The sequence below is a fragment of the Thamnophis elegans genome, chromosome 13 (genome assembly GCF_009769535.1).
Source record: "Thamnophis elegans isolate rThaEle1 chromosome 13, rThaEle1.pri, whole genome shotgun sequence".
Classification (NCBI taxonomy): domain Eukaryota; kingdom Metazoa; phylum Chordata; class Lepidosauria; order Squamata; family Colubridae; genus Thamnophis; species Thamnophis elegans.
Window position 1 is genome coordinate 231,035 of NC_045553.1, and position 64,618 is coordinate 295,652.

The 64,618-nt window shown below is 60.0% G+C and overlaps 6 protein-coding genes across 11 annotated transcripts; 3 read left to right on the forward strand and 3 right to left on the reverse strand.

Moving 5' to 3' along the window:
• Positions 1-8,885: 8,885 nt before the first annotated feature.
• On the forward strand, positions 8,886-17,596 carry TPST2 (tyrosylprotein sulfotransferase 2). 2 transcript variants are annotated; one of them, XM_032229767.1, is made up of 7 exons: positions 8,886-10,192; positions 14,071-14,154; positions 14,826-15,717; positions 15,965-16,163; positions 16,368-16,418; positions 16,909-16,957; positions 17,156-17,596. In XM_032229767.1, the coding sequence occupies exons 3-6, from the start codon at positions 14,879-14,881 to the stop codon at positions 16,936-16,938; spliced, it is 1,119 nt and encodes a 372-aa protein (XP_032085658.1). In that variant the 5' UTR covers positions 8,886-10,192; positions 14,071-14,154; positions 14,826-14,878; the 3' UTR covers positions 16,939-16,957; positions 17,156-17,596. The 2 variants fall into 2 exon arrangements, with proteins under 2 accessions (XP_032085658.1, XP_032085657.1); XM_032229766.1 differs by lacking the exon at positions 8,886-10,192 and adding an exon at positions 11,091-11,193.
• Positions 17,597-19,191: 1,595 nt separating this feature from the next.
• On the forward strand, positions 19,192-24,126 carry TFIP11 (tuftelin interacting protein 11). Its single transcript, XM_032229759.1, has 12 exons — positions 19,192-19,502; positions 19,602-19,773; positions 19,867-20,023; positions 20,306-20,433; positions 20,812-20,964; positions 21,192-21,710; positions 21,800-21,906; positions 22,001-22,169; positions 22,252-22,495; positions 22,978-23,120; positions 23,350-23,515; positions 23,642-24,126. The coding sequence occupies exons 1-12, from the start codon at positions 19,285-19,287 to the stop codon at positions 23,995-23,997; spliced, it is 2,532 nt and encodes an 843-aa protein (XP_032085650.1). The 5' UTR covers positions 19,192-19,284; the 3' UTR covers positions 23,998-24,126.
• Positions 24,107-26,475, reverse strand: SRRD (SRR1 domain containing). Of its 2 annotated transcripts, XM_032229771.1 has the most exons (7): positions 26,265-26,475; positions 26,069-26,109; positions 25,718-25,914; positions 25,523-25,621; positions 25,261-25,412; positions 24,948-24,993; positions 24,107-24,666 (listed from the first exon to the last, which is right to left on the reverse strand). In XM_032229771.1, the coding sequence occupies exons 1-7, from the start codon at positions 26,387-26,389 to the stop codon at positions 24,475-24,477; spliced, it is 852 nt and encodes a 283-aa protein (XP_032085662.1). In that variant the 5' UTR covers positions 26,390-26,475; the 3' UTR covers positions 24,107-24,474. The 2 variants fall into 2 exon arrangements, with proteins under 2 accessions (XP_032085662.1, XP_032085663.1); XM_032229772.1 differs by having other exon boundaries at positions 25,523-25,914.
• A 39-nt stretch (positions 26,476-26,514) lies between these two features.
• Positions 26,515-30,589, forward strand: HPS4 (HPS4 biogenesis of lysosomal organelles complex 3 subunit 2). Of its 2 annotated transcripts, none has more exons than XM_032229764.1 (13): positions 26,515-26,661; positions 26,747-26,837; positions 26,945-27,088; positions 27,183-27,290; positions 27,463-27,579; positions 27,705-27,799; positions 28,026-28,098; positions 28,283-28,319; positions 28,427-28,547; positions 28,828-28,999; positions 29,207-29,339; positions 29,443-29,551; positions 29,815-30,589. In XM_032229764.1, the coding sequence occupies exons 1-13, from the start codon at positions 26,648-26,650 to the stop codon at positions 29,984-29,986; spliced, it is 1,386 nt and encodes a 461-aa protein (XP_032085655.1). In that variant the 5' UTR covers positions 26,515-26,647; the 3' UTR covers positions 29,987-30,589. The 2 variants fall into 2 exon arrangements, with proteins under 2 accessions (XP_032085655.1, XP_032085656.1); XM_032229765.1 differs by having other exon boundaries at positions 28,457-28,547.
• A 1,381-nt stretch (positions 30,590-31,970) lies between these two features.
• Positions 31,971-35,959, reverse strand: ASPHD2 (aspartate beta-hydroxylase domain containing 2). 3 transcript variants are annotated; one of them, XM_032229768.1, is made up of 4 exons: positions 35,619-35,959; positions 33,158-34,300; positions 32,268-32,381; positions 31,971-32,174 (listed from the first exon to the last, which is right to left on the reverse strand). In XM_032229768.1, the coding sequence occupies exons 2-4, from the start codon at positions 33,960-33,962 to the stop codon at positions 32,065-32,067; spliced, it is 1,029 nt and encodes a 342-aa protein (XP_032085659.1). In that variant the 5' UTR covers positions 33,963-34,300; positions 35,619-35,959; the 3' UTR covers positions 31,971-32,064. The 3 variants fall into 3 exon arrangements, with proteins under 3 accessions (XP_032085659.1, XP_032085661.1, XP_032085660.1); XM_032229770.1 differs by lacking the exon at positions 35,619-35,959 and adding an exon at positions 34,866-35,549; XM_032229769.1 differs by lacking the exon at positions 35,619-35,959 and having other exon boundaries at positions 33,158-34,859.
• Positions 35,960-40,241: 4,282 nt separating this feature from the next.
• On the reverse strand, positions 40,242-49,704 carry SEZ6L (seizure related 6 homolog like). Its single transcript, XM_032229328.1, has 16 exons — positions 49,167-49,704; positions 48,747-48,880; positions 47,765-47,954; positions 46,778-46,963; positions 46,526-46,691; positions 45,766-45,932; positions 44,413-44,607; positions 44,199-44,337; positions 42,685-42,881; positions 42,392-42,586; positions 41,792-41,983; positions 41,475-41,669; positions 41,318-41,350; positions 41,105-41,219; positions 40,895-40,997; positions 40,242-40,271 (listed from the first exon to the last, which is right to left on the reverse strand). The coding sequence occupies exons 1-16, from the start codon at positions 49,702-49,704 to the stop codon at positions 40,242-40,244; spliced, it is 2,775 nt and encodes a 924-aa protein (XP_032085219.1).
• Positions 49,705-64,618: the final 14,914 nt, after the last annotated feature.

Here is a 64,618-nt window from a genome sequence, read left to right on the forward strand (position 1 = left end):
TGACTCTGTTTCTTTCTTTAATGTACCTGTTGTTAACCATAACCAAGTTTGTTCACTGTCCACTTTATCTTTTATTTTTTCCAGAAATTGGCCATGCAGTGCTTTGTTCTGCCAACTCTCCATTCTTGATTTTATCACATGTTTTCCGTATTCTTGTTTTGTCTGTTGGGTCTTCAGTAGTTTTTTGTTCTTTACTTCAATTAATAGATGTTCTTGACTGTCTTTTAAATAATCAGCCAGTGCATGTTTTTCTTCTTCAACTGTTTCCTTCACTTGTAATAATCCTCTGCCACCTGATTTTCGGGGCAGGTACAGTCTATCAGTATCACCACGTGGATGTAAACTGTAGTGCATTGTCATTAGTTTCCTGGTTTTTCGGTCCAAAAGGTCCAAATCAGCTTGTGTCCAGTTAACTATACCAGCTGTGTATCTTATAATTGGTATTGCCCAGGTATTTATGGCCTTGATTGTATTTCCACCATTCAATTTAGATTTCAAAATTTTCCTAACTCTGTTGGTGTACTCTCGCCTGACAATAGTTTTTACTTCTCCATGCTTGATATTATCCAACTGCAGAATGCCTAAGTATTTGTAGGCTTCATTTTCATTGCATTTAATTAGTTGGCCATTGGGCATTTCAATTCCCTCACAAGCAGTGATTTTGCCCCTTTTTATGGATACAGTGGCACATTTTTCCATGCCAAACTGCATTGAAATATCAGTGCTGAATGCTCGGACTGTTTGTCAATGATTGGATTTCTATTTCTGACTTTCCGTAGAGTTTCAAATCATCCATATATAGTAAATGCGAAATTTTTTCAGCTTCTTTGGCTGTTTGGTAGCCTAATTTCATTTTTTTTAAGATTACTGATAGTGGGATCATTGCGATGATGAAGAGAAGAGGTGAAAGTGAATCACCCTGGAAAATTCCTCGCTTGATATTAACCATTCCGTAGATCTCATTCCCTACTGCCAACTCAGTTCTCCATTGTTTCATCGCCTTTTCAGTAAAGGATGTAATATTTTTGCTAATGCCAGTTGTTTCTAAGCATTTATGATCCAACTATGTGGCAGTGAGTCAAATGCCTTTTTGTAATCAATCCAGACCATATTCAAGTTCGTTTTTCTGTTCTTACAATTTTCTAATATCATTTTATCAATTAGGAGCTGATCTTTTGTGCCCCTGCTCCTTCTTTTGTTGCCTTTTTGCTCTACTGGCAAGATGTTGTTAATAATCCATCATGTTATCTGCAATAATGCCTGTGAGTAATTTGAAGGTTGTTGGCAAGCATGTTATTGGTCTGTAGTTTTCAGGTGTTGTTCCTTTAGTTGCATCTTTCTGAATCAAGTATGTTTTTCCAATTGTCAACCATTCATCAATTTGGCCCTTTTGTAAAATTTCATTCAGTTGCCTGGCCAATATTGCATGTAAACTGGTCAGATATTTGAGCCAGAAACCATGTAATTGGTCCTTTCCAGGTGATGTCCAATTCTTTACCTTTTTTACTCGATTTTTGACCATCTCAGTTGTTATTTCTAATACTTGCATTTGTTTGTTGCCAATGCTTTTCTCAAAGTCATGTATCCACAGAGCACTCATAGCAGGGGGAGCTGAACATGGGCAGAGGCCTCTGCTGATCGCTTGTGACCTAGCTCAGAGAAAGAAGACTGGGGGCTATCTCCTCTGAGGCCCCCCCTCCTCTCCAGAAGGGAAGGCACGTGGGGCAGGGAGAGGAACACGATATCCAAGAAATTGATGAGAAACTGGAAAAAGCAGGAGAAGGGAAGAATGAAAATGAGAAGCAAGAAGTTAGGAACAAAGAGGAGAAGAGACTAATAAGTAGAAGACAAATATATAACACCACAGTTTATAATGGTACAGAGAGAAGAGAGAAAACCCACTTTAAAAAGAAAACCAAAAGGAAGCTTTGGGGGGGGGGGTTCAAAAAAAAAACCCCTCAGAAGGGGGTATGCAACGTTCTCCCTGTGCCTGAATGGATGTGTGTGTGAGAGAGAGAGCCTGATTTGATTTGATTTTTGATTTTATTGACATTTGTAGGCCGCCCTTTTCCCTGAGGGGACTCAGGGCGGCTCACATAAAATCAGGGAAGGGGAAATGCAGACAATAACAAAGACACATATAATAAAAACAGTAAACAACATGCATTCATCATTCGGGAGGGGCAACTATCTTCATCCCCAGGCCTGACGGGCTAGCCAGTTCTTCAAGGCTGTGCGGAAGGCCTGGACGGTGGTGAGGGTACGAATCTCCACGGGGAGTTCGTTCCAAAGGGTCGGGGCGGCTACTGAGAAGGCCCTCCTCCTTGTAGTTGCCAGCCGACACTGGCTGGCCGATGGAATACGGAGGAGGCCCAATCTGTGTGATCTTATTGGTCGCAGGGAGGTGATTGGCAGAAGGCGGTCTCTCAAGTATCCAGATCCACTGCCATGTAGGGCTTTATGGGTGATTAACAGCACCTTGAAGCGCATCCGGAGATCGACAGGTAGCCAGCGCAGCTCGCGGAGGATAGGTGTAATGTGGGTGAACCGCGGTGCACCCACAATCGCTCGCGCGGCTGCGTTCTGTACCAGCTGAAGACGCCGGATGCTCTTCAAGGGCAGCCCCATGTAGAGCACGTTGCAGTATTCCAGCCTAGAGGTCACGAGGGCCCGAGTGACTGTTGTGAGTGCCTCCCGATTCAGGTAGGGTCGCAACTGGCGCACCAGGCGAACCTGGGCGAATGCCCCCCTAGCCACAGCCGTCAAATGGTGGTCGAACGATAGCTGTGGATCTAGGAGGACTCCCAAGTTGCGGACCCTCTCTGAGGGGTATAGAATTTGACCCCCCAGCCTGAGAGATGGAATATTGGTGGAATCCTTGGGAGGGAAACACAACAGCCACTCGGTCTTTTCTGGGTTGAGCACAAGCTTGTTAGCCCTCATCCAGTCCATAACCGCCTCCAGACCCCGGTTCATCACGTCTGCCGCTTCATTGAGTTGGCACGGGGCGGACAGATACAGTTGAGTATCGTCCGCATATTGATGGTATCTGATCCCGTGCCTGCGGATGATCTCTCCCAGCGGTTTCATGTAGATGTTGAATAGTAGGGGGGATAAGACCGAACCCTGAGGCACCCCATATGTTAGGGGCCTAGGGGACGATCTCTGCCCCCCCACTAACACCGACTGCGACCTGTCTGAGAGGTAGGAAGAGAACCACCGCAGCACGGTGCCTCCCACTCCCACCTCTCGCAGTCGTCGCAGAAGGATACCATGGTCGATGGTATCGAAAGCCGCTGAGAGGTCAAGGAGAACCAGGATGGAGGGAAATCCTCCATCTCTGGCTCTCCAGAGATCATCAGTCAATGCGACCAAAGCGGTTTCTGTGCTGTAACCGGGTCTGAAGCCTGACTGGAAGGGGTCGAGATAGTTTGCTTCCTCCAAGGACCGCTGGAGCTGAAAGGCCACCACCTTTTCAACAACCTTCCCAAGGAAGGGAAGGTTGGAGACTGGACGATAGTTATTAAGGACAGCTGGATCCAAAGATGGCTTCTTTAGGAGGGGTCTCACCACCGCCGCTTTCAGTGCGGCGGGGAAGTTCCCCTCCCGAAGAGAGGCGGTCACGACCGCCTGGATCCAGCCTCGTGTCACCTCACTGCTGCTGGTAACCAGCCATGAGGGACACGGGTCCAGTACGCAGGTGGAGGCACTCACAGCCCTCATGGCCTTGTCCACATCCCCGGGGGTAACATCCTGAAACTCAACCCAGAGATGTTCCATCTGATCCTCTTGTGCCTCGGCTGGAACTGCAGGGGTGGAGTCCAAGTCCGACCGAAACCGAGCAATTTTGTCCGCTAAGAATTGGGCATAATCCTCAGCTCTGCCCTGCAAGGGTTCCCCCGCCTCCCTTTTATTTAATAGGGAGCGGGTTATCTTAAACAGGGCGGCTGGGCGGGACTCAGCGGACGCAACCAAGGTGGCTATATGGGATCTTTTCGCTGCCCTAAGTGCTCTGGTGTATTCCTTGGTGCAGGTGGTTACCATTGCTCGGTTCGATTCGGACTTATTGGACCTCCATCGGTGCTCTAGGCATCTCCTCCGGCGCTTCATCTCCCGGAGTTCCTCGGTGAACCAAGGGGGTCTCCGGGATCCGCCGCCTCGGAGGGGCCGTAGTGGCGCAATCCGGTCGAGGGCCTCTGATGCTGCCGAATGCCAGGCAGCAACCAAAGTCTCTACCGGATTGTGGGCGAAAGAATCAGGAATGACCCCAAGCTCCGTCTGGAACCTTAATGGTTCCATGAGTCGCCTGGGGCGGAACCACCTGGTCGGTTCCTCCTCCCTACAGTGGGGGTTTGGTCTCTGGAAGTCGAGCCTCAGTAGGCAATGGTCTGACCACGACAGGGGTATGATGTCGTTACCCCTCAGACCAAGATCACAAATCCACTGCTCCGAGAGGAATACGAGGTCGAGCATGTGACCCGCCGAATGGGTTGGGCCCCGAATTACTTGGGTCAAGCCCATGGCTGTCATGGAAGCCATGAACTCCTGCGCCCCATCAGAGTTTTCACCGAGCGACGGCAAATTGAAGTCCCCCAGGACCATCAACCTAGGGAACTCAATTGCCAGCTCGGCTACCGACTCAAGGAGCGAGGAGAGGGCTGCTGCAACGCTGTTGGGAGGCAGGTACGTTAACAGCAAACCCACTTGACCCTTGAGGTCCAACTTTATCAGCAGAGACTCACACCCGACAAGCTCCGGAGCAGGGACCCTACGAGGAACTAACGACTCCCGGATGACAGCGGCCACACCCCCACCCCTTCCCTGGGCTCTCGGCTGGTGCAGCACCTGAAATCCTTCTGGGCACAGTTCTACAAGGGGGACTCCTCCCTCTGGGCCCAGCCAGGTTTCAGTAATACATGCCAGGTCTGCCCTCTCGTCTAAAATTAGACGGAACAACACCCCCACCCCCCAACAGGCCTTCTGCCCGAGGCCCCTGAGGCACAAGCTTTGGGATGCCCCCTCCTTTCAGGGCATGGAGGGTGCCCACCTGTGCTCCCAACCCAGACCTGGGGCTCCTCTGGCCCATTTCTTTTCCAGCAGCCACTCTGCCATTTGGAGCCTTCTCAGAGGCTCGGAGTCGCCGGCAGCAGCAAGCAAAGCTTCCACGGAGGAATCCGCCACCTGCCCTCCTTGGCAGGGAAACCCCATTGTTCTGGTCAAGCAGGCTGGTGAAGTCAAACCTGCAGGGGCCGTTTAAGCAGCGGAGGGAAAGACAGAGAGACAGAAAAAGGTGGGATAATGAATGGCGTTGCCTCCTTCAGCTTCAACGTTGCAGGAAGAGGGGAAAGGCCTTCCCTCTCCAATCCTGCAGCAGCTTCTTCCAAACACTCCCCCACATCCCAGCCTCCCTCCCTCCCTCCCTCCCTCCCTCCCGGCAGGTGGGGAGGCTTTGCTGTCACCCAAAAGAAGTGCCTGTCTTCTTCTTCTTCCGAGCTGCATGGAGGCATTCAATTTGGAGTCAATTTAAATTTCAATTGTCTGTGAAATCTAAATCAATAGGCTATAGTTCAATGGTGCTTTAATAAAACGGGACATAACCGAGGACTCGCTGGGGGATTTGGTATGATAAGAGATTGCAAAAACCCTCCCTGGCATCATAGTGGCCAGGGACCCTTAGAGAATCCGGAGGCGCTTTGACAAAGGGGAGATTCTGCTCCTCAGGAGCCCCAAAGGAGGCAAGAGAGGCTGCCCCACATGTGTCTCCCCCCCCCCCCCGGAAAGCAGGGAGGACCTTCTGCCGCTCAGCTGCTCTTTGTGGGCTGAGCAGAGCCAGGATCCTGGGACCAGGAGGCACCCCGTTAAGCCCTTTTAGGAAAGGCAAGGAAGGGAGCGGGTTAGATGGCTGAAATTAAAATGTCACCCAGATTCCAAGACTGGTAATTGAAAAAAGATGCCGGCATTTAGAATGCATGAAATGTAATATTTTCCATGCTTTATTTACTTACCTTCTGTTATTGAGCCCCCTTGAAAGAATCCTGAATAGTTTTGCTGATAAGAATTGTGTTTGCAGAAATTAAATGCTCACAGAAGTCAGAAAAACATTGTGGAGAAATCCTTCACAAGCCCTTCACATTTTGCATCCACACTCATTGTTGTGGGTCTTTCTGGAGCCCATTGCTGGATTTCCTTTGTGCTGGGGAAACTGGAGGCACATGGGTGCTTTGCCATGCTCCACAACAGCTGCGCAGTCCAGCAGATTCCACCTCTGCCCATTGCGGCCAGGGGCTTCCTCCTTTCCTAGCTGGGCAAATTCACTGCCCAGGCAGAGCAAGTCCAGCTGTGGTTCCATTTGAAACGCCTAGAAAAGGGGTTCAGGAGGGCAGCCAGATGGCACTCACTTGGGAATGAGTTGGCCAAGGGAGGTGGGAAAGTGCCCTCCCCCTCCCCCCCCCAGAGGATGCCAGGAGCAAACATCTCCTCCTATCCTTTCAAGACTGGTGTGTGTGTTGTGTCCTGTCCCCCCCATGATCCTCTTGTTCTTAGGGATGAAGGGAGGCACTTGCCCAGTCTCTGTGCTCACCCAAAGAATGCCTTCACCCGCTGGGCAACCCTCGTGAGCTCTGCCCAGCAACTGTGAATTCTGCAGAGGGGCCCACCCCCAGCGTGTCTCCCATCCGGCCCCAGGCAGAGTGCAGCACCTCTTCCTTTCTTGAGCAGCAGCAAGAGAGCTCATCCTCATCGTCCTCCCAATGCGAGAGGGCGGGCAGGTGGGCAAGCCGCAGCCCAGGGTGCTTGGCCCAGCCGGGCCCTTCCAGGGCGGAGGCCCAGAGCCACTCTGGCCAGAGGCAGGAGCCATGCAGCCCTGATCAGTCTGGGCCTTCAGTGAGGCTCAACTGCTCCTCCTGCCATGCCTCATGCGCCGCTCGCATCTCCCCTCCTAATTTATGGCTTTTCTGTCACTCTGAGCGGCTCCCAAACAACATTATTTAACTTTATTTGCATTTAATAATAATTCACTTTTTCTCGGGCGCATTGCAAATTATCATAATCAGGCTGGAGGTGAGATTGGATTTCATCAACAGCTGAGGGGCTTCTCCCTCTCTCCCTCCCCCCTCCCGAAGCACAGAAGAGGGGCTTGTCCACATCTGGAGGCCTCTGCAGCCGGGCCAGAACTGGAGGCGGCTGCTTTCTGCCAGAAGGGCCCAGGCGGTGGAGCGGGAAGGGTCCGGGCCCACGGAAGGACTTGCCAGTGGCTTCAGCCCAGCACCAGACCGGATCCTCATCCCCAAATCTGCTGCATGAACGAACACGCGTGAAGCAGAGGAAGAGGATTTCCTGCACCTGAAGGCTTAAACAACCCGGAATGCCTCTCTTGTTTGTAGGGGGGGGGGACCTAACCTTGTTCAACAAAGCTCTAAGCTGTTTGTCTCTCTAAATTTATTATTTGGGGAGAAAAAGCAAACAAACCGAAAGGAATAAAAAAATAATTTTCTGCATGGCCTATTTTTGCCTGAGGAAAAAAAAGTGGCTGGGAAGGATGCCAGGGTCTCCCCTTTCCCCCCCCCCCCTGGAAAATCAGAATGTCAGGCTCTTTACTCCTCCCCATCTCCACCGAAGAGGCTCCAGAGTCCTCTTGAGCTAACTGGAACTTTTAAAAGTCTTGTTCTTGAGAATGGCCAGAGACCCGGAGAGCAGCTGGAAAACAGCCCTGGAAGAAATACTGCAAAGCCCTAATGAGAAAAAGAACAAGTGGAGATGGAAGCTTAAGGAGAAAAACGTTTCCGCACAAGAAAAACTACAGCCGCCTGGGGGGAGGGGGGGTAGGGGGGGGGGGCTGCAACCTCCACGCGGCCGGCCGGCCAACCAGCATATTGATCAGGGCCAAAGAAATGAGAGGAGAGACTGGAGGGGAGATAAATGGCGGGAGATAGGGAGCGTCAGGCCTGATGGAAACAAGAGGGAGGGGAGGGATGCAGCTTAAATCAAAGAGCAAACCGGCCAGAGAGATACCGAGATAAAAGGAATTGTGTTTATGGGGCAAAGGGAGGACTGGGGGGGGGGGTGGTGGTTGGGGCTAGGGCTCACCTACTTCCCTGGGGTCCAGGGGAAGGGGCACATGCCAGAGGAGCCCACTCCCCAGGCCTTGGGATGAACATCATCTCACCATCCAGAACGTGAAATCAGAAACGCCGCTAGCTAATACGTTTAAAAACGTTCCCTTATGTACAGAATCAGTAATAATTGTAAAAATGGGCATTGATGGGGCTGGGCCAAGGTTTAATCCAGAGATTCAATTTGAAGCCAATTCGATCAAATCTCTGAATTGAGTCAAATTGTTAAATCAAATCAAATCACATGCACAAAAAGCCTCTTTTTTCCCCCTGCATTGAGTTGGAAAATCAAATCAAAACAATTTTCTGGATCAATTTGAAGTGTCAAAATAGATCAAATCAGTGACTTGATTTGAAGCAGGTCACAGCCAATCTGCCTCCCCCTTGGAAAGGACAGCCCAGCCAGAGGATTCCAAGGAGGTCGGAGACCCTGACCCCTCACCCGGCTAGCCCACCCCCCAGGGCTCTTAGGAGGACGGAGCCCACCTGCTTCCGTCCTCCTGGGATTCCGGAGGCTGAGGACAGAGGGGGGGGGCTGGTCAGTTTTGTGGAGGGACAGAGGGCCGGACTGACCCAAGGGGAGACGCGCACACACACACACACACACACACACACACCCTGGACCACACAAGTTGCAAAGAGGATTTTCTGCTTCCTCCCAGCAAAGTCAGGAGACTTAAGGGATATGAATTGCCCCTCCCCACGCAGAGGGCTCCGGGCACACATGCCACCCTCAGGATCAGGCCCGCTGCTTCCACAGACTGACTTTGCAGAGTGTCCTGCAAAGCCTTTTCAAATTGAAATGGTGATTGGCTGGCCAAGGTTAATAGGAGTGTTGGAAAATAAATAGGTTATTGATTGATAATAACAATACGCTGACTGCAGCCTTACTTCCTGGCCTTCCCTGACCCAATATTACAGAAAATCCAGTTAGCATCTCATTATGACCAGCTGGCTGGCGGAGGGGGCATTCATGAGCCGATGACGAGGGCCGAGGAAGAGGATGGGCATAGGCTGGGGGTTGAGAGCCAGGCTGGCCCCTAGTTATTGTGGGTGAACTGCAGCTCAGGCAACCCCCCCCCCTCCATGGGCCTTGGGAGAGTGGCCCCTTGGGCACTGGTGGATCATTGATGTGGTTTCTCAGGCTGCCTCAGTTGGTCTTCAGACAGGGCAGCCCCTCCGTCTCTCCTGGCTCTGGAGAGGCTGCCCGGAGCCGTCAGAGGAGGACCAGTTGAGACAGTCTTCCCTCTTCTTTCCTGGGGTTGCAAGCCAGTTTTCATTTGCCAAGCTTTGCTTTAAGAGCTTCCACAGAACCAGATTGTAGCCACAACCTGCCAGGAGGCCAGAATCCTCCCAAAAGAACATTCCAAGGGACAGAGAGGGAAGGTGGCCTCAGTGGGAGGAGATGCCCAGGAAACCAGGTCTTTTGCCCAGCACCTGCAGGGGAAGCCAGGCTGGGCCCAGAAAAGGTTGCCAGGTGCCTGGGGCAGCGCAGCCTCCGAGCCCACCTTACCTCCCAAACCTTCTTCCTGCATTAGGTGATGCCTGGGAGGGGCGTTGCATGTGGGGGCAACTGGCGGGAAGCAGCAGCAGCAGCAGCAACACGGGGGGGGCGCGGGAGGGGGGTCCGGGTCTTGGGGAACAAACGGAGGCCAATAAACGGTTTGTTGGGCGACAGCGCCCCCTCGCCAAGCCCGGGACCATCCTGCCCGCGCCCCAACCGGGCAACGCGGGGGCCGCAGCAGAGGAGGTCGGCTGCTCAGCTGAGCCAGGCGAGGCGTTTCCTTGCTGAAGTCGCCACCTGGTGCCCGAAGTGCCTGCTCGGCGGCCTTTCCTTCCAGGGCCGCAGTGAGAAGGGAGCCTCCCCGGGAAGAGCCAGGCAGCCTCCGAAGGAAACTCGCTACGGCCCCGAGACCGCCAGCGCCCGCCGGAGGGCATTGACCACCGGGGGCTCCAAGTCCGGCTCTGAACAGCCGGGGCGCTTCGGCTTCCCGGGGTCCAGGAGGGGCGACAGCGTCCCGGGCGGTGCGTGGAGGGTCCCGGCTGCGATGCCACCCGCGAAGGGGCTCTTTCCGGAGCGGGTGAGAAGAGGAAGGCGGAGAGCCGAGGAAAGGCGGGAGGGATGGGGCGCAGCACGGGCTGCAGCTTCTCGCGTGGGCAGGGCAGGGCGGGGGTCACCCCGAGAGCACCTTGCGCATCGCGGCGGGGGTCGCAGTCCAGACACGCTTGTGACCTTCAGCCGGGAGGCACGGAGCTCGGACTTCAACTCCCATGATGCTTCGGCGGCAGCGCGGAGGGGAGGAGGGCGTCCTCCGGCCCTCGCCCACCCGATTGGCGCCCCAACCACATTCGGGGCTGCATGCGGGGCATTGTGGGAACTGTAGTTCGTCCCTTCCCTCTGAAGCCCACCTTGCCCAGAGTCCAGGTGTCGCGTTCTGCGGAGGGCGGGCGGAGCGGCGGGCGGCTCTCCGGGGGGCTTCAGCCAGGGAGTTCGGGGCCCCGATCGTGGGAGGCGCCTCCTCGCCGCCTTCCTGGGGCTTCGGCGCTGGAAGGGAGCGCGGCGTGGAGGATCTGCGCACGGGGGGGGGGGGGGGGGCTCTTTAGCCCGCTGCCTTCTCCGCCCGAGAATAAACGGCCCCCGTGGAAGCTGCGCGCTTCTTCCGCGTTCCCGGTGGCCTCGTTCCCCGGGACGGGCGCTCGGAGCCGCCCCTTCCCCGCCCTGAGCAGAAGAGCCGGAGGCGCCCGAGCCGCTGGACGGCCCAGCCCAGCGACGTCTCCCGCCGCGCCGCGCCCCCCCCTCCTTTCCTAGCCGGCCGCCTTGCTGGGCTTCCCGCGGAAAGGTGAGCCTGGCACGGAGGCCGGCGGGACCCCAAGAGCCTCGCGGCAGCCAGGCGGACTCAGGCAGCCGTTGCAGAGGGCCAGCCCGGTCTCCCGCTGCTCCGAGAGGCCCCGCGGGGCGGCCCGCCTTCCTCCTCCTCCTCCTCCGTGCGCGTGACGTCTCTCGGCGCCGGCCGGACAGCGGGAGGAGCGAAGCCGCCACAGGGCTGCCCGCGCTCTCCCTGGCCGAAGGGGACTCCGAGCGGTGAGTAGCCACGGCGCTCCGCAGCCCACGCGCCCCCTCCTCCGCGGCAGCCGAGGCCGCCCTCGCCCCCTGCCAGCTGGCGCCCTCTGGGAGCCCCGCTTCTCCCCGGACAACGGCCCGGAGGCGCTCGGCTCCGGCAAAGCCTTTGCCCCGACGCCGTCGGTCAGCCGCTGTGCTCGCTTCGAGGCTCTCGGCCGCTTCCCCGCTTCGGCCTCGGATGCCTCCCCGACCCAGCTGACTTACCCCCCCCGCCCCTCGGGAAGGCCGCTCGGGCAGTTGGGCTGTGGCTGGGGGACCCCCGCCCCGCATCCTGAGCTCTCCTTGGGAAAGGAGGCCCTGACCCTCCGACTGGGATTACCCCAAGGCCCAGGGGTAGAGTGCTCCTGACTCTGGAGGCTCCCTCCGGTGGGTCCGCCTTCCACAGGACAAATCTCCCCTCTCCCCCATCAACCGGGACCTGCTTTCCTTCGAAGGAGAGCTCCAGAAACGGCTTTTGGGCATTGGAATGGAGCCGGCCTTCCCCCCCCCCACCCACCCCAGCTGACTTGAGGTCCCTGGGAGATTTGGCCTTGTGGGGCTTGGAGGGTTGGGGGTCAGGGGTCCCTGCTCTTCTCTCCTGCCACCCCTGGTCAGCCCAGCGTGGAAGGAAACAACGTCTATTGGGTGTCCAGAGAGATTTCTGTCCTTCAGAACAGGCCAAAAGCCCTGCAGGTGACCCACCCTAGAGAGGGGTTTCCGGGGGCTTCAGTCCTTCAGGAGTGGATGAGACCCTTCTGCTGCCCCGGCCACAGGTGCCAAGGTGCGGAAGGGGCTGCCCAGGCCCTTCTCCCTCTTCTGCCCCTCTGAAAAGAGCCACAGCCCTGGGGGGCCTTTGCAGGAGGAGCGGCCCGTTTCAGGGAAGGCTGAGTCGAACTGAAAAAACTGCAAAGCCCACACGGCTGCTTTCGGAAGTGGCACAGGAAACTCTCATGCGCTCTTCCTCCGCTGCTCCAGGCCTGTGGCTCTTGATTTCCTGTTGCAGGAGGAGGGAGAGCCCGTCTTCACGACATCCCCCTCCTTGCCTCTACTTCTCTGGGGGCTCGCCAGGGCTGCCCCCCCAGGCCTCCTCCCGAGCCCCTTTCCCCCCTTCCAAAGGGCCAAGAGGGGAGGGCAGGGCTCCCCAGCAGGACAGCATCTCTCCTTCCCTCCCCCTAAAGCTTTTCAACTCAGCCGAGTGGGCACCCCGTCTGTTTAAGGGCTGTGGGAGCTCTTAGCAAATGCTACTGACCCTGGGATCCACTGGGCAGGCAGCTCCCTTGGAACAGAGAGAGCCGAACCCCCAGACTCCCTCCAGTCCTGGATGGGGGGAGGGGTGCCCTAGAGCCCACATTTCAAAATATTTCTCCCCCCCCCCCCCCATCTGCCCCACGCACTGTGCCACGCCCAGGCTCCTTCCAGCACTTAAGGAGCAAACTGGAAATGCCCTCCCTGAGGCTTTGGGGCAGGCCTGGGGGGCTGAGCAACCACCGGCCTGAATCATTGTGGTGCAGCCAGCTGTGTGGCTCACCAGTCCCCTAGCAACCGAATCGATGGTTCTAGAAGCCTCACGACTTTCTGGCCAGTTGGAAATCCAGGAGGGGAGCCTCTCTTTTTGCTGGAACTGGGGAACTGTGGGCTGAGCTGAAGAGATTCCCATTAGGGGAGGGAGGCCAGGAGACACACAAACACCCGGCCCAGGCTGAGCTGCTTTTGCAGTCAGTCGCCCGATGAAGCCTGCCTGCCCACCAAGGGCCAAAGGTGTCCCCTCCCTCTGGGCTTTTCCTGCCAGGAGCGCTGGGCGGTGGGGACGGGGACGGGGGGCTGCATCCTGGTAGGAGGCGGTTCCCAAAGCATCCCAGCTGTTTCATTTTGTGGGCAGACCCCCTCCGGCCACCTCAAGTGGCACTGGCTGTGCAGGACTCTGGGAAACTGGTGCTGCACTTGAGGGGTCCATCAAGGTCCCAGGCTGGCCCCCTCTTTCTCTTCCCCAGGCGGCCTTTTACGGACCGGGTGGGGGAGGGAACTTTCCGCTTGTCCCAGGGGGCCTGGGAGTCCGAACACAAGCCGGACGTTCGGCCAGCTGGTCTGAGAGTCCGAAACGGCAGTCCGAGGAGCCAAAGCAACCTTGGGATGCCAGTTGCTCAGTGTTAGAGTTCTATGTTGCCCATATGCTTCAGACGCTGGATAAACATGATCCGTTACTCCTGGGGAACGCAAACTGTCCATCCATGCTTGGTTCCTTAAATGTTGCAAGGTGAGGTTAACATTTTGAGTGTTACACGTCACCCAGAAGCCTCTGATCTGACTCTGTCCGGCACGTTCCTCCTGACAGACCCTCCCCCCTTCAACGCCCCCCCCCCCGGGGTGCAGTTGGTACCCCCGGGGTCCCCTGAGCGGGCGGCTGAACGGAAGAGTCCCTGGGATGCTGTGGCACAGAGGTTTCCTGTTTACCCAATGCAGCAAAGGAACGAGCAGCCGCCTTCTCTCGGATCTTGATTGTGCAACCTTTTATCTAGGCCACCCGAGGCCTTTGTGCATGCGTGTGAGCATCGAGTGTGTACCTGGCCTTGATCAGGGGGAGGCGTCTCCGAGGGGCTGCCTGGCTTGGTGGAGCATGGCCGCCTGTCTGTTGTCGTGGCAACAGGCTCGGTCTTTGTCCCCGAAAGAGGCTGCTGCATTAAGGCCCCTCCAGCTGGATCTGGAATGCAGCTTTAAGCCCAGCTGATCCCACCGGGCGACCGGCAGCACCAGGGGCGGCTTCTGCCCTTGAGGAAGCTGCCCGGGGACCCGAGCCGGGAAGCTCCGATGCAGGATGCGGCCCCTGCAGAGTATTCGACTGACTGGCCTTTCCTTCCCCAGGCTGGATTCCCCTCCTTTTAACGGTTGGCTGTTGGGCTGAGAGGGAGCAACGAGCAAGCAGGAAAATGACCTCTTCCAGCGAAGGTGAGCCCCTTGTCAGCATAGCAGAGGCCGGACATCTCTCAGCCGGGGGGGGGGGGGGTGAATATCTGATGGCCCTGCCTGCAATTCCCACCCCCCCACCCCACTCTGGCCCCTGCTTTGTGCCATTCCCGTTTTATCGCCTTCAAAAGCTGCCAGAAACAGGTAAAAGGTTAGGTTTATTGGATTTATATGCCGCCCTTCTCCCAAGGACTCAGGGCGGCGTACAACATAAAAGGAAACGCATATTACAAAAATTAAAAGGGACATTAAATGAAGTATCAAAAAAAACCCCAACTGATATTTACAATACAAATTTAAAAATTAAATTAAAATTAACAACCAGAGGCCCATCGTCTCTGGAAGGCCAGCGGGAAGGGAAGGAGAGCAGGTGGAGGCTTGGTGAAATTGGGCAGAGTGCTGGTCTTGGGTGCCCTCCCCAGCAATTGCAGTATGGACTGCTCCCACCCCAGCAATCCTGGCACAAGACCCTTTTCAAGGAAGCCTTGCTGGAGAGCTGTGGGGGACGAGGGGAACAGGGCAAGGCAGTGGGGCTCCCCTATGCCCTCCTTCATGCAAGCAGATGGGGGGCTCCGCCCACAGGGTGGGTTCCGCCCAAGAGGGGGCTCAGACATGGCAAAGGCCTAAGCCACCCTCTGTTGTTGTCCCTGCAGTGTCCAGATGTTGAAGGTGGCGCAACCGCTGGTCCCATGTGGAGGAGGCGAGGATGCGGCTGACCGTGAGACGGGTGCTGATGGGGGTGGGCTTCGCCATTGCCCTGATGGTCTCCGTCCACCTGGGCCAGCAGATGCTGCAGTGCCAGCAGATGCTGGGCCAGGGCCTCAGCCGGGCCCTCATGCGTCCCGAGAGCGAGGAGCTGGTGATGCTGGACTCTAACCGGGTCGAGTATCGCTACAGTAAGGAGATGCCGCTCATCTTCATCGGTGGGGTTCCTCGGAGCGGGACCACCCTCATGCGAGCCATGCTGGACGCGCACCCCGAGGTGCGCTGTGGGGAAGAGACACGCATCATCCCACGGGTGCTGGCCATGCGCCAAGCCTGGTCCCGATCCGGGCGAGAAAAGATGCGCCTGGACGAAGCCGGGGTAACGGACCAGGTGCTGGATGCGGCCATGCAGGCCTTCATCCTGGAGGTGATCGCCAAACACGGGGAGCCGGCCCGCTACCTCTGCAACAAGGACCCCTTCACGCTCAAGTCCTCCATTTACCTCTCCCACCTCTTCCCCAACTCCAAGTTCCTGCTGATGGTGCGCGACGGGCGGGCCTCCGTCCACTCCATGATCACCAGGAAGGTCACCATCGCTGGCTTCGACCTCCGGAGCTACCGGGACTGCCTGGGCAAGTGGAACAAAGCGATCGAGGTGATGTATTCCCAGTGCCTGGCCATCGGGCGGCTGCGCTGCCTCCCCGTCTACTACGAGCAGCTGGTTCTGCACCCCCAGAAATCCATGCGGGCCATCATGGACTTTCTGGGCATCGCCTGGAGCGACGCTGTCCTGCACCACGAGGAGCTGATTGGGAAGCCAGGCGGGGTCTCCCTGTCCAAGTAAGGGGCCAGCCGGGGGTCACCCCGTGGTTGGGCTGGGGCCGGTTCTAATTCAGGGCCTGGGATTCCCGTGAAGGTTGGGGTGCCAACCAGGGCGCTCCCCCAAAGGTTTTCAGGTGGGAGGGGAGACAGTTCTGCCGTTAAACTTCCCAGGTTCTTTCAGATTTAGCTTGCAAGTCCTCCGGCTGGACTTGATCCGAAGGAAGGCCCAGTGCAACACGCACACACGTTTCTGGTCTCTGCACAGGATCGAGCGATCCACGGACCAGGTGATCAAGCCCGTGAACATGGAGGCCTTGACCAAGTGGCTGGGACACATTCCGGAGGACGTGGTGCAGGAGATGGCTCAGATTGCCCCCATGCTGGCCAGGCTGGGCTACGACCCCTATGCAAACCCTCCCAACTACGGCAGCCCGGACCCCATGGTGATCAACAACACCCACCGGGTGAGTGCTGCAGAGTCCCTGGCCTGCTTGGCGCCTTTGGCCGGGTTTTTATCGGCCCCTCCCCGCCTCCCAGGCGTCCTTCTGGCTGAAAGAGGGACGGGGAGGGCCACCTACTCAAGAGCGAGATGCTGATCGCCTGGCTGAGCAAAGGGCCGCAGGGCCCAATTCTGCTGACCCGGCTGACTCTGTGCGCCTCTTTTCCAGGTCCTGAATGGGGACTTCAAAACACCCGCCAATCTGAAGGGGCACCTTCAGGTCAGTTTCTCCGCCTCCGTCCTCCTCTCCTCAGGCTGCAGAAGTGCTCCTAATTCAGCAAGGCATAATTCCCTGGGGCCTACTGGCGTCCCTCCCCCAAATACCTTTCCATTCTGGGGCTGGGTAATTTTCAAGGGAAAGGATAAGGAGGATTCCAAAACAGGCACGTTCCCATCTTTGAAATGCTGCCCCGTTGAGAGGGTCCTGTTAGCCACCTTCTCTTGATGGTGGCTCTGCCCTGTCCTCCTTCTCTGACTGTTGCAAAGGCATCTCCTGACATGCATAATTCCTAGAGTTTAAACTACTTTCAGATTTATGAATTTCCTGCAGCCTGAAATAACTAATTCAATAGTATGCATCCCTTAAAATATTTTGACCAACTTTGTTCCTATCTGGACCTGTTTGGAAAACTAGAAACTCCAACCAGTGCAAAAATGGAATTGCCCAGCTCAGAAGCCGCTGACCCTCCCTTTCTGTTTGATCTTTGCAGGGGACTCTGAATACGACTGCTTTTCACTGACCAACCCAACGATTTCCAGGTACGTCTTGGCGTGTCCCAGCAGGTCTCGTCTCCAACTCAGGTGGGGCTGCAGAGAAGATGCCCCGGTGCTCTCCACGGCATCATCCCCTCAGCCCTGAATTCTCAGCAAAGGAGGAAACCCCGGTTTAGCTTGCTTGAAGACCCCCCTGACGGTCTCCAGGAGTAATTCTGCTTTCTTCCCCTTGCTTCCATTTAGGTGCAAATTGCTCCCCCCTTTTCTGAAGAGAAGAAAATTTGCAAACAGTGGAAGTCTTTTTATCCAAGCATATTGCTTGCTACCGATATTGCCAAATCAATGCTGTCTGTGAAATACGTTTCATTTTGCCATTAATTTGTCAAGTTTGGACTTTCCAGTTCTGGGAAAGAAGTCATGTACCAAGTTTGGACATTGCTCTGCCGTCATAAAAAGGGAACCATAAAGAACATTGGGGGAAATTTGATACTTGTTTGTGGAACACATTTTTCAGGCTCTGTATTAAAACCATCTTGTAATTTTTGTTCTCTAATTTGCAGACCTCAACTAGCTGTTTATATATCCTCTTTAGAGCGCTTTCAGCCTTACTGGCACTTCTTTAATTCTCTCTCCTCAGTAATTTACCAAATTAAAGAGATTTATTTATTAATTCCGAAATATATACATGAGATTCTCTCTTTCAGATTCTGTTCTTGTGAGAGAACAGTTAAACCCTGTTTTCACCGAGTTAATACTTTTAAAATATCAATTGTTAAGTATTTGATAGTCCCTGGAATGGGAATGTTCCCATAGTTTTCTTGGCATTTTCTTACGAAATAGGAAACATGCGACCCCAAGTGAGGTGGGATTGCAGAGCCCCAAACCATGGCCAGCTGCTTTGTTCGAAAGAGGCTCCCTCCGATGATCAAGCCGCCACGTGACTGATGAAGCCAGAGCCAACCACTGTGGCCTCCACATAATCCCAGAGGAGCAGCACAAGGCTGCCCCCTTGGATGACCCCAGAGCCCACGCATGGACCGTGCAAAGCTGCAGCTGGGTTTTGTGGATGCATCCTATCGGTTTGTGGTTGTTTGGGAGGAAGGGAGCTGCCTTTCCTTGAAAGGCAGGCTCAGCTGAGGCACTGCAGGGCCTGTGAAGGTTGCAGCTTTTTTGATAGCTGATTTGTGTAGGGATTGTTTCCCCAAGGGAGGGGGAAAAGGAGAAGTAAGTTAACCTGCACCATTCCAAAGGGGAAACGAGAGAGAGTGCTGGTGGGGGGGGAGGGTGGTGGGGGGGTCTGGTTACCTTCTTGGCAATGGCAAGACTCCGCTTAAGGCTCCTGGATCTTTCACCCCCCACAGCTGCCCTTTCTGCTCGGGTCTTCTGAGCTGCTGGGAGCTCGAGGGGAGCCCCTTGCCACCCTAACAGGCTCTCCTGACATCCCTGGGCAGGAAGCAGGTGAATATTTGATGGCGCTGCCTGCCACTTCCACTCCCCCACCCCCACCCCCGTTTTTGCCATTAATATTTGGCCTGCTTAAAAGCTGGAGGGGGCTTGTAAAGCCCGGGGCAGAAAGAAAGGGGGGGGGGGATGGAGGATTAGGACAAAGTCTGGACGGGGCTTCCTGGGATGGGAGGCGGCCGTTTAGCAAAGCCCCGTTAGTTTCCCCCACCAGAGTCTGCCTGATCCTCCTCCCCGCAGGAGCCGGCGGGTCGCTTCCTTGCAGCCGCCAGCTCTGGCTCGGGCTCCCCCGCCGCCCTTATTTCTCCTTGTCCCGCTCTCTGCCCGAGGTCGGGTTCTCCGTTCCCCCCATCGGGTTTCCCTTCAATCTGCTCTTGCAAGTCGGTCCCCTTCGCCCCGAAGGACGCGCGAACCGAGATTTCCCACTTAAGCGGCTGGTTGATTTCTCAGCCCGCTGTTAGGAGCCCAGCGCTGCCACCTCCACGGCCCCGATTCCTCCCCTGCTCCCGCCCGGTGACTGCTCGGCGTCGGTCCCTCCCAGCCGCAAGGCCGAACCCTCTTCCGTCCCTCCGTCGGGGCAGCGGGAGGCTTCCAGGCGGCGCCAGCGGGGACTCCGCATCGGCTGCCCAAAAGCCTCCCCGGGAAACCGGGGGGGCGGGGCTCCCCGAGGCAAAGCAAGAGCGACGCTCCACGCACGCGCAAGCTTTCGCCCCTCCCGGGCATCCCTCGCCACGCCCCACGGCGCGCCACGCCAGCGAGACGGGGGAAGAGAGCGGCCACCTATCGCGCAGGCGCAGAGGCTTCCCTGAGCACCGGAAGGAAGCCTCCGGAGGGCGAGCGGAAGTGGTGTGCGGCGGCGGCGGCTCCGATCCGCGGTCCCGACGTTACGGTTGGCGGCTCCCGCGGTCGCCATGTCGCTCTCGTACCTCTACGGGCGCGGCGGCGGGGAGGCGGCGGAGGCGGAGGAGGAGGGCGTGGAGATGGAGCGCTTCGAGATCAGCGAGTGGGACCTGCAGAACGAGTTCAACCCCAACCGGCACCGGCACCGGCAGACCAAGGAGGAGGCCATCTACGGCCTCTGGGCCGAGCGCGACTCGGACGAGGAGAGGCCCAGCTTCGGCGGGAAGCGGTGCGCGGGCGCGGAGGGGAGGGCGGGCTCGGAGCCCCCCTCCCTGAACACCCCCGTGACCCCCCCTCCCTCCCCCCTCCCCCTCCTTCTCCCCCGCAGGTCCCGGGACTACTCGGCCCCCGTGAGCTTCATCAGCGCCGGGCTGAGGAAGGGGGCGGCGGCGGCGGCGGCAGCGGAGGAAGGCGCCGAGGAGGACTCGGAGGAGGAGGGGGAGGGCGGGGCGCGGGCGGAGGAGCCCCCCAAGGAGGCGCTGCCCAGGAAGCTCAGGACGGTGAGGAGGGGCGCGGGGGGGGGGAGGAAGGGGCGCCCCCCTCCCTCCCTCCCTCCCTCCCTCCCCGGGGCTCACCCTCCCCCTCCCCTGCAGGGCGGCAACTTCAGGCCCAGCCAGAAGGGCTTCCTGGGCGGCAGCAAGTCCTTCACTGACATCGGCAGCTGGGAGAGGCACACCAAGGGCATCGGGCAGAAGCTCCTGCAGAAGATGGGCTACGTGCCCGGCCGAGGCCTGGGGAAGAACGCCCAAGGTAGGGCCGGCTCCCCCCTCGCCCTCTTTTGCCTCGGCCCAGCGTGGCCTCACTGCCCCTTTTGCATCCCCATTGCTTCCCTGAGCACCGGGCTCTCATCCACGGTCATCCCAAAGTTAGCCATTTATAAAACTCGTAACCCAAAAGACAGGGCTGGAGGGGACCCCGGAGGCCTCCTGGTCAGCTGTCCAATATCTTCTTGACATCCTCCAGTGAGGGTGCCTCCATTGGCCTCTGCAGGAAGATCTCCTCCCTTTCGCTAACCCTGAAGACCTTTCCTAGGTATCATCAACCCCATTGAGGCCAAGCAGAGGAAAGGAAAGGCAGCCATTGGGGCATACGGCTCGGAGCGAACCACACAGTCCTTGCAAGATTTCCCCATTGCCGACTCTGATGAAGAGGAGGAAGAGGTACGGCCCCAGGTTCTCCTTTGCCACGTTGAGGCCGGTGTGGGAGAAAGCTCCCCCCCCCCCCTCCGGACTGTGTAGCAAAACAAGGAGGGCAATGACTTCCTGGGCTTCTGTGTGGCAAACTGTTTTTCCTGAGCCCGAGTGGTTCATGCCAGCCGTTTCAGTCTTGAGGCAGGGTTAGCATGATCCAATCTGCCTCTGTTCTCCAGCAAAGTCTGCAAGAGACCGGCTGCTGGGAAACCACCTATTTGGGGGAACAACAACCACATACACACACACCCATCACATGCAACCTCCTGCTTGGTCAATAAAAAATGGGTGCCTTGTGAATTGCGCCCTGCTTGCCTCTGTTTTTTGACACTCCTCCTCTCCCCTCAGGAATTCCAAAAGGAACTCAGCCAGTGGCGGAAGGACCCCAGCGGGGGCAAGAAAAAGCCCAAGTATACCTACAAGACAGTGGAGGAGCTGAAAGCCAAGGGCAGGGCAGGCAAGCAGCTGTCTGCCCCTCAGAAGGAGCTGGCGCAGGTCAAGGTGAGCTGGGAGGTGGCAGCAAGATGGGAGGAGGAAGCGGGGGGGGGGGGCTAAGCAGTTCTGCTCCATCCAGGAAAAACAGCAGCGGGGTATCTGCCATGGAATGAGCTTGCAGTCCTTAATACATCTCCTGCTGCTTCCCTGGGGCTCCGAGGGTGGAATGGATGTCAGCAACAGCCTAAGTTTGTTTATATGTTGATGCCGCCCCTCTTGCCCTCTTTTGGAAGGTGATTGACATGACGGGCCGGGAGCAGAAGGTTTACTACAGCTACAGTCAGATCAGCCAGAAGCACAACATCCCGGAAGATGGTCCCCAGCAGCAGCTGCCCGCCTTGGGCAAGGACGCCAGGACGCCAACCTTCTCCCTGCCAGAGCTGGAGCACAATCTGCAGCTACTGATCGACCTGACGGAGCAGGAGATCATCCAGAACGACCGGCAGCTGCAATACGAGCGGGACATGGTGGTCAACCTGAGCCACGAGATCGAGAAGATGGAGAAGGTGCTTCTGCAGGAGGAGACCGACATCCGTAACCTCAGCGAGGTGCTGCAGCTGGTGGAAGAGTGCGAGAGGCGGATGCAGCCCAACTGTGAGGACCCCCTGACTCTGCCCGAGTGCGTCAAGGTATTTGAGACCCTCCAGGACAAGTACTACGAAGAGTACCAGATGTCGGACCGCGTGGACCTGGCCGTGGCCATCGTCTTCCCTCTGGTCAAGGACCACTTCAAGAACTGGGATCCCCTCAAGGTGGGGCTTCCGTGGGGCCTTCGGGTGCAGCTCCAAGCGAGCTTCGGAAGGATTGTGGATCACCAAATGCCCCTCTTTCCTCTCTGCAGGACTGCACAGCCGGCACGGAGATCCTGGCCAAATGGAAAGCCTTGCTGGAGAACGACCAGTTGCTCTCCCACAGCGCACAGGATCTCGGCTCAGATGCCTTCCACAGGTGAGCCTCCAGCAGGGAAGGGACTCTTCCCCAGGAGAATCTCCAAGTGGGTTGGGGGGATTCGGGCCCTGAACCGCTCGCTTGGGATCCTCAGGTTGATGTGGGAAACGTGGATGCCGTACGTGCGAAACATTGTGGCCCAGTGGCAGCCCCGCCACTGCATCCTGATCGTGGACTTCCTGGACAGTTGGAGGCACATCATCCCAGTGTGGATCCTGGACAACATTCTTGACCAGCTGATCTTCCCCAAACTACAGAAGGAGGTGTGTGGTGGGCAATTCCTTGGGCCGCTGCTGGGGGGAAGCCGCTTCAGCAGCCCCGCCTTCTATGCCTCTCTTGCTTTAGGTGGAGAACTGGAACCCTCTGACCGACACCGTGCCCATCCACTCGTGGATTCACCCCTGGCTGCCCCTGATGCAGGCCCGGCTCGAACCCCTTTACTCGCCCATCCGCAGCAAACTGTCCAGCGCCCTCCAGAAGTGGCACCCCAGCGACTCCTCGGCCAAGCTGATTCTGCAGCCCTGGAAGGAGGTTTTCACTCCAGGCTCCTGGGAGGCCTTCATGGTCAAGAACATTGTGCCCAAACTGGGTGAGAGCAGGGAAGAGAAAGTGCATATCCCTCCCCCCCGCAAACGGCGGGCAGCCTGGCCCTGAAATCCCAGGTGCTGAGATTCCGGCCGGCCACCAGTGTTTGGCCTTGGCACAAGAAGGCCGTTGCTTTCAGGCGGGAGGGTTTGGGCTGCGGATGAAGGGCAGCTTATCCGCGAGTGGCTGATGCCCATGTGGAGGTTTAGAGCTGAGGCAGGAAGGGGGAAGACGGACAATGGCCGGCTCCAGGGTGGTTCTTGCTCTCCCCCTCCCTGGTTCAGTTTTTGGGGTCCCCCCCGCCCCCCAAGAGTGTCAGGCTTTGCAAAACTAAGCAAAGTTAATTTCACGAAGTGCAAAGTATCAAAACGGCCGGCCTGGCCTGTTGGTTTGCTTGTGAAGGAGCCAAGGCGCTTGTGGGGGAGCAGGTCTGCTGTGCCCCCCCCCCAGGAGGCCCGGTTAATGGCCAACCTCCCCTCCCCACAGGCCTGTGTCTCAACGAGCTGATCATCAACCCGCACCAGCAGCACATGGACGCCTTCTTCTGGGTGATGGATTGGGAAGGGATGATCTCCGTCTCCAGCCTGGTGGGGCTTCTGGAGAAACACTTCTTCCCCAAGTGGCTGCAGGTGGGTGTCCCTCAAGGGCTCTGGCCCGGATTAAGCGCCACCATTCCCCAAGAGCCCTAAAGCGGTTGGTCATCTTGAGCCCCGCTGCAGAAGGCAGCCCTTCCCTCGCTCAGGAGCCTCTCCCCGGCCTTTGGGCTGGCAGGAGCAGCATGGAAGGGACCCCCAGAGCCAGTGGAGCTTGTGGTGGGCGGCTGCTGCATGTCCCCTTTCTCTCCCCCCCCCCCCACAGGTGCTCTGTTCCTGGCTGAGCAACAACCCCAATTACGAGGAGATCACCAAGTGGTACCTGGGCTGGAAGTCCATGTTTTCCGACCAGGTCCTCGCCCACCCCTCCATCAAGGAGAAGTTCAACGAAGCCCTGGACATCATGAACAGAGCCGTCTCCTCCAGCGTCGGTGCGTCTCCTCCCAGTTACCTGGAAGGCTCCAAGGCCGGATCCTTGGCCAGTTGCAGGGAGGGGGGGGCAGAGCGCGTGTGGTGGGGCTGCGGGCGCCCTCATCCCCTTTCTCCTCCCTCCATAGGGGGCTACATGCAGCCCGGCGCGCGGGAGAACATCGCCTACCTGACGCATACGGAGCGCCGGAAGGACTTCCAGTACGAAGCCATGCAGGAGCGCCGAGAAGCCGAGAACATGGCCCAGCGCGGGATTGGCATGGCGGCCAGTTCTGTGCCCATGAACTTCAAGGACCTGATCCAGACCAAAGCAGAGGAGCACAACATCGTCTTCATGCCCGTCATCGGGAAGCGGCACGAGGGGAAACAGCTCTACACTTTTGGGCGCATTGTCATCTACATCGACCGGGGGGTGGTCTTTGTGCAGGGCGAGAAGACCTGGGTGCCCACGTCTCTGCAGAGCCTCATCGACATGGCCAAGTGAGCGGGAGGGGCCCAAAGGGCGGCCCCACCTCCCCCCCCCGTCCCAGAACGTGCTTACGGCCCCTCGTGGGAGTGAGAGGGGCTGGGTAAGACCAAGAGGACTTCATCTGTAAATAAAGTGCTTGCTTTATTCTGGTGCTTGTCTGATAAAAGGCTCAAAACGCCTATCCTTTGGTGGGGGCCAAAACAATTATTTTGGCAAATGAGTGAAGAAGAAAGTTGGGAGAGAAGAGGAAGTGCTGTTAATAAAAGGCTCAAGAGGATATTTTTAATGGTTACAAAAGTCAATATAAGGTTCCGCTGCCACTTTCGGTCATCCTTTCCCATCAACAACACCCCCCCCCCCCCCCAAATCCTGCTCTGAGCAAGAGTTGAGTCTGTCCTCTGCTTGTGGGGCACATTGGATGCCCACAGGCTGGGCTCCCAACACTCTTCCTGCAGCTTCCCCCCCCTCCCTGTGCAGGGGGGGGGAGGGATGTTATTGGGGTTTGTTTCTGATGATCTCCAGCTGAGCGTCTTCTGAGTAACGGGGCTCCGTCCAGCAGGCCCAGCAGTCCTGGGGGAGGCCCCTCAGTCTCTGCAGAGGGAAGCAGTGGACAGACGTGTCGTTGAAGACATCCGGGTGTTGCAGGTGGGGCGGGAGGGCTTCCTCCTGGGTTGCCTCCAACACCTGTGGGCAGGTGAGCACAAGAGGGTGTCACGGGGGGGGGGCTTGGGCACACTGGCGACCAGAAGAGCTAACAGAGAGAGGGGGGGGGGGGCTCAGTCCCAGGACTTCAGCTCTCCCCATCCGCTCTGACCCACGCAAGGCCACCAGCAGTCGGCCGAGGATCATTTGCTGGCCCTGGTTTCTGGCTTGCAAGTTCTGCTCTGGTCTCGAGGGGGCTTTGGGGGGCTCTAAAAATGGGGGCCCACGAGACCCTCCCACCCAAGCTAGAGAGGAAGACCCACCTTGGCAATGTAGCTATAATTCTCCCAGAAGACTTTGGCCAGCAGCCTAAGATGGCAAGAGGGGGACGAGAGAGACGGGATATCACAAAGGGTGTGTGTGTGTGTTAAAACTCAGGGAAGCCTTCGGGCAGCTTTCAGCCAAAGGGGGGGGGGGCGAGGAAAGGGCTGCTCAAATCGCCCCTTCACACCCTTGCAGTGTAGGAATCCACACTGTCTGCTGGTTCAAAGGCCCGGATGGCACCAACTCAGCCGGGGCCTGAAAAGGCTGCACCGGCGCCCTCCCTGTCCAGGTGGCAGTGGGAGCCCCCCCTACCTCTCTTCGAAGCCCCGGAAGCTGTTCCCCACGACCACCATCTGGGACAGGGCCTCCGCAGACCAGTTGCTCCACAGCAGGTTGTTGTACAGCGCCTTCCCGCAGTGGATCATGTAGAAGAGGGTGGGGCCCTCGATGCTCCGTTTCCCCTCCTGGGCAACAAAGGGCTTGCCAGGACTGCGGGGCCGACCTCGGCAAAGGGACCCCAACTGTGGGGCCAGGCGCGTTGGCTTCCCCACCCCTGATCCCCCCCTCGCTTCACCTCGTTCCGCTGCAGCACGGTGAGGCCGAGGCCGCCCAGCAGTTCCGTTTCCAGGGTGGAAAAGGCGGGGTCGAAGACGAAGCAGCTCTCCGGGGCAATCTGCAGGGCAACAGCGGGGGGGGGGGGTGTTGACTGGCCCCAGGGTCTCCCCTGCCCTTTCCCCCCCCCCACCGCCCCCCAGCCGACGGGCTCCACCTTCAGCTCCTCCAGCAGCAGCAGCAGGAAGGCCAGCTGCAGCCGCGCCTTCCCGCACGAGCAGAAGCTCCCGAGGCCGTAGCAGACGCAGCGCAGCCCCCCTGCTCCTCTGCCCCCGGGAGCCCCCAGGGCCGCTTCCCCCCGAGGGGTCTCCTGCTGGGCGGCTGGGGGGCTCCGCAGGGCCCGCAAGATGGTTCCTGGGGGAAGGAAGGGGCCAAAATGGGTCCGCAGGCCAGGAACCTCCCCCCCCCCGGCTCTCCCCCCCCCCAGGCCCCCTCCCTCCCTCCCGGTTGCCCAGCCCTGCGCTGCCCCCGGGAGGGTCTCCCGTCTGGCCGCTGAGCGAAGCCTCACTTCGGCTGCAGTCCCAGAAGTCGGAGTCCTTCAGTTCAGACCTGCCAAAGAAAGGAGGGAGGAACTCGGCGCTAAGAAGGGCGGGGGCTCTCTCCTCCGCAGATAGACTGCGCCGCTCTTCGGAAGCTCCACGGGAGCTCCATTCCCTCCCCCCCCTTTCTTCTTCTTTTGTGTGGGTGGGGGGGAGGTTCCTTACAGCGCCTCCTGCAGCCTCCGCCTCTGCCGCTCGCCCGCCGCCTCGGGCCTCTCGTCCTCGGCCGCCCCCCGCCGCCGCCGCCGCCGCCTTCTGGCCCCTCCCGCGCGGCCCCCATCCACGGACATGCCGCAGCGGAAGCGCGCAACGCGAGGAACGTCCCTCCGAGGCACCCGTCGCCGCGCAGCTAGGAGGGCGACTCTTCCAGCCCCGCCCCCAGCAGGAACCGCTTCCGCGCACGTGACTTCCTGGCGGAAGTGGCTGGCTTCTCCGGGTCCGGCCGCCGAGGGCGCCTCTGAGCATGGGCAGAGCGCCTCCGGTCCCGTCCCCCCCGCCGGTCGCCCGCCGCTCTTCCCGCCTCTTGTAGGCGCCGCCGAGAGCCCAGAATGGCCCCCGCCTGGTACGCCCCCCGCCCCCCCCCCGCCCCCCTCCCCCCCCACTCCCCAGCTGACCCCCCCCTCCCTCCCCCCCCCGCTGTCCCGCAGGTGGCGCTGCTTCTTCCTCTACGACGCCTCGAAGGTGCGGGGCGAGGGCGACCCCACCCGCGCCGGGATCTGCTGCTTCCACCCGCGCCAGGTACGCTCCCCTCCCCCCCCGGGTCCTTCGGCTGCCCCTCCCCCTCCGCCCCCCCCTCCCACCTCTCTCCCCCCTCCCACCGCCTCTCTCCCCCTCCTGCCTTGCAGGCCCCGCGGGACGAGCAGGAGCTGCTGTGCGGGCAGATCGCGGGGGTGGCCCGCTGCGCCCTGGAGATCTCGGGCTCCCCGCCGGGCCTCATCCGGCTGCGGAAGCTGAAGTTCGCGCTGGAGGCCGAGGGCAGCTTCCTGTGGGTGAGTCCGAGGGGCTGGGCGGGGCAGGGAGGGGGCGACGGGTTGGGGGTCCTTGGCCCACGCCGGCCCTTCCTTCCTCCCTTCTCTCCCGCAGGTCCTGGGCTGCACCGCCGACCTCTCGGACCTCAGCTGCAGGCGGCTCCTGGAGCGGCTGCTCGGCCTCTTCCGCTTCTACAACGGGCCGGCTTCCCGGGCCTACCTGGTGGGTGTTTCCCCCTGCCTGCCTGGGCTGCTCCGGGTTCATTGAGGCCGCCTGAGGGCCCCCCCAAAAAGGAGGGCCTTCCTGCATGGCGGGGGGGGGCTGGGCAGTCTTGAAGGGGGGGGCGCCCGTCCCCTGCCCCCACTTCTGACCTGCTGCTCTCTGCCCTCCCCAGGAGCGCCCCCAGGAGGACCTCGACCGGGAGTGGGAGCTGTACGTGGACCACCTGCAGCAAAGCTCCAGCGACCTCCACCGGGTCTTTGACTCCCTCTGGGCCTGGGACAAAACCAAGGTGCCTCCCTGGAGGGCCTGTAGCTCACCGGGCTTTCTGGCAGGGAGGTCCAGGCGGGACGAGGCCCTTCGGCTGCCACGAGGGGCCTAGAAGGGCCGTTTGCTCCGCTCTCTCCTCTCTGGCAGGTGGACCCTCTGCTCCTGCTGAAAGCTGCCCTCATCCTGCAGAGCTGCCAGCGTTCGCGCCACGTGCTGGCCGGCTGCATCCTCTACGAGGGCCGGTGAGTGTCTGAGGAGCAGGGGGTCAGCACTGAGGCTTACGGCCTCCTCCACTGGCCAGATCCATCCCCTGTACCCCATATCCCCCCCTCCAACGTGAAGACCTCTGCATGGCCAAGTGGTCAGGGGCCTCCTTGTGCTCTTGGGTGGGCCTCCTCCTTCAGGGATTGGGGGCTTGTAGCTGAGTGCGACCCCCGTGGGTGACCTTTCCTTCCTTTCCCCATGCAGGGTGGTCAGTACACAGCTGCCACCGGAGCTGACTGCCAGGGTTTTGCTGCAGAAGGGAGCAGAGGAGGGAAGCGTAAGTTGTAGCTCTGCCCTTTTGGCAAGCCCCCCGGGTGGGGGGGCGGTGTGGAAAATGTGCCAGTATCACCTGGATGGTTCTGGTGTAGTAATCGTGGGGGGAGTAATCCTGGCCAGAGAAAAATAACCTTTTTTTCTGCGGCTTGCTATCGCCTGGCTCTCTCTCTCTGCTTCCATTCCAGAGTGGGCCGGAAGAGGGAGCATCACAGCTCAAAGAAGGTAAGCGGGGAGGCTGGGCATGGCTCCGTCCACCCTCTGGAGCCAGCCGTTCAGGCTCTGCTGCCCCTCCTGAGCGCCTGAGGATTCTGGACTGGTCATTTCTCCAGGCAGTTCCCTGACCTCTTTTGCGCTGACAGCTTTACCGCCCGGGGTCTGCGTCACGCCTGTTTACCTCTTGGAGGCCGAAGCAGCCGCCCTGCGGTACCTGCCGGTCGAGTGGACGACCAGGTAAGGCCAGAATCTGTTGCAGCTCCAGTGTCTCCATCAGGCTCTCCGAGGGGATTCCCAGCCTCACTTTCTCTCTTCTGTTGCCAAGGCAGGTGCCCTCTGGCCTCCCTGTGCCAGTCCAGGCGGCTCAGCTGCCTTCTAGTGGGATGAGCAGGGACAGCGTTGATGCTCCGTTAGTGTCCAGAGAGCCAGCCACTCCCCAGGGGTGGCAGGGGCCCCGCCCTTCCAAGGGAGGCAGATGGGGATAGGCTGGCTCAACCACCTCGTTCCGCCTACGCAGGGGGTCCCAGGAGGACTTGGCCAGCAGCAAAGGGAGCGAGACTCCCGCAGGAGGAGCAGACGGAGCCCCCTTGGTGAGGATGGCCTTGTACGTTCACCACATCCGGGGCTTGGTGCTGGCCCTCCTGGCTGAAGAGCCCTTGGTGAGCTCCACAGACTTCATGGAGGATGTGGTAAGGAAAGCGCCCCCTCCCTCCCTCTCGCTCAAGGCCCTGAGGGCAGCCGTTCAGGGAGAGGGGCCAGGCTGGCTCCCCTGCCTTCCAGGACCTTTTCTGGGTCGGCCTCCTGCAGGCAGCTTCCCAAGCGGGACTCTGGGGGGGGGGGGAAGCTCTCACAAATCTTTCTCTCTCTCTCTTCCCCCCAACCTCCTAAACTCACAGTACCACAGCAGCCTGGCTTCCCTGAACGGCCTGGAGGTGCACCTGGCAGAGACCCTTCCCAAGGGCCCCCTCCCCTCCTCCAGGAGCACCTACAACTTTGCTCACTACGACGCCGTCCAGAACATCCTCACCAGTGAGTGGGGGAGGGGCTGGGAGGCGGACTCTGGCCAAGGCGGGGGGAGGCAGCCTTCCTTCTCCTGCCCCGGCATCACCGGTGGCCCCACTTGTCCCTTCAGCCAACGTCCTGCAGACCACGAGCCCCGAGGACCAGCTCTTCCTGCAAGGCACCGGCCTCATCCACGCCACCTTTGAGCAGCTGCCCACTGCCTCCGAACTGACGCTCAGGTAAAGCGGGGGGGGGGGGGGACTGGGCAGCTGGGGTGAGACTGCCACCGTTGGCCCAGCACTGTCTGTGGCGCACAGAAGCAATGGCGGAGGCTCAGTGCCCCCCCTCTAGCAGACCAAAACCAGGCACAACTGATTCCACCCGGGTCTTTCGCCAGGCAGCTGCTGCCCGAGTGTGTGGCTGGCGCAGTGGCTGTCACCATCTTTCCTGCACTGCTCCCCCAGCGCCAAAGACCCCCTTCCCGTCTCTTGGTCTCTTTCAGGAATTCCAGCACGGCTGTCTACGGCTGCCGGAACGCCGTCCAGGAGAGCTACTTCCAGCAGAGGGGTTTGCCGCCCTACAACTCGGGGGTGCCCAACCCCCGGGATAGCATTGTCGGCCTGCCTGGCAAGGCCAGGCAGAAGCTCCTCAAGCACGGGGTGAACCTGCTCTGAGGTGGACTCACCACACCTGCCCAGGACTGCCTGGCGCAGAGGCCTTGGAAGCTGCCGACCGGGCTTGGCCCACGGACTCCTTGCCATGCCTTCCCACGGGTGGCCCTGCCTGAAGGAGCCTCTTGGCCAAAGAGAGCGGGGAGTTCAGGTCCTGCCCACCGTGGGTGGCTCCCGTCTTTGGGTTTCTTTCTCCTCCACCCTCCCCAGTGCCTACAAGTGCAGCCCCCGCCCCCCTTGCAGGCCTGGGGAAAGAGGGGGGGGCTCTTGCCCTGGCAGAGCCTTTGGAAAGAGACTTGGCCCCAGGAGGGGGAGTGGCAGCAGTTGGGGGCCTCCCCCTCTGGGAGGCACTTTCTGAATGGCAGAGGGTGGCACTTCCTCTGCCTTGCCCCCACCCTCCTTGCTGCTGGCACTCCCCCAGGCTTTCCTGTTTTGGGGGCGGGGGGGGGCAGTATTTGCTAAGGAGTTCCTGCCCTGGGATGGGCTGAGGCCCGTTGCCCCCCCTGCTCCTCCGGAGCCTCTGGAAATCTCTCTTCTGCAGGAAAGCAGGGGCCTGGGGGCTTAAATAGGGGCCTGGGGGAGAATAAAGCTGCCGACTAAAGCTGCTTCCTGGCTCTCCCGGCCTGCATTCGTAACGAGCCCCCCCCCCCCCTGCGCTCTTGGTCCCATCCCTGGGTCTCCTGGAGGGGAGTCGGGGCCCTGGGAGGGAGCCCGCCAGTGGGGGCAGCCCTGTTTTCAGCCAGGCGGGAGTGTTTGCGTGGCAACAGAGGCTCCGGAGGGAAACAGCCTCTGTGCCCGCAGTTGCTGCCAGAGAGCCTCAGCCGCCGTCTGTCCAGGCGTCTGTCAGCCACAGCCGGCAAGGCAGCCGAGGGAAGCTCACCCTGGCCACGTGGCTTCCACGGCCTCAGCTGCCCCCGAGACCCCCGTTTCCCCCCCAGAGGTTGAGCCCCACTTGATCAAGTCTTGCAGTGTCTTTGCAATGGGGCCCCCCAAATTCTGGGAAGGGGGTGAATCATTATAGCAACCATTTCTGGGCTGCCGATGTGCTCCCTCTTGGTCTCTAGGGCTCAGGGTTCCAGAGGGGTGCTGGGGGATTCCCCCCCCCCCCCCGATCTGCACTCGGCACCTGTCAACCGCAGTCTGCTCAGCCAGTGGCAAGGGAACGGCCGACCCCCAGGGCCCTCATTGGCTCCCAGCAAAGAGGAGAGCTGGGCCCCCCGGGGCTCCTCCTGGCTCCTGAGAGAGGAGAGGGTGGCTCCTTCCTGGGCCAAACACTTTCCCCTCCGGCCCCAAGTCTGTGACCCCCGCCAGCCACAAAGAAGAAACCCGGAATTGAGCACAAGTGTTTTATTGGAAAGTCCCGGCCTTGGCCAAGCCACAATGCCCCCATGCCCCAGGTTGCAGGTGGGGGGCAGACTTTGCCCGTGACTCTGATGGGTGAGAAATGGCATTTGGGGCTGGCTTGCTTTCAGCTTCTGCCCCTAAGCGGGCCAGAAAGCCCCCTCCTCCTCCTCCTCCTCCTCCCGCCTGCTTGCCACTCTGCAGGGAGAGCCCACAGCAGCCCCTCCCTCCACCGGTGCGCCAAGGATGCTGCCCCAGTCCAGCACCCCAAAGGAGGCACAGAGGAGCCAATGCAGGGAAGGGGGCCGTCCCACAAACGCTGCCCTGCTTTGCTTCCACTCACTTCTGCCAAGGAAAGGCGGGAGGGGGCAGGATCTGGCCTGGGGGGGCCCAACGTGGCTTCTGAAGCTGCAGTGAGGATGGGTGGCTGGGTGGTTTGCCTTTGGAGGAGGTTCACGAGGGAGAGATTGGCACAATTAAGTTCATCCTCCAAGAACTGCAGGTGGGGAAATCGGCACAGCAACGCACAAGTAGCAAGGGGGGGGGGGACGGACACTATAGCAGCATTTGGCCTAATCACAGAGGAGGGGGAAGGGGGGGGCAGCCCAGCCGGAAGCAAAATGGGGGACGGGAGGAGGGGGGAAGGCGAAGAGGCCTGGGGGCCAAACCCCACGTCAGCTGGGTGTGAAGGGCCCCCTCCACAGAAACACGGAACCTGCTCCGGAAAGGGGGAGCTCACGTCACCGTCCAGGAGCAAAAATAAAATCCAGGGCCTGGCGCTCGGCCGCAGCAACGTTGGGGTGCCAGAGGTCCACCATGAACACGGCACGGGGTCCATCCTCAGGGGGGCCTGGAGGAGCAAAGAGAAGGGAGGTTGGTCCAGGCACAGAGGCTCCCCTCTCCTGCCCACAGGGGGTGGGGGCTGGAAAACGCTCAGACTTGCCTGCGTGGTAGGCTGTGTGCAGGAAGGAATCGTCAAAAATCAGGCAGCGTCCTTCGGCCCAGCATTGGGGCTCCCCTCCCACCACTAGCTCACAGCTGCTGGGGGTCTTCAAACCTGCAAGGGGGGGAGAGAAAGAAGGGGGGAGGAAAGGCAGAGCATCAACCGAGCCCCCTGGCCTGAGGAGCTGCCCCTCCACGATCCCGGCCCCCCACCAACTGGACCACCCAGTGACTCATCCAGAGGACTTCTCCTCCCAGCTGGCCAGAAAGGAGAGAGGTACGAAGTCCCAATTGCATCTCCAGCACCCGCCCCCCAACACAGAGGAGTCGCCCAGGTTAGCCGAAGGCCTCCGTCTCGGGCAGCTGCCTGGCCGAATGCAGATCAGGTCAGAGTTGCAGTTGCCATGGCAGCTGCCCAGACTGGTATGCGAGCCAGCTTGTGCCAGCCATGCAAATGAGCCTTTACGGTGGGTCTGTAACAAAACGGGGGCCCTTGAATCCTGAACAAATGCCAGAGTGGGATTCCAAACTTTACACCGGCTGCATCTGATGCCACTTGAAAGGCACAGAAATCTTGTTATGCGCAGAACCCGATTCCTGCCACCACCATCCGCAAACCACCTTTTCAAACAATCTTGGAAGATTCTGGCGGGTGGGAAGGTGATGCCAGATAAAGCTCCTTTCCCTCATGCGGCCCCCAAACTCTGCAACTCCGAGCGGGCAGAATGCTACAGCAGAGGCAGTGCAGGGCAACCCCCGGCCCCTCAGGGACGCTTTGCCTCCCTCCTTGCTGACCAGCTCAAGGCCACCCGGCGCTCGTCCTGGGTGGTGACCGATACCCCGCTTGCCGGGACACTAGCCAGGAAGCGGGCAGGGGGGCGCAGAACCTACCCAGGTGGCAGCGCACACGGATGTTGGTTGGCCCATAGTGCTCGGTGATGACGGTGCCAGGGGTCAGCACGGAGATGCAGGCGTTGCCAAACACGTTGCTGCCCACGCAGGTGCGGAGGCTCCCCAGCAGGCGGTATGTCCGAGGGCACTTCCGACAGTTCCGGGGCACGCAGGTGCCCTGGTTGACCAGGTAGAAGGTCAGCCACTCGCCGCTGGGTGTGCTGTTGACCTTCCACCCGTCCGGCAGGCTGCAGTTGGAGAAGGCCTTGTAGAGGGATTCAAACTCGCACAGGATGGTCTGGAAGTTGCGCTCCAGCAGCTCCACGTCGTGTTTCTGGGCCTCCCGGGAGAAATACGGGGTGGTGGGCAAGTCAGGCAGGAAGAAGACCTCCGGGCGCTGGATGGATGGGCGGCTGGCCAGGTAGCGGCCCTGCTCGCGGATGCCCTTGTGGATCCGGCCCATGCCGGCCCACGAGTACCGCTTGGCATACTCCTGCAGGTTGTGGTAGAGCTTCTGGTTCAACCCATCGCTCTGGGCGCAGCGCACGCACTCGGGGGAGCGGCAGTGGCTGAAGCCGTTCTGCAGGCCGGCCACCTCCACGCCCCCCGGGAGCACCGTGGCGAAAGGCCGGGGCTGCTGTTCCCGCCCCACGTGGTAGCAGTACCAGACGAAGAGGGCCAGCAGGACGCCCAGGGTGCCGAGCGCAGGGGGGTCGCAGTCCCGCACCGCCTGGATGGTAGAGCCGATGAGCTCCCTTAGCCAGTCAAGCGACCCACGGCAGCACACCAGCCCCTCCAGGGACATCTCGGCAGCAGCCAGGCAAAGCCCAAGGGGAAGTTCAGCAGGAAAAGCTGGGCAGGATCTGGGCAGCTTCTTCAGCCATCTGAGAAAGGCCGCTCACGCAGCGAAAGGGTTCCTAGGGATCCGGGTGCCATGGGTCTGGCTCAAGGTGGCCGGTGGGGCTGGACCCATTGTGGGCCTGGGCTCCTGGCCCCTCAAGGGGCTTTCCCACGGCGGCATCGTGTCTCTTGAGGGGGGAGAGAACCTCGGCCCTCCCCTCTAAGATCCTCCTCCTTCCGGGGTCTCCAAAGGAAGCAGCTGTGGGAATTCAGCCTCCCCCGGGGTCTTCCTTCTCGGGCAGCCTGAAAGGAAAAGACATGGGGCACTGGGGAGGGGGCTTCCTGCCTCTCCTATCGGCTCACCCCACCACCCGGTGCCCCAAAGAAGTGCAGGGGGGCACCTCCTATAATTCCTGAACCTTAAGGAGCTGTGCAACCCTTTCCCTTTGAGCTCTGAGCGGGCTTGGCCCTTTTGCCAGTCTCAGCTGCGGTTGGCAGAGTTGCCTCCTTCCCTGGCAGCCCTTTCTCTGCCACCCAGCTGCCCGCCTGCCTCAACGGCCTCCCTCCCTCTCCACATTGTGCCACCCACTTAGCACCAAGGCAGCAATTGGTTAGGGATCTAGAGGCTGGTGAGTCACCAGCTCTGAAGGCACCCAAAGGTGACCCAGCTGTGGCTCATTGGCTCAGGCGGGAAGCTGGGATGCCCGTTCATCCCGGTCATCTGGGGGCTGCAAGCGCCTTTCCCTGAGCCAGAGGGGGGGCTGTCCCACCCATCCCAGCTGGGAAAGGGGGAAACTTCCAAGGCAGCGCCCGGGTGGAGCTCAGACCCACTTGGGACCCCCTCTGCAACAGGGACAGAAAGACCCACCTCTGGCGCCATCTCCACCCTAGATAGGGGGGGGCTGCCCTCCATCAAAGGGGCCCTTCCTCAAAGATCCAAGCACCCCTCCACGAAGAGCAGCACCTGGGCACTATATGCCAAGTGCTGTGCCAGGGGAAGCGTCCTGGGGGGCCACACGTGGGTGGCAACCTCTGCCTGAGATAAATGGCCTGGATGGGACCCCTTAAAGAAAGCAGCCCTCCCACCCCCAACCCGTGGGCGCCCTTGGAGAAAGAGGCAGAGCCGAAGCTTGCAGTTTGGACTCTGGCTTTCCTTGCCCCGGTTTCTGGGGGTCCCTTTTCGGGGGAGGCTCCGTGTCTTGTCGGGGCCCCCCAGGCGGAAGCAGCCTTATGTAACGCGGACGCCGGACCGCGGGGCTCCCCGGCTTGCAGGGAAATCGGGCAGGCCGGGAGGGCAGCTCCGCCGCTGCGCCTAAGGAGTTCCAGACTTCCAGCCCGGACGCCGGGCCTGCGCCAAAGCCCCTACCGCCCGCCCGCCCACGCCGCTGACCCGCAGCCCACACAGGCGTGGCCAGCGCGAAGGCTGCCCTGCCAAGAACCGGTGGGGATGACAAGCGGAAGCCCGAGGGCTCCCGGCCCACAGGGGCGCCGCGGCGGGGCAAGAGCCCTCCGGGCAGCCTCGCCCCGCGCCGCCTCCGGGCAAAAGAGCCGCTCCGGGGGCGCCCGCCCCTCCCTCCCCTCCCCTCCCCTCCCCTCCCCGGCGCGCGCCTGCCCGCCCAACCTGCCGCCGGGTTCCGCTCGCTCGTCCCGACCGACGGTCTCTCCGGCGCTGGCGGCTCGGCGGCGCGGACCACAACTCCCAGCAGCCCGCCCGGCCCCGCCGGGGAGGGGCCGCCGTCGCGCGTCCTGGCAGCCCTGGGAGCGAGCGAGGCTTTCGGCGGGCGCGGCGCTTCTTCCGCCGCGGAGGGGGCCGCCTGCGTGGCGCAGTCGCCGCGTGGGCAGCCCTGGGCGCAGGAGCCGCGGGAGCCTCGCTCGCCGGCCAGCCGACGGGGCTGCGGATGCGGCGGCCGGGAGCTTGGCGAGCTTGGGCTCTGCGGGCGGGGTGGAGGGAGCTTGGCGTCCCCGGGTCCCCTTTGCAGCCGCCGGAGGGGCGAGGGAGGAACGGGCCGACCGGCTGGGAACGTCGCCTGCCTGCCTGCCGGCCTCTCCAAACGGGGACGGATCTGCGACGAGACCGCCTGGGATGCTTTCAAAGCGGCGCTTAGTCCGGGAGACGCGGGCACAGGGCGGAGGTGTCTCCGGGGAGCGCCCCAAACGGGGGGCCGGAGATTCGGCCGCCCAGCCTGGGAAGAGGCGCGGGGCAGCGGAAGCCTCCAGACCTCTGACTGGAGCCTCGCCTAAAGCCCAGCGCTGCCGCCGCCGCCGCCGAGACGAGAGCCCGACTGGGCGGCATGAAAGCAGCAGGGCGGCCGGCGGCCCTCATGGCGAGGCCGACCTGAGCGGGACTTCCGCAACCTGCTCCAAGCGGCGGCGTCGGTGCGCCAAAGGAAGACGCCACGAACACGCCCAGAGCGCCTTCGGCCTGGTCGCTATGGGAGAAACGGCCCCTCTCGGCCGGAGCACTTGTGGAGGCCCTGCAGGGGCTGCCAAACTCTTCCCTGGATCCCGCCTCCCTTGGCTGCAGCCTCGGAGTCTCCGGCTTCCTTCCTGGCAACCTCTCCTCTGGCGCTCAGTGCCGCACGGCCGGCGGTTCTGAGCTGGCAGTAGCCCAGCCTCTTCAGCCGCTGCTCAGGGACAATAAGGAGGAAATCCACTGAAGTCTGCGTTGGGAGAAGCCTGCAGCACAATCCATGTCCCTACCCATGGTTCCCAGCCAGCAAGCAGCCATCCCTCGAACCCCCCTCTTGTCCTGCCCCAGGAGGGCATCAAGACGCTTGAGGGCAGCTGCGGGCGTCTTCTCCCGTGGGGAGGGGGGGGGCTTGGCTGCTGCTCTCCTTGGGGGGGGGGGGCTCTTTTGCAGGCAGGGCTGGGGGAAGGCTGCCCATTTCTTGAGGGCCAATTAGCCCAGAATGTGCCGTGGTTTCCCAAGTCTCAGCAGGGGGCTATGCAAGAGCATGATGGGAAGTGTAGTCCATCCTATCACAGAGAGGGTGGGCCCATAATCCTCAGCGCCAAGTCCTTCCTGGTGGATTTAGCCACAGAGATCTGGAAGATGCTCCCTGGAGCTCCCCCCCCCTTGCTATCTGTTGGTTGTCTGGATTTCTTCCCTCCCCCCCAGGATGATGGCTGAAAGGAGTAAGAGGGAGAAAGCCAAGGCTGGGGGGGGGAAGGTGGGGGCTCCATTCAACAAATATCCTGAAGGGGAATGAGGGATGGAGAGGAGGCTCCCAGGCCTCCAGGCAGGGGCTAATGAGAGGGTCCCAGGTGGCCTTCTGAGCACCCAGGCTGCTTATCTTGGTCAGAGGCAGCATTGATTCCTCCCTCCCGGCCCCTGGAATCCCAGTCAGAGTGGCTGAAGACCTGTTGGCTGCCCAGCAGGATAGCCGAGCCCCCTCCCCCCCTCTCCTGAAGTCAGCTGCAGCAGAGGGGATGGGCGGGTGGCAAGTCAATCAAGGCCTTGGAGAGCAGGCTGTTCGAGCAGAACCCCCGAGTGAGGGGGTGGCGTTCCTTAGCAACCAGACCCCCCCCCCTGCTCTTTTCTGCTCAGCCATCAGAGGGAGAAAGTGACGCTGAGCCTCCCGGCTGCTCCCAGGCAGGAGAGCAAATGCCCGTCCTGGCAGCCTTTCGGGAAGGGGAACAAAGTTCCTGGTTGGCGCACTGCAGGGCCCATGGCCAGCCAGCCCCCTCCTCTCCCCCCCCCCAATTGCCTGTGGTAAAGCTGGGCTGGGCCAGGTTCCTTGTCCCCAAGCCCAAGGATTCCTGGGTTTGCCAGGAGAGCAGCATAAAGGGGGGGAGGGGTCTTCCTCAGCCTCCCCTCACTTGAAGGCCCTTTGTGGTGGCCCATTTGTTCAACATGGAGGAGAGGGAATGCCTATCCCCATAGCCCAGGAAAAGGAGGCACAGCCTTCGCAAAGGAGCGCCCCCCCCCCCCGGTGGCTCTGGGCCAGGGAAGCTCCCAGCCTTTCTCCCCTCGGAGGTGGGTGAGGGAAGAGAGGCAGGCCTCCAGATGGCCCCCCTGCTCTGAGCTTCTGGGCTGTGAGGAGGGACACGGCCTTCGGGTAGGAAAGGGCCACGCTGGGCGCCCCACTGCGGTGACACTGCTGGATGGGTCATTTGAAGGGTCAGGCAGCGGGGGGGGGTGGTCCCTGCCCCCCCCAAGGCTTCTCGGAAGACCCCTCCCAGTTGGTCTCCCAGGGGCCGTTTCTCTCCTGCTTGGTGAACCCTGGGGCTCTTCCAGTCCAGGGCTTGGGGCCCCTGCTTGTTTGATCTAAACCGGCAGGGCGAGATGCACGTGGCCTCCTGCCTGTGCTCCGTGTCTTGTGTGGCCATGTGAGAAACTCCGTGACGCTGCATCGATTTTGCATCATGAAGAGAAGGAAGCCCTTGATGGCTGGCAGCCGCGGAGGGAGGGAGGGAGGGAGCCGTGCGGGTCTGGTTTCCTGCTGGAGAGGAAAGATCACAGCTGAGCAGCCGTGTTGTTGCTGTGTCTTCACACTGGCTCAAAAACACCCAAGCTGTTAGGAGCCGACACTCGCGCTGTTACGACTACCCCACGCAGCTCAGAACCACCGAAAGCGCCTTCCCACTGCGCCACCGGAGAGCTCACTCAATGCCTGTCCAAAGAGGTCGCGTCATCTTCAAAAATATTTAATCCCATCACACTTAGAAAAGGAGGAGGAGGAGGAGGAGGAGAGACGCTGTGTACATTTGCTTCCCAGCCTTCGCAAACCACAGTACACTTTCACGGGAGGGGGAGGGAGGGGCCTGTATGCTTTAAAAGGAAGGACACACACACACACACACACTCCCAAACCCCTGACACCTGCAGAGAGGTACCAGCCTGGATTTCTAATCTAAAACAGACATGTTTAAAAAATCGTCATGGTTACATTTTCACTGTTTTTACAAAGACGGGAATAAATCAGCCCAATATCTTCCTCCTCCAGTTCATGAGGGGGCTTGGGCGGGGAAGGGGGATTGAGGGGCAAGGAGAAGGGCAAAGTCTTCTGTCCTCATCACCGAAAGAGGGGCAGCAGGGAGCCCACCAGCCTTCTCTCTTCTCCTTAAAACCCGACGTGGTCCAGGGCAGAGGCCTCCAGTAGCACAAGCAGCTGAGAGTCACTTGGTGGTGGTGGTGGGGGGTTGTTTTTGTCCTGGACATGGCTCCAAGGGGGGGTGCAGGGGAGGGGGCTCCAAGTGGGGGGGCACAGGGGGAGGGGGCGTCAGCCAGTCTCGGGAGTTCTTCTGGCTCATCCAGCTGGCCTCTCACCCCTGCATTGCAAGTCCCCTTTAAGTTCCCCGGGGGGGGGGGCTCCTGATGCAACCTGGTGGGTGGGTGGCAGTGCCAGAGGCCTCCGGAGGAGCTTGATCCCCAGTTGTCAGGGAGGAGGTGGGTGGGAGAACGGCCTGGAAATCCACCTCCTCTCTCCGTCCATCCTGACAGCAGATCTCCGGAGGCAAAACAGGTGCCGGAGCAAAGGGGGACTTGCCCACAGGGTCATCAGGGCCAGGAGGATGGAAGAGGTTGCCACAGCCAAGGCTTTCTTCGGAAGGACGTGTCCAAGACCCCCCTCAAAAGGTCCCCTGCCCTTCATCTTCCAGAGCCCCCGCTCTGCATCTTCTTCCTCCTCGCTCGCCCTGCGGCTGCTGCAGTTCATACCCCTCGCTCCTGATGGAAGTGGGGAGGGGGCTTGGCACGGGTCTCCCTCCACTGGGCTTCTGGGCCTCCCTGGCAGCCAGCGGACCCGGAGTCTCAGGGCTGCTGGGTTTCCCCACGAAGGCTCCTCCGGCAGAGGCAGAAGTGGCACCCGCTGTGCCCAGAGGGGGCCAAGAGAGGAGCTGCCCTGCCAAGAGGTCGGTGCTTTGGCCGGATTGGGCAAGTCAAGTCTCGCCCCTTCACCAGAGGGAGCCTCAGTTTTCCACCACAGGTTTGCCAAGCGCATCCACAAGGCCCAGGAGGAGAACCAAGCAAGGGGGTCCCTCGTGGCTGGCCGGGCGAGCGGCTGCGTTGCCAAGCGGGCTCAGCTCCACGCCAGCAAAGCCTGAGCCCAGCACCGCCAGGAGGCTGGAGACGCCACCGAGGGAGGGTCCACCAAGACGAAGAGGAAGAAGTGGGCACAGCTGGATGGAAAGTGAAAGGAGAGCAGGGGTTCAAGCTCTCGGGCAGATTCCACCACATCTCCCAGTGGGTCCCTTCAGGAGATGTTGGGGGTGGAAGGCGAGGTGGGGTGTGTTGGGGGCTGCTTCAGATGGACACCTCGTATTCCCGGGTTTCCTGTGGAGAGAGGGGGGGAGAGGGAGGGAGGGAGAGGTGTGGCAGCGGTCACTGATGAATCTCCTCCTCCGGCCCGTTTGAAGAGAAGCTCTTGGGGTTTGAATCCAGCCCTTGGCCAGGAAAGGCATGGGGGGAGGGGCATCTTCGCACCTGACTCTGAGGTTGACCTGAAGAAGGGAGCAGTTGGGGGGGGGGCTTCCCTTGCTGGGATAAAGTTGGGAGAACGGCCAATGCAGGCTCAGGAGAATGTCCTGCCATTGCTTCGTTTTCTCTCAAATGAGGAAATGGAAGGGCTACTCATGTTGACTGCAGCCCTGGCAGACCCACCGGTCCAGTCCCAGGGTGCTGGGGCTTCTCCACGTGGGGAAAGAAGAACAATGGGGATTTCCCTGGCCCCTTCCTGCTCTGGCCACTCTGAGGGCACCGGGGTGAGGCTCCCCCAGCCCCACGGACAGGTCCACCCAGCCAAAAGGAGGAGGACCCTTTTGAACCGGAGGTGGCTTTGCAAGGTGTCCGGTGGCCAGCTGCTTTCCAGGGTGGCTTCTCTAGATCCGGCCCTGGGACGTCCAGGCAGCCTCCGTTTAACTCCCAGCCGGTTCTGCTGAGAGGAGGCAGCAACTCACCCCCGTCTCGTAGATTGGGTTGTCAAACTCCGTCTCCACCGTGATTTGGCTGTATGGATGGGAGTACATGAGGGGCAACCGAAGGCTGGAGTAGTAGCGGCATCTGAAGGGCAAAGGAAAGCAAAGCCTCCGTGGCTCAGCCGCCAGTGGCTGGGAGGGGAGAGCATGCATGGTGGCTGTGTGTGAGACCCTCCCTCCCTCCCTACCTACCTCGTGACGTAGACGTAGGCGCCCCCCAGAAGCAAGGAAACGACAAGGACGGGGATGAAGATGGCCAGCGCCATGTTGCCTCCCTCCAGGGACGTTTCTGCAGCAGCTTCTGCTACTAGAGAGACAAAAGGCTGCAGGGCCCCCTGGCACAGCCGGCCCTTCCCAGGTGCCCAGATCCCACGGGCAGAGGGGGGGGGACTGACCGAGACTTACCTTCCAAGGCATGTTCAAAGCTGTCCTGGTTGACTGGAAGAGAGGCAGGGAGTCAGGCGGGGTGGGGGGCACGATGGCTAACTGGGCCTCTGACGCCCCCCCCAGCAGAATCCCTCCCCCTTCAGTCGCAGGGCTCCTCTTGCCAAGAGGGAGTTACCTTTGCAGGTGGGGAGCGGCCCACTCCACCGGGAGGGCTGCCCCAGGATGCACTTGAGGCTCAGCTCCCCGAGCAGCTCAAAGCCTTCGTAGCACATGAAGGTCAGGGACTCGCCCGGCAGGTACAGGCGCTTGTAGAGGATCTGGTAGCCGTTTTCAGGCAGCCCAGGGTTGTCACAGGCCAGGGACTCCTCCGCTGCACGGGGGGAATTGGGGGAGCAGGTTAGCAAGGGGGCCCTCCCGGGGGAGGGGGGGGCTCATCCATGCGACCGCAAACAAGGGAGAAGCAGGAATTCCCCAGGCGAGCTCTGGACTTACGCACGCAGCGGGGCAGCCTGGAGGTCCAGATGGGGGTCCCCGTTTCCCGGCTGTAGCAGGTGAGAAGGGAGCTGCCCTCCAGCACGAAGCCCAGGTGGCAGGTGTACTGGATGGTGGTTCCAACCAGGAGCACCGGGTCCGAAATTAAGCGGGTCGAGTGTTCCACCTCTCCAGGATCCGTGCAATACATGACTAGGGTGAAAAGCAGGAGGCCAGGCTGGAGCACCCTGGTGGGCTCAGGCCAGACCGTCCGGCACGCTCCCCCGTCTGCCTCGGCCTGAAGGGGCAGCCCTGACCCCCCCCCATAGAACCAGGTCAAAGCAGCTGCCTTCTTTGCAAGCTCAGCCCGTTGTGTGTGCGTGTGTGTTCCAGAGTGACTGACTCCCCATTTACTGGCTGCCAGGGGACTTAAAGACAGCCTGCCGTTCTTCTCCCCCCACCTGCCCTCTACAGCTTGGGGTGCCCATCCATCTTCCAGCCAGGCTCCTGTGGCTGCCACGGCAGAGACGGAGAGAAAACCCCAGAAGGAATGGCTGGTTAGCGTCGCAGTTCAGGGCCTCTCTCAGCCCCAGAGGGGGTAAGATCTGGGCGGGGCCATACTTTTCTCACAGAAAGGGGGGTCGCTGCTCCAGGTGAGGTCCCACTGGCAGGTGAGGGTGTCGCTGCCGACAATATCGTAGCCCGGGTCACACTGGTAGGTAATTCTGGCCTCCCGAACCAGCTCGGTGTGAGAAGTGGTCTTCCAGCCATTCTGGATTTCCGGCAGGTCCGAGCAGGACTCATTCCGCGAGGCTTCTGAAGGAGCCAGGAGGGGCCCTGGTGAGAACGGGCAGGGGGCCCAGAGGCTTCCTGGCCAAAAGCGGGGCACCCCAAGGAAGCCCAGGCTCACCCACCGATGTAGCTCATGGTGAAGCCCTGCCCCTTCCCGAAGACGAGGCCGGCCGGGTCTGAGTGGAACTGGATGGTCAAGTCAGGCGTGGAGGAGTAGAGCTTCTGGGGCCCGCTGGGGCCCAGGAACTGGCCCAGGATGTGGCTGTTGAGGTCATCCCCGTCGTAGACCGTGAGGATGTCGCTCTGGCTCAGGTTCAAGCTGCAGGGAGAGGAGAGCGGGAAGGGCCTGCTGGGTCATCACGGCCTCTGAGGGGCGCTCAGAGAGCCGCTGCTGAGATCTGCCGGGATCTCCTGGGATCAGCAGCTGACGGCAACTTCTCTCCCCTCCTTTGGAGGAGCCCTGGCTGGCGAGAGGGGGTGGAGGAGCTGGCCCCGGAGAAGCTTATAAGAAAGATGGCAGCATCCTTTCCTGCTCTTGCCACCGACAGATAGACTGTTCCTGGATAGGAGGGCTCTCGGCTGCTGCAAGCACAAGAGCTGCCGGCTGCAGCCTCTCCTTCCCCGAGCCCATCAGCCACAACCCAGATTGAGGAGCTCCAAGTGAGAAGAAAACTTTACTTTGCCTTACTGCTTCTGCTGGCCAGCAGGGGGAGCTGTTAGCCCAACATTGCCAAGCTTTACTTGAGAGTTTTGTGAGTGAGAAATGGGGGGGGGGGAGCTGGGGTTGCCAGCTGACTTAAGAAAGCCTCCCCCCCCCCCATTTCTTTAACTGCATTGGGCTTTTCTTAGGCAAGAAGGGGTTGGGGAGCACGGAGCCTGCTGGACGGACGTTGGTGCTCCTGGTTACTTCTCCTCCTCCTCCTCCTGGACACTCTGAGGCTGAGGCTGGAGGATTCTGAACGCCTTGGAAAGCAAACATTTGCAACCCCAGGAAGACCGGACAGGGTCGTGCCCTTCCCAAGAGCAGCCCCTTCCCTTCCGCAGGGGCCCTGGGCTTTCCTCCACTTAGGCCCCTCGTAATCCAGAGCAGCGAAAACAAGGGAAACGTCCCCCAAAAGATCCAGAATGCTGCGTTGCTGGAGAGGAGAAAGCCGCTCTGGCAGACCTCCCCCGCCTCCCCCCCTGTGTTGCCATTGGTGGGGAAGAAGCAGAATCAAAGTATCTGTCATTCAAGCTGGATTATCAAGAGCCACGCAGGGGTTTCTGCAGGGGGAATCACAAGTCCCAAGTGAGGCTGTAATTGGCTGTGAGGTCTGTGTGTGTGTGTGTGTGTGTGTGTGTGTGTGTGAAGCAAGAGCCGTGAAGAGCTCCCAGGGGCTGCCAATCCAGAGGCTGCCTTTTGCCCGGTGGGATGCTTTTGTGGCTGAGGCGGCCAGAGGGAACTCCGGTCAAGGGAGACCACCGAGCAGATCTGCCTGTGCCCCTCCCCCACCCTTGACGCAGCCCCACTTTCACTCTGCAGGCAGACAGCAAACCCCTCCCCCCAACAGCCTTTCCCAAGTGCAAACTCTCCCTCCCCAATGCTGAGTACAGATGGATGAAATCCCCCCCCCCGCCAGTTGGAGGAAATACTCACAGCTGGATGTCCAGGAAGATCCGCTTCTCCTCCCCCACGTGGACCTTCCAGACGCAGTCCTCGCCCTCCGCGTAGGGCTCAGGCCAGTTGGGGGACAGGACGACTCCGGCGGCCGTGGAGAGCTCTCCCCCGCAGGTGGCTGCAAGGATAGGAGTCAGGCGGCCTCTGCTGCGGCCCCCTTCCAGGCCGAGCCCCCTGACCTGACCTGACCCACCTCGGCACAAGGGCTCCGTGTCGTTCCAGTAGGGGTCCCTGAGATTGATGCACTCGATGACCGCTGGGCCCTGCTCCAGGCTGTGCCCGGGGTCGCAGGTGAACTCCACGACGGCCCCCAGGTTGTAGGTGGCATCGGAGGTGGTGAAGTTGCCGTTCTGCAGGTGGGGCTCGTAGCAGTGGCCCTTCTCAAAGGCTGGGGGGATGGGAGAAAGACGGGCAGGACTGGCACAGAGGAGCCCCCAGCGCCCCCTTCTGCAGGCAGCCCTTGTGGCTCCCCACCCAACAGGCCATTTTGGTGATCAGCCCAGCCAGGAAGCAGCCTCAGGCCGGGGGGCAATTATTTTGCAGAGGGCCCTGAATGAACCTCAGTTGCTGGAAAATTAGAAGGATTGCATTGAACTGTCAAAGGGATCCATTCTGTTCAGCTTCTTTCTTTAAAGGTCTTCTGCTCATGTGCAGCCGACCGTTTTATCATCTTTCGGCCCTGATCTCATCCGGGGAAATTGAGCCGGCCTCCCCATACGGCTTCGGGCTCTCTGGCCTCCCTCGGCCTGCTGGGCTGCAGGAGCCCTCCGAGGTGCTGGTGGCTGCCAAAGGGCCTGCAGGGGACCAAGCGGGTGCCAGCAGAGCCCTGGGCATGCCCGGGTGGCAGAGGGCTCCTGAGGCAGGCAGGGAAAGAGCAGAGAACCCGGGGAAGAGGATGGATCGGCTGGGGAGGCGCAGCCTGCAGACAGCACAGAATCAAATGCTGTTCAGCATGGCAGAATTTTAAGTGGGGAAAAAGACGAAGGAGGAGGAGGGAGCCATAATGATGATGCAGCAAGTAATCATCAGGAGCAATAAAGGCCAGAAAATTAGTGCTCCCCGCTTGAGAGATAAGAAGATGCCTTGGCTGAGGATCCGGATTCACCAAAAGAGAGGAAAGGCTTTGATCATTTCGCTCCTGTTTCCCTCTGCTAGGTCCCCTCTAGGTGATGGGGGCAGGCTGAGCGGCTCCCCCCACCCCAGGTAGAGGAGGGGAGGAGGCTGCTCCAGCCTTTGGAGGAATCCAAGGGTCCCCTCACCCACCAGGAGACCTCTGGAGAGCTCAGTCTGGCCAGTATTATTGCAGAGACACCCCGACTTCCTTGGAACCTTTGCCCACCTGCTCCCGTGCCCAATGGGCAGCCTCCAGTTAGTCCTGATCTCCAAGGTGGGAGGACTGGCCCCACTGCCAGCAGCCCTCCATCACCTGGACCTCCCCCTTTGGGATGGGGAGGTTTGCATCCCAGCCCCCTTGGCTGCACTGGGCACCTTCAGCAGCAAGAGGCAAAGAGCCCCCCCCGCCCCCCCCGCAGGATGAGTGCATCACCTTCGAACCGAATGTTGAAGGTGGGCTCTCCGTCGGGGTCTTCTGAGGTGAAGGTGACACGCAGGGCGTTTCCTTCGCTTATCACTCCTTCGAAAGGCACGTTGCTGCTCTGCTGGGAAGCGTAGAGCACGGCTGAGCGGTTCGATTCTCCCCCGTAGACCACCATTCTGGAGCACAAGGAGAGGCAAGGCCAAGGTCAGAGTGTGTGTGTGTGTGTGTGTTTGCGTGTGTGTAAGAGTGAAAGCCCCAGGGGAGGATGGGCCTCAGGGCCACCTGGCCACTGCCCTTGCGCCCAGTGCAGCTGGGTAGGGGCCCCATTCTCCTCTCTTCCCACTTCTGAAGCTGCTCTCTGATCCCAGGGTCCCATTAGGAGGACATCAAGAGGGGCAAAGTCTGCCAAGGGATGCCAGGGAAACTGCCATGTTTTCTATGGTGCTAAACAGGTGTTTTACTCTGGAATCTCAGCACAGCTCATCAAGTGGTTTCACTGTCTGCCTACCAGTCCCACATTTTTATTTTTATTTATTTATTTATTGAACACCTGCCACTTCAAAGGCGGTGCTGGTGACGTCTGCTGGACAGCCAAATGCTCCAGATGTGGTGGGAGAAGGATCCTTATTCCTGGCAGCTGATGCACCAGCGGGTGGGAAACAGCGCCAGGGTTGGGTTTTTGAACCACACAGCTCGATGTTAGAAACCATGGCGGCCGTCTTGTTTTCCCGCCCTTGTTGCCTCTCAGAAAACATCAGCCGTTGCTCACCTTTCCTTGGGCCCCAGTGCCAGCCTCTCAAAGTGCAGGTGAAGCTTCTGCCCCTCAGGGGCGCTGACCGTCCACACACAAGCCAGGCTGCCCAGGGGGCTCCTCGGAGAGGTTGGGGCCAGGATGCGGCCAAAGGTGGCGTTGCGCACGGTGCCTCCACAGGGGGCTGAAAGCAGAGACAGGGAGGGGGGGCAGGTGGTCAAGGGGCGGCCTGCCAGCCTTTGGCCCCCACTGCCCATTCCTCCCCCCTACCTGAGCAGACGGGTTCCGGGGCGCTCCAGTGTGGCTTGGAAGCATTGAGGCAGGTCAGGCTCCGCGCTCCCTCCAGCTCGTAACCCAGGTGGCAGTTAAAGTGAGCCAGGCCTCCCGAGTGCAGCCCCAGCACGGCCACCTCCCCAAAATTGGGCCTCCGTGGGAAGCTGCAGCTCAGCATGAAGACTGTGGGGGGAAAATGCACAGCTGACGTCACAAGGGGGGGGGATTTGCCAAGCAGCACGGGGCGGAGGGAGGCTGCCAACTGGCTCTCTGGATTCTGGAAGCCCCGGAGGTCTGCTGGGTGACGGGGAGACTCCTCAGCCTGCCCTGCCCAGGGGGAGTCGGACCACAGAGGCTGCGTCCAGTCCTCCGACTGGGAGCCCAGAATGGTGCCCACCCTCCCAGCCGAGAGGTTTCAACAGGGCTCTGCCCCCTGGGATGGCTCTCCTCTGAACCCCCGCCAGTGCTCCCTGGAAATCTTGCCCCCAGCCTCCTTCCTTCCCACAGACCCCCCCCCCACATGCCACATCAGGCCTTGCCCTCTGTGCCCCGGGGGGGGGGGGTCTCTGCGCTGAAAGACCTTGATGCCCCGTTGCTCTCCCCCCTTCCCTCCGCCTGCTTCCCTTCCAGCCTCTCCCTGATCACAGCTGCGCCTTTCGCGCCTGGAGGGGAATTGCCTGTCTGGGAATCAGATGGGTTGAAGCCCCTCAAAGAAGCAAAAAGCCCATTTCCTTTGGCTGCAGAGGCCCTAAAATCAGCCTGAACCCATAACCCTTATCCAGGCCGGAGGGACCGGCCATCCCCTGTGAAAGGCTCGGCTGTGGGGCATTTCTTCCAGAGAAGGTGGGGGCATGTCTGGTGGGGCATCTCGGGCCTCCTTTCGGCCCCTTCGAGCCCTGGCAGGAGGCCAAGTCAGCAAAGAGGCTTTTGGAAAGGAAGGGAGGAAGCTTTGGGAGGGGGGATCTTGGATGGGAGGGGGCTTACTTTGATAATGCAGCTGGAAAGTCCCCAGGCCGTCCGGGAAGGCTTGGAAGAGGACCGAGATGGTGTTGGTGGGGCTGCGGATGACCTGGCCTTCTACCAGGAGGGTCTGGTTAGCCAGCGTGACCAAGTGGCCGTCGTCCTCCCCACGAATGGCCAGCACTTCCCCCTCGGACAGGTTCACGCTCTTCACCTGCACTCAGGAAGAAGAGGCCCATCGTCGGATGAGAGGAATCCAGAAGCCCCACAGCGGCTTCACTCGGGGGGGGGGGGAGGATTTCCACCAGGAGGACCTCATGATGCCCTGACCCACTCAGGTCCCCCTGGGGAGGAGCAGCCAAATGAAGGCCCTGGGAGCCAATCGATGTTGAACGAGCTCCATGGTTCTCTCCTTCACCTGAAGGCTTTTCCTGAATAGCAGCCTCTGAAAGCTTCGCTACTGCTCAGCCTGGCATTTGTGCCGCCTGAAATGCCCTGCATAAGCAGCCCCAGAAACTACCCAGCAGCCTACTCTCCACCAGCCCCGGCTCTCCCGGCCCGGCCCAAAAAAACAGCAGAGCTGGAGACCCCACACAGCATCAGGAATCTCTTCTGGATGATGATGAACCAGGCGGGTGAGGAGGAAAACGTCCTCGGGGTCAGAGCTGGCACGAGGGAGTCTGCCCATTAGTCTCTGGGCGCCTCATAGGAATGGAACTGGAGAGGTATTTCCTTTGGAAGAGGCTGGCCCCACCCTGCTTCCCTCTGGGTGCGGTGGAGGACTACAACTCCCAGGATGAGCAGCCGGGGAGGAGGGTGCAAGGCCCTCTGCAAGGCTCCAGAGTGAGCCGCAATTTCTCTGGCTCCCATTTTGCCTCTGGGTGGGAAGCCAAGTGCCCAGGGAGGGTGCCCTCCTTAGCCGCAATAGCTGGGTTTGTTCAAGAGGGAATAAACAGGTTCAGCAGCCCCCCCCCCCTCATGCCAGCCCCCCGGCAGCCCTTCCTACCTGCAGCTCCACCCCATATCCAGTGTAGACTCTCACGCGGAAGGTGCACTCCAAGAAGCCGTTCTGGGACACCAGTGGAGCCTCGGCTGAGTCGATGTAGCCCTCCGGCTCAGAGAAATTCATGCTGCAGAGACCTGCAAGGGAGGCCAGCCGAAAGCTCCTCTCCTGGCCTCTTCCAGGGCACCGAGAGCAGCCGGGATCAGCCTCCCAGCAGGCCTGGAGGGAGCCTTACTGGGCGCCAGGGAGTCCCGGGCTGGGAGCCCACATCTCAGAGGAGGCCAAGGAAAAGGGCTCCAGCGAAAAGCCCTGGACCCCTCCCCAACCCTTCCCGTCAGCAGAGCGGGGAGAAACGAAAGAGCAGCCAGAACACAGGGGCAGCGGTGGGGAGATGGCCGGCTCGGGTGGGCAGAGATCACTTACTCGGCAGCTGCTCCGGGGGGCTGACGGTGGCAGAAGTTGCTTCTCGGCCCTCTTCCCTGGAGGAAGATCCCCCCTTCACAGCCTCCTCCTCCTCCTCCTCGGCCCTCTGGGGGGGCATGTTGGCCAGGATCCCGGCTTCCTTTTCAAGGGTCTCGGTCACCCCTCGGGGAGGAGCACCAGGGCCCCAAGTGGTTGGCAGAACTGTGGAAGGAGAGATCTGGAGCGAGGAATGGCTGGTCACCCCGAGGCTGATTTCCCCGCCGTCCCCCACAGGCACGGTGGCCTTCTCTTCCAGAGACCCGGGGAGCCCTTCCCCCCAATCCTCCGGGGGCTGCTGGCTCTCCACAAAGGCCCCGGCGTTCGTGGCCAGCTTCAGCCGCTGGGTCTCCTGCTTCTTCCTGGCAGGAGGGGTCGGTCGTGCGGTGGGCCCTGAGAAGGCCCCCTTGGAGGGCGAGGGCAGCTGGGGAGCCAGGGCATCTGGGGGCTCTTCCAGCACCTGCTCCGGACCCTCCGGGGTGGGGTCTCTGGAGGGCCCCATCTTCCTCCTGGGAAAGCTGCTGTTTGTGAGCTCCTCCCGGTGGGAAAATGAGCCCAGGGGGGTCCCCGCAGAGTTTACGCCTGGAGCAGAAAAGGGGAGAGAAAGAGGCCATCGGTCAACTGGAGATACATCCACAGCAGAAGACCTGCAGGGGGGAGACACACTGGGCTCCTGTGGGCATTAAGGGCTCCCAGGCAGGGCCGGCTGTGGCTCCAGAGCTTTGGCAGAGGGGCCCCAGCAGGTCCAAGATTGGAAACAGGAGATCCTTGGCTCTTGCAGAAAACAAACCAGGTTATGGGAACAGAGTCCATGGGTGGTTTCCATGAACCTCATGATTGAGGGGGAGTTGTGGGGGGGGAGCGGCTCAGTTACAGTCACACGTGCCCCCCCTTTGCAGAAGGCCAGCATGGGGTTCCTGATTGCATAGAAGGGGCTCTTAAGGAAACCTGCCCAGAACCGATCCCAGCCGTGGGAGCCCGGAGACTGACTGCTGTGGGATCCTGATTTCTCTGGGGACAAACAGCCCTTGAGGCCAGAGGCGGGGAGAGGAGGAGACCTTCCAGCCCAGAGCTCAGCTGACCGGCTGCTCCCGGGAAGGCCAGGACCCCTGCAACAGCTGCTGCAGAGGACAGAAGCTTCTAGAAAGAACAGCACTGGTTGGACAGCTCCGGAAAGTGTGCATCCCTCCCCACCCCCCAAAAATATCACTGGCCAAAAGGTTAAATGACAGCTGGCAGTTTGGCCCTGTGGCCCTCCTCCCTTGGGGCCCCTCCCGGAGGCTTCTGTGGAAAGGCCGGGGCCTCTTCCCCCCCCCCCCAGCCTTGCCTTTCAGTTACGCTCCATCATTTTAACCCAAGGCCCCTGGAAAGAGGGGAGCCCCCCCCCCAATCACTGGTTTTCTCCGCCACTGCCTTTCAGGCCCAGGGAGGGGCAACACTGCCAAGCCTTCCTCTAACTACCAGCAGGGGGCACCACGCAATGACTCTGTCGGGAGTGGGAGTAATTACAGCTCAGCTGCCTCCTTTGCCTGCTAAAAGTCGCAACCCTCCGAGAGTCCTTGGCTCCGTGCATTGAAAAGGGATTGCGGGGGGAGAGCTTATTTCTGAGAAAGGGGAGGGGGAAAGTATGCCTGAACCCAAAGAGGTTTCCCCCTGTGGTGGTAAAAACAAAGCCCTTCCTTCTGGGACCATTTTGAAAAGCAAATGTTACTCCATTTCTCATTGGGGGAGGGCGGGGGGGGGCTGGAGGAGCCGTGAAACAAATTCGGCTCAAGGAGGCCGAGAAGGGAGGGGTTGGGGGCCAGGTTCCCTTTTCGCTCCTCTGAGCCTTGTAGGGCCAGCTTGGCTCCTGGGGGGACGGGGGACCCTTCTGTGAGATGACCAGAGAGCCCAAGGCCCCGTTGGGGGAGGGTGACTTTGCCCGGCTGGGAAGGTGAAGAGAGGAGCAGGGTCCTCTCTTGCTCTGGACGCTGGAGGAGCCCCCCCCCCCCCCCCGCTGGCTGGCTGGCTGGCTGGGACAGCATCACCCAAGAGAGGTGGGTGACTCATGGGCTCTTCAATTAGAGCAAACATAGGCATATTTGGGGGGGGGGGGAACATTTGCACTCTTTGTTCTCCATACAGCCCCCCCCAATATTATTTCCTACTCTGCCAAGGCTTCCCGCCAAGTGCCCCCTCCCTTGGGCCAGCAAGTGGTTGCCTCTCTGTGTCACGGTTTGGCCCCGTGTGCAGCAGTGCTGGCATTCTTCCTTGGCGCTGGGTGAGGCTCAGCAAACCCCCCCCCCCAATTCCAAGCCAGCCTCTGGGTCCCATCCACCCTGCCTCTATAGGGAGCCAGCAGGAAGACTCCCAGGAACCCCCCCAGCGGCCCTTTTCCTCCGGCCTCTCCTGGGCAGGCTGCCCTCAACCACAAAGGCCCCGTCTCCCCCCCACTCCCAGCTAATAGCTCTTGAGTCTCATCCTCCAGGAATCGATCAAGGGCTGCTGACTTTACTTGCCTGGCTGTGCGAGCGTGCCCAGAATAGTTGGGAAGCCTGGCCAAGTGACAAAGCAAGGCAGACAAGGTGAAGGCAGAGGTCAGAACCATCAGCTGGATGGGCTAGCCGGCAAGGGACGTGTCAGCCCCCCAGGCGAGCCAAGGCTGGAAACCCACCCAGCCCCACTTGCTGGTCGAGCGCCGGCTCTCCTGATAAAATGCTGTTGGTTTCTCTTGGCAGGGATAATTAAGCCACTAATAGATCTTCTGTTCCTGCTTATCTCCCGAAAACAATGCTATAGATCACTCCCGGCTCCTTTGGAGGGAGGTGGGGGGGGAGAGCCCAGTGGGGGCCAAGGGTGGGCTCTGGAGCTGCTGCGCAGGAGAGGATCCGAGTGTGGCTCAGGCTCTGACTTCCTAAGAACCTTCCAGCACTTCTGACCGTGCCCAGGAGGCCATCAGGGGAAGACGGAGAAAGGGCTCCTTCCCGTGAGAAGCAACGGAATACGGCAACAGAAGCTTCCACGGAATCAGCCCTTCGGCCCAGCTGAGGACAATGGCTGGGAAGAGAGCTGGGGGCCCGACCCTCCGCCGGCTGCAGGGGGGGCTGAATGGAGCCTGAGCAGGCGCACCTGGAGCAGAGGTGCCCTTCGGCTCCTGCTTGTCTGCCTTTGGCCATTCCTGGGAAGAAAATCAGGCTAGGAAACGACAAGATTTGTAACTGAAACCATCCCCCCCCCCCCCCCCGCATATAAGGATTTTGTTCTCAGGTTTGATTGCATCCGAGTTGCATCCTTGCTAGCTGAACCCGTGTGGGTTGTTTCTAGTTTCTTTCTAAATCAGCTCTGTGGCCATCTTCTTCATGAACTCTCCTGCATCTTTACAGAACTGGGCACTTCTTAAGAGTAGCCGATCTGAATTCCTCTCTCAGCCACTGGCCAAGACCTAGGGGGGCGCCCTGCACCCCCCAGAGAGGCAGAAGGGCCTCCTCCCTTGCCCTGAAATGGGAGGGGGCTGGGGGGGGGACTGTTCCAGGTTCCCTTCACACGACAGGCTGCTGCGCTTTGAAAGTAGGCGGCTATTACACAGTCCTTCTGCGCATTCCCTCCCCCCCCCCAAGAGAATGAAATATGATGGCAATTTGGAAACCGAGAGGCTCAGAGACTGATCAGCCCGTCTTCCTTCCCTGCACCGAGAGGGGCTTAAAGCCTCTTCTGCAAGAGATTTTTCTAGGTCAGCCCATTCCCGTTGCCTTGTGCGGGAACCTTCCCCTCTCGGCTCCCTTGTCTGGATTAATTAACTGGGTAATGGCAACAGTAATGGAGGGGAGGCAAAGAGTTGTCCCACATCCCTCTTGATGAGCAAAAGCTGCCAGTGACTCAGACTTCAAGGGACTCTCGGCAGATCCTCCCCCACTCCCGGCAAAATTAGGAAACAAAGCAGAAAACCTCTCTGGTCCCCCGGCTGAATCCAGCGGGAGACTCACTTCCCTTGGCCAATCCAACTCCCGGCCTTTGAAGGATGGGAGGATGGGGGGATCCTGCCATTTTGCAGGAAAGAAGGGAGTTTTTAAAGGGCTCAAGACCCTCCTTGCTTCTTCTCAATGCACCCCAGAGTGGGTGCTCTTTTTCAGGGGAGGGAGGGGCTGCCAGCTTGGGCAACGGGCGTTGCAAGACCCAGGTTCTAATTCAGCTCAGTCGAACTGAAGCTTTGTTGGTGGACTGATTTGGTTAAAGAGAAGACTCTCTCTGGCTTCTTTTCTGCTTGCAAAGAAATGAAAGTTTAACTTGGGTTTTGACAATTAGATTTGTTTCGGACGATAGAAGTTTGTTGTAACTTAGTTGATTTTTAGGCTTTTATCTGTACTGAGGAAAGGCGGATGTTGCTTTTTCCCCTTTTTGTCAGCACTCGTCAATTTTGCTTTTCCCTTCCTCTTCCCTCTTTTTAAATTCATTTTTTGCTTTTTTTGTACTTTATGCTTTTCTGAAATTTGCTAACATTTTTAGGAAGAAGAAGCCCCTTTTTGGGCCCCCAGCCATGTCCAAATCTCAAATGTACAGGGGTCGTAACGCTGTAAGAGGAGAGAGCCCAGGCCCCCTGCTCGGAGCTCCCTGGAGGCAGAAATAAGGTTTAGAAAACAACCTTCCTGTGCATGAAAAAGACCCCCCGAATTGTCTCTACTCAGCTGCTCAGGCGCCTAGGGGGGCTCCCACTGAGGACAACAGTCCTTGAGGAACAGCTGGAAAAGGTGCCCTCCTTCCGGAAACTCTCCAGACTCGGATTTCGGGAAAATTTCAGAGTTTACAAAATGCAAAATGTATTTGCTGCTTTCTGTTTTTCTTTATGACTCACAAAATCCTCTAACCGCTTTGAGAGGCTCACCCACTTTGAGATGGGCCAGAAAGCAGCAAAGCTTGCAGAAAAACCCCGCAGCCCCTTTTAGCGGTGACAAAATTAAAACCGGCACGTCAGGCGGCCAGAAGTGCCCACTTGGAGGATTCCTGGAAGAAGCTTGGACTTTGCCTTGTCAGCTGCTGTCTGCTCCCCCTTTCTTGTCTGTAATCCAGCCCCCACCCTCTCCCTGGCCCTCCACAGCTGCTGAACTGAAGGAGCCTGGTTCCCCCAGGAGTCCGGAAAATGGCTTGGCCAGGGTCACCCGCCTTGGGGTTTCAGTCCCCAGAAAGACCTGACCTCAAAGTGGGCGCAAAGGGAGATGCCCACCTTTCCCAGAACAGCCCGCCCACTCCAACGCCTGGAGTCCAGGGCTGGAGTGTGGCCCAAGCTGCTTCACCCGTTGCCCCCACCTTCACACAACCACTGTAAGAATGATAATGAGATGCCAACCGGCCAGGAAGCTCTACCTCTGCCTGAGATTGCCCACGTATAACAACCCAATGCCCAATGCCAGAGGCCACTGCCTGTGGGCCACTGTGGCTCAATGCTGTGGCTTGGCTATTTCCGCCACTGAAATAGAAAATCCAAGCATAAAATAAAGGACCACGGGGGGGGGGGGCGGGATGGAAATAGCTGAAGATACCCATTTATCAAAATTCATCATTTTTTAAAAAGGGCAGATTTGACTCCTCCAAGAGAGCTCCACTTCCAAAAGGAAATAATTTTGCAAACTCAGCCCATTGAGTCTCGGCCGCCCACCCCACCCCCACCCCCACGTGTTGCAGGTGCCTCAACCTTCTCTCTCTCTCTCTCTCGCAATCTCTCTCGCAATCTCTCGCAATCTCTCCACGGGGGCTTTAAAGCAGAATTAGAGGCCTGCAAAATAATTTCTGAAATTTAAAACAATGCGGGTGGTTTTCCTTTTCTCCTCTGGATGAAGGCAGCCAGCCAGCCCATCCATTCCCCCAGGAGACTCTCCCTCCCCAGCCTCCTCCACCTCTGCGTTTTATTCTGCTCAATTGGTCTTAATTATATTAGGAAGCATAATGATAGCCCTTTCCAGGAGCGGGGGGGGGGGGGGCTCTCGCATGGCAAGGACTGGCAGGGCCGTGCTGAGAATGGCTGGTCAAGCGAGCAGCAGCGGCTGGAACTCCAGTGGCCTGGCCAGGGAAGGGGGGGCCGGGGGGGCCTGGGCTGAGCCGGGCAGGCCGAGGGCCAGAAGCCTGCTGGAGGGCCTTGAAGGCGGATGGAGAGAGGGGCACCAGAGCAGCAGGGGGGGACATTGGACTCCCAGCCCAAACTCAGCAGCCCGTCCAGAGGCTGGAGTGGCCCAAACAGAGCAAGGAGCCTGGAGAAGGGGAGGGAGGTGGCACCTGTTCTGCCATGGAGGGGGGAGGGTCTCTCGCCCACCTGGCCTCTCCCCTTTCTGCACCACTCATCCACCTGCAGCTTGCTTCCCCCCTTGTCTCCATCGACCAGTCGGAGGGACCATCCCTCATCCAGGACCCTTAGTGCCACACGTGCCACCAACACTCCGTCCAGTTCTGCCAAGGAGATGGCTGGGAAGAGCGGGATCTTCTTCACCCACTCCGTTTCCCGCATTATAAAACCTCCCTTCTTCTCGATTGTGTCATTTCTTGGCACCAGCACCCAGTTGTGCTCTCGGGCAGCCTTTACTGCCCCACAGAAAGCCACAGGCGTGCAGCAAATCCCACTCTGGGGTAAATGAAACACCAGCACAATCTCCTTGCCCAGCAGCCCCCCCCCCACTCCCCATGCCTGTCCATTGGCCTCCCTCCCTCCCTCCCCCAGCTGCGCTCCTGGCTTTGTCTGCTCCTGGTGCTTCTCCTGGCAGGTGTGGGGGGGCAAACCCGATCGATATTCCACCGGAGCCCTTCTGGGCGGTGATCACCCTCCTCGTGAGAAGGCGGCTGGGGGAATGGCGGCATGCAAGAGACGGCGGCTTTTCTTCTTCATTCTCTTGACCGTCAGTTCCAACGGCTCAGCTCCGGCACTTGGCCTGCGGTTCCCTCTGGCTCTGAACCTTTTCTCTGCTGGCCAAGATGGCCAGAAAGCAAAAGGGGGGCTCCGGGGGAGCCAGGGTCTTAAAACAAAGACACCCCCCCCTGGACAAAGTCTGAAAAGGGTTGCAGGGTGAGGCGATTGGGGGGAAAGTCCTGCTCATTACCAGGAACAGAAGCCTGGGTGGCCCTAAGGCTCAGAGTCCAGCCAGGAGGCCTCTCTGGCTCTGCCTGTCTGGAAGCGGCAGCAGCAGCAGCCGAGGGGATCCGGCCTTCTCCGGCCCCTCGGAGGCCTCCAGTTCCAAGGAAGGAGCCCAAGAAGGAAAGGCCCAAATGCTCTGCAAAGTGGGTTTATTCCTAGTGACAACACGGAGCCCTGCAGCGGCTTTCAGAGACGGAGACCCATTAAGCAGATGGTTGCAGGGTGTTCTGTGCATTAGAAAAGCGGAGGGGACTTCGGATTATGAGTCCTCTGCTCCGGTGCGGCTGCAGCAGTAATGAAATGCACACTTTACTATTTATTAGCCCATCCAGAGAGGGCCTCCCGCTCTTGGCCAAGAGGCTTCCACGGAAAAGACTGGCAGCTGGGGGTCCTCTTAAAATCCGCAGCATAAAATCCGGGGAAGATCAGTGTTTGTGGCTGGCGGGAGTTCAAGTGAAGCCAGTTCTCCATTTCTGAGCGCCAGAGGGGCTGGGAAGGGGAGGGTGCGGCTCTACTCTGGGGAGGCCTGCCCTCTGCAGCCTCTTCTGTGCAGCCACAGGGGAAGCCCTGCCCTGCCCAGCGGGAGAGTCCGTTCCACACCAGAGGCCGCAAGGCTTGCGTGGTGTCGAATGCAACCAGATCTGGTGGGTGAAATGATTCCAGGGCTGAACTCACCCGTGTTCTCCTCAAGCACCCTGGGGGGAGGCGTTGGGGGGGTGCTTTGCGGCTTGTGTGAAGGCCGTGCACAGAAGGACCCCGGGCAGAAGACGTCTCCCATTTTCATTCGGGCAGCCCTCCTTCTCCGCCTCCCTCCTGGTCCCTCCTTCTGCCTCCCCAGTCCCTCCCTGGGAAGGCAGGGGAGAAGCCATTTGGGGGGCAGCAGAGAAGGCATTTTCCAACCACGCCGCAGGTAGGCAAGAGGGCTGGGCTGGATCTGGAGGTGGCAGAGGGGGGAAGGGTCTCCAGGAGGGGCTCAGCTTCTCCAAAGCAGGTAACCGGGTGCAAGGACCGTATCCTGAGCTTTGGAGAGTTTGGCCTCTTTCTCAACTCGGCTGTGCCGCCAGAGGGGCTTCTCCAAGTGGGGAGGGGGCTACCGGATGTCCAAAGAGTCCCTAGGAGGGGGAGGGGGCTTTCCGGCTCCCTCCTGATCCTGGCCAGGGTGCTCTGAGGATACGGCTGAGCTGCTGTCTGAAGCAACTGCCTCCCTCAGGCTAAGGAGGGAGCTGGCCCGGCTCCAGCGCAGAGACCGGCAGCCAATCCACGGCCTCACAACAGGCGCAGAGGGGAGCTGATTCACCTGGCAGCCGAGTGGCCTTGCAAGCTGGACACAGGAGGGCCTCTTCCCAAAGGCCCCGCAGGCCTGGCCTCTTCCCTGCCTGCCCGCCCAGCCTCTCCTGCTCTGGACTCTCCTGGCCTCCCCCCAAACCTTTGGCATCCAAGGAAGGGACCATGGCAGGATGGGGGGGGGGAACAGCCCACCCCCTCTCCTGTGACTGACAACCCCCCTTCCATTGCACTCCCCCCCCTCCCTCCACAGGAACCCCTCCGACAACCATTAGAGAAGCCCCGGGAGAGGCCAGAGAGAAGCCCATGGAAACAAAGAGGCTACACAGGCAGCAGGTTCCACCGGCTTTTGCGCCCCTTCCCTGTTTCTGGCCTGCATGCAGGGAAGGTAGAGAAACCACCTGAAACTCTTGGGCAGCATTTCGACCGAGGGAGATTCGGTCACTTCCTTGTGTGACTGCATCAGTTTCCTTCCAGCAGCTGCTCTGGTTTCCCCCCCCCCCAACCATGCCCTCACCTCCGCTTCCCTCTTTTGGTCCTTTGATTTAAAAGCTAGGAAGACTCGCGGGGGTCTTTCTGCTTCCTAGAAGCCCCCCTGTCTCCCGCTGGTGTGCATCCGGTCAAAGGAATGGGGAGGGGTCGAAGGGAAGAATGGAAGCCCTTCTCTCGCCCGACAGGCTTTGTCCGCAGAAATGACCGTTTCCAATCCTTTTCTGATCTTCCTCCTCTTTCCCTCCCTCCCGCCTTCAACTTGGGCATTTGGGGGGCCACAGGCGACCTGCCCTTTAAGAAGGGAGAGAGGCTGAGAGGCTGCCAGCAAAACAACCGGCATGGAAACAAGGCAGCTCCAAGACCCTCCCCGATTGCCACGTTCTGCTCCAGCCGAAGGCTCCTGCGTCTTCTGACGGGCAAGCCTTGTCCCACCAGGAGGCACCTTGTGGGCAAACACTTGGGTGGGGTCAAGGCGGCCTTATTCAGGATGCCAGCTCTCCCACAATCTAAAGAGTGGTGCAGGGTTAAGGCTGTACAGCAAATGTGATCCCAGAATAATAACCCTAACCCTAACCCTCAAAATGGCTGTGGATCTTGCTCCCCTCCAGGAATCATGTTGCAAGGACAGCAGATCACACCCAGCAGCCGAGGAATCCACTCTTCCTGGGAAATTGTGTCTCTCTGCTCCCATCCTCTTTTCCTGGATGCCTCCAGGTCGGTCTCGACTCCTGCCCGGGGCCTGGAACAGCTTCTCTGGTTCCCTTGGCAGCATTTTCAGAAGCGACTGGGCCAAAGCAACCCAACTGGCTTCGTGCCTAAGGCAGAACTAGAACTCACCGTCTCCCACTTTCTAGCTCAGGGCCGCTCAGGGTCCCCTACAGCCCTACTCAGCCTGGGTGTTGCAACCATTTTCTGCTTTCTGGAAAGGGTGGTGCGAAAACAGCCCCCCCCCCCCGTCACAGCCTCAAAACTAGCCACCTTCCTCTGAAAACCACACTGAACTCCAGCCACAAGCAATTTGCTGCTGCTTCATGGCACGCGCACACACACACACACACACACACACACACACACACACCTGTGTCCTCAACCTCTGCCCACCTTGGCTGCTGCCCTGCAGCAGGAAGTGAACCAGTCAGAAATGGCAGGTGAAGGCAAAGAGCTCAGAGGGAGAAGAACCAACTTGGGACCCACTCCTTCCCTCCCCAATCCTCCCTCTCTCCTCCTCCTCCTCCTCCTCCTCCTCCTCCTCCTCCTCCTCCTCCTCCTCCTGCTGCTGAGGCTGCGGTGCTCAGGCTCACCAGAATAATGTGGTTAAACACGCATTATAAAACATGTCAGATCATTTAAGCTCATCAAAAACTTTCTGCAAAGGGCTGCCCCCCCCCCCCCGCCCTCCCCAGACCAGCCCCACAGAAGCCCTTCAGCATCCTTCGGGGGAGGGGCAGGGGGCGGGAACCAAAGCAAGAATTCTGCCCCAACAGACTAATTTGGGGGGCGGGGTGTCTTTGCAAAGCCACTTTCCCTGTGGGAGGAAAGTGCCCCCGAATACCTGCCCCTGCCCCATCTTGGAACCGTCTCTGGTTTAACTGAGAACGACACACGTTGAATCCAGGAAAGAGATAAAAGGAACCGGACCCTCTATCCGCAATCTTAGAAAGGAAACGTCAACGAGGCCCTTTGCTTTGAGGGTTTAAGGTTTAAGGTTTAATAACATTTGTATGCCGCCCAATCCCGTAGGACTCCGGGCGGCTAACAATACAACGTAAATCAAAAGGAAGGAAGAAAAGAAAAAATGGATTTAAAAAACATAGATTTAAAACACACCAGGCGCTCCGTTCTAAGCGGGGCTGGACAGCATTTGGGGTCAACAGCCCCAGGCCTGCCCGAACAGCCAGGGACACGCAGAATCCGAGGCGGGCTACAAGGACTTTGGTCTGCCTGCTGAGTTCGGTGCTGGAGGCGGCTCCTCCGGAGCCCGAGACCCAATTTGGGGGCTGGGACAGGGTGGAGGGTCCTTAGGCCTCCCTCCCCTTTTTCCAACCAGCCCATACTCCCCCCCCCCCCGCTTTTCATCTTGCCTTTCTCACGACAGAAACTATATCCGGGAAAGGAATCCTCGCCATCAGCCTGTTGCTCCCCAGAACTGGACGCCAAGGGAGCAGGGGCTGGGGGGGGCGCAGAATCCAGCCCCCCCCTCCCTGCAGCCCGCCCTCGCCCTGCCGCCCGGGATGGGGGTCCCATGGGGCGCGCCGGCGAATTCCGGCCTCCTTTGGCTCTCCAGGCGGGGCAGCCACAGAAGGGTCCAGTGGACCCTTCAGCTCCCAGGCGCCCCACATCTCGGCCGCCCCCAACACTCCAGCCACCCCAGAGGCCTCGCAAGGTCCCGGTACCGGAGGCGATCAACCCGAGCGCGCCTACCCTCGCCCGCGCTGGCTGTTGAGCGGCGTCGGCGTCAGCTCGGATCTTGAAGGAGCCACGACCGGCCGCTTCCCCCCGCGCGGCTCCGGGACACGTTTGACCGGGAGAGTGGGGGGGGGGGGGGCAGAGAAGTTCCCGGGCGCGCAGGCCGGCCAGGGAGGCACTGCGAGGCCGGCGCTGTCCGGGCCCGTGGTGCTGAAAGCAGGCGGCCCTGAGCGGCGGCGGTGCCCCCACAAGCACAGGCGCCCAGGGGCCTCACGATGCCGCGAAGCCAAGGGGAGCCCGTATTCAGGGAGGGGCAGCGCCCCGCCCCTCCCGGCCTCCCCGCTTTGATGTTCGCCTCCGAACTTGCGCCCGGGATGGGCAGGGGGGCCGCCACGCAGAAGCCGCCCGCCCGCCCGCCCGCGCCCCAGGGCTCCGGGTGGGCGGCGGGGAAGGGGCTCCGAGGGCTCCTTTTGAGGCGAAGGGGGTTGCTGTAGCTGCTTCCCTGAGGATATGAACGGACTCTGCCCCCCCTCCCGTCCCCGGCTTGGTCCTACCTTGGCGGGTCCTCTCGGTGCGGCCGCCTAGCAGGCGGAGGAGGAGGAGGAGGAGGAGAAGCGCGAGCGCCCGGGGCCCCGTCATGGTGCTGGGATCCCGCTCCCCGCGACAAGCTGCTCTCCAGCCGAGCCGAACGGCCGCTCCCTGTTCGCGCAGCCCGGCTTGTGGCGGTGGCGGCCGCGGCAACGAAGCCCCTCCTTTGCCAATCCGAGCGGGCGCTGCGGGCGGGGGGAGAGATGGGCTCTCCGCTCCGCCCCGCCTCCTCCTGCCCGCCCCGCAGGAAAAAGCCGGCGCTGAACCGGAGCTCTTCGCGATGGAGCCGGTCGGAGGGAGAAGAGGCAAGAATGCCACTGAGCGCGTGCAGAGTATATCGAGCCCCGCCCACTGCCGCAGTTCAACCCTCTGCTCGAGGTGGGGTGGGGAGGCGGAGGAGAAACCCCCTTCCGTTTCTCGCCCCCTGGGCTCAGGCTGACGGCAGGCTTCCCCCCCCCCCCCCAAGCCCTTGGAAGGCAGAAGCGGGTCCAAAGACCGGGGGTCTTCCCCTCTGTCCCCCTCCCCTCTCTCCGTGGGCTGGAAGCAGCAGCGCTTAGCAAAGGCAGCTGCAGGCATCTTCTCTGAGGAAATCTCCCCACACAGAGATCCAAAGGGGGACAGACTCCAAATCAGGCTGGAGAGGCAATCTACGAAACCCCCAGCAGGGATGAATGAGAGACCACAAGGAAGTTCTGAAGCTGTGAGGTGCCCTGGGGACACCCCCCCCCCCACTCCCAAGAAGACACAGCAAGCACTTTCCATGCCGGAGCCAAACAGGGTGCCCAGAACTGCAGTTCAGCCTCATCTGGATCTTAAGCCCAGTTACCCTTTGGCCAGAAAGCCCAGACTCTCCTGAGCCAGGCCTGGGTGAAGGCCCTTGGCCGCAGCTCCCTCTCTTACTTCCCCGCCCCCCCGACTGCCCATCTCCATCCAGTGGGGGTCAGGTCCAAGGCTGCGTCCCTCCATCCCATCACACCTGCCTTGCCACAGCAGCCATGCTGACCACAGGGCCCTTCCTAATCGTCCTCCCTGCAGACGTCCCTCCTCCTTAAAATCTGGCCAGCTCAATCAGAGAGAAAAGAGGGACGGATGGCCACAACCCACAAGGTCTCCTCCTGGCTTCCAGGGGCCACTCGGGAGCTCAGCCACGGCCCCCCCCCCCCGTCCTTTCGGAAGCAGCCTCTGCTCTGCTGGGTTGTGTCCTGATTTCTGCTTAGAACGAACAGCAACAAAACCCTCCCCTCTCCAGGAAGGTTATTTCTTTTGCATTCATGCACACACACACACACACACACACACGCACACACACACACACACACACACATACACACCAAAGCCAAAAATGTGAGCCTCAAAAGCCTTTTCCCTACTTCAAGCAGCCGCTTAGCCACAACATAACCCAAGAACGGCTACAGTTGGCCCGGTTTGGGTTAACACGCCATGCCGGGCAGTTCTTTCCAGGGATTCATGGACTCTGAAGCCGCCGAGGGGAAGGATCAGAAGGATCAGAAGGAAGGAAACGGGCAAAGAGCCAGAGCTGAAGAAGCTTCTTGGAGGAGAAGCAAAAAGTCTTCAAAGAAAAACCAGAAAGTCCAGTTGTCTCTTGAAAAAGCACCTTTGAGACGGCCCACGGGAGGCTTACTTGGAGGCCCAAGAATTGTGATTGTTTTCAAGCCCGTGGGCAAACGCCCCCCTAAGGGCTCTCAAAAGAGGAGGTCCCTGGGTGGTAGATTTCTTCTACCAGAATTGCAGCCAAGGCCTGGGGCAAAAGCAGACAGGAGGGAAGAAGTGGGGGAGGGGAGGGGAGCAGAGAACAAGGCAGGAGACGAGAGCCAAACCAAACCAAAATGGCTTCAGTTAATGTACCGGAAACGGCCCAGAAGGATCCTCCCAGGGAGAAAGGCCTTTCCACCTTCCCTAAAGGGGAGACTTTCTCTGCCTGGCTGGCTGTTTAATGTGGCCCATTGGCCCCTCTCTTGCCCTCCAAGGGGGGGAGGATGGGAGGGGCTGGGAGGAATTGCAGGGAGGGGGAGGGAAATTACAGGTGCTGTGGGGGCCTCTCGGTTTTGACAAGGCTCCCCAAGGCAAGGGTGGCCCCAAGCAGTCCCAAGGGCTGCACTGTCCATTCCCGGCTCTGGGAAGGGGATGAGAGGACTGGAGTAAAGAATATTTGTCGTTCAGGGTTGAAACGAGGAGGGGTCCGTGGTGCCCTCTGGGCTTGGCTGCTTTCTTGCAGACGTTTCATGATCAAACTAGGACGCTGGCTCTATGGGGAACGTCCAGTGCCAAAGGGCCGAGGGTCCAGACAAAGGACCTCCTTGGGGGTTGGGGGTGGAGAAAGCAACTGTGTACCTCCAGCTGCGGTGGTAGCCTCCTTTCCTGGACTGCCACTTGTCCTGCACCCGCAGAGAGCCAGGAGCTCTGCTGAGAAGTGCCGGTGGGTGGAGAGGCTGAAACTGTTTTGTAATTGTGTTCCAAACCCGAGACAGGCTGGGCCTTGTTTGCCTCCCTGCCTTCTAATCCTCCGTTTCCTAACACGAACTGCCTGCAGGGCACAAGGTGCTGGCTGACATCCACCGCCGGCCTCCTGGATTGTAAATCTGTTTTAACAAAAAGGGCTGCCTGGGTGCCAGTGCCAGGCTTATAAATATGGAGGCAGGCAGCACCAGCACTCCGGCAAAGGCAGGAACTGGGGAGGAGGGAGAGGACGAAGCCTGAGACCATTGAATGGAGTCAGGGGGTTTCGGAAAGCAGTCGGCAGGGAGGGATGCTGGCTCTGGGACCGGCCCCTCTTTGCAAGAATCTTCCAGGGACTCAGCCTGCCTCCACCTGGATGGGTGGGGACATGCTCTGGACAATCCCCCCCGAAGACCCCCAATGGGCAGAGGCTTGGCGGGGGGGAGCACCAAGCAACTGGCCTCTCTCTGCAGTGGGGCAGCTCTGCCTGGCTCTGGGGCTGTAAGTACAGAAGGACCGCTCATAGAACGGCTGTGGTTCCCATGGCAACCCCATCACTGCCACCGCGCAGATCGGCCATTGGGAGGACTGGCACCTGTTGCAGAGAGAGGAGCCAGCCAAGCTCTGCCATCTGCTCACAAGAGGGGGCCCCTCCCAGATGGCTCCCCCTTTCCACTGCCCCCCACCCAGGGCTGGGCAGGAATAACGTTATGCTCAAAGCCCGAGGGGTGTGTGTGTGTGTGTGTGTGTCTCTCTCTCTCTGTCTCTGCTGCCAGGTAGCCTTGGAGGGATGACCTTGAGGTCTCCTGCACCTGGCAACAGAGCCTCCCCCCCTCGTTTCCCTTCTGGGGAGCAGATGGATGGGGGCCGGGAGTTGCCGTGCTCCCCTTGGATTAGCAGGGACATTTTCCCAATAGCTAACCACAGTGCCATGTCGTACCATCTTAAGGCAACCATGTCAAGTCAACGCAATTCACACATCTGTTTTTTTCAACCTGCTTCCACACCCGTTTCAATCGCAGAGACCAACCTCAGGAACACGAAGGAAGCAGCAGCTCATCCTGGCGCCACTGGCTGGGTTTCAAGTCATTTGCTG

Bases quoted from the DNA above. Each gene is read 5' to 3' on its own strand.
- TPST2 (XM_032229767.1), top strand. From the start codon at position 14,879: ATGCGGCTGACCGTGAGACGGGTGCTGATGGGGGTGGGCTTCGCCATT. The intron at 15,718-15,964 runs GTAAGGGGCCAG...GTCTCTGCACAG, and splicing joins GGCGGGGTCTCCCTGTCCAA to GATCGAGCGATCCACGGACC. The intron at 16,164-16,367 runs GTGAGTGCTGCA...CCTCTTTTCCAG, and splicing joins TGATCAACAACACCCACCGG to GTCCTGAATGGGGACTTCAA.
- TFIP11 (XM_032229759.1), top strand. From the start codon at position 19,285: ATGTCGCTCTCGTACCTCTACGGGCGCGGCGGCGGGGAGGCGGCGGAG. The intron at 20,024-20,305 runs GTAGGGCCGGCT...GACCTTTCCTAG, and splicing joins CCTGGGGAAGAACGCCCAAG to GTATCATCAACCCCATTGAG. The intron at 21,907-22,000 runs GTGAGCCTCCAG...TGGGATCCTCAG, and splicing joins GGCTCAGATGCCTTCCACAG to GTTGATGTGGGAAACGTGGA.
- SRRD (XM_032229772.1), bottom strand. From the start codon at position 26,389: ATGTCCGTGGATGGGGGCCGCGCGGGAGGGGCCAGAAGGCGGCGGCGG. The intron at 26,110-26,264 runs GTAAGGAACCTC...TTTCTTTGGCAG, and splicing joins CGGAGGCTGCAGGAGGCGCT to GTCTGAACTGAAGGACTCCG. The intron at 25,915-26,068 runs GTGAGGCTTCGC...TCCTTCCCCCAG, and splicing joins CTTCTGGGACTGCAGCCGAA to GAACCATCTTGCGGGCCCTG.
- HPS4 (XM_032229764.1), top strand. The intron at 28,099-28,282 runs GTAAGTTGTAGC...CTTCCATTCCAG, and splicing joins AGGGAGCAGAGGAGGGAAGC to AGTGGGCCGGAAGAGGGAGC. The intron at 29,552-29,814 runs GTAAAGCGGGGG...GGTCTCTTTCAG, and splicing joins GCCTCCGAACTGACGCTCAG to GAATTCCAGCACGGCTGTCT.
- ASPHD2 (XM_032229768.1), bottom strand. From the start codon at position 33,962: ATGTCCCTGGAGGGGCTGGTGTGCTGCCGTGGGTCGCTTGACTGGCTA. The intron at 32,382-33,157 runs GTAGGTTCTGCG...CCCCCCTTGCAG, and splicing joins CCGTGTGCGCTGCCACCTGG to GTTTGAAGACCCCCAGCAGC. The intron at 32,175-32,267 runs GCAAGTCTGAGC...TTGCTCCTCCAG, and splicing joins GCACACAGCCTACCACGCAG to GCCCCCCTGAGGATGGACCC.
- SEZ6L (XM_032229328.1), bottom strand. From the start codon at position 49,704: ATGGGGCCCTCCAGAGACCCCACCCCGGAGGGTCCGGAGCAGGTGCTG. The intron at 42,587-42,684 runs GTGGGTGAGCCT...TGGCTCCTTCAG, and splicing joins CTTCACCATGAGCTACATCG to AAGCCTCGCGGAATGAGTCC. The intron at 40,272-40,894 runs GTGAGTTGCTGC...CTCTCTCCACAG, and splicing joins ACCCAATCTACGAGACGGGG to GAAACCCGGGAATACGAGGT.